At 42.9% G+C, this 56583-nt stretch overlaps 1 protein-coding gene and 1 long non-coding RNA gene across 2 annotated transcripts; one reads left to right on the top strand and one right to left on the bottom strand.

Moving 5' to 3' along the window:
- Positions 1 to 5971: 5971 nt before the first annotated feature.
- ttc7a (tetratricopeptide repeat domain 7A) lies at positions 5972 to 52904 on the bottom strand. The gene is given in 22 exon segments (XM_061690006.1): positions 5972 to 6455; positions 21969 to 22171; positions 25547 to 25681; positions 26877 to 26989; positions 29260 to 29376; positions 33859 to 34019; positions 34471 to 34543; positions 36934 to 36991; positions 37288 to 37405; positions 40701 to 40805; positions 41682 to 41765; positions 44149 to 44286; positions 44418 to 44481; positions 45761 to 45852; positions 45854 to 45931; positions 46096 to 46174; positions 46701 to 46825; positions 47123 to 47253; positions 49854 to 50022; positions 50187 to 50350; positions 52058 to 52244; positions 52848 to 52904. Coding segments are annotated over 22 exon segments (2670 nt in total). The 3' UTR covers positions 5972 to 6236.
- On the top strand, positions 39771 to 46628 carry LOC133409672 (uncharacterized). The gene is made up of 3 exons (XR_009769446.1): positions 39771 to 39861; positions 43088 to 43247; positions 46046 to 46628. It is a non-coding gene; the product is annotated as an uncharacterized LOC133409672 (long non-coding RNA).
- Positions 52905 to 56583: the final 3679 nt, after the last annotated feature.

Consider the following 56583-nt stretch of genomic DNA (forward strand, 5'->3'; position numbering starts at 1 on the left):
TTTTTCAAACAGCAGAAAAAGAAGTGACCGTGATCGATAAGGGTTACGTCTTCAGAAGTATGGATAAGTGGGGGGTTTTCATGCTGGGAGAGAGTGGGTGGTTATAATGTTTTTGAGGTTGCTTATTTTTTAACACACAGGGAAGAGATGGTTTTCAAAAATGCGTGTTTTCTGAGAACAAAGACCGGAACTCTGCCCTTAGGGCGAATCGATCGACACCAGGCTCAGTCATCGAGGACAGCGGCATCATACCTCACACGGTAACATCAGGCAAACAAATCAAACACACACTGACAAGCCTGAAAAATCACAACGCAGTCGTCACATGCTGTGTGCATGCATGTGAGTGTGTCGTTAAGAAGAGCCGATATCTTCTCCGCTTTCCCCAGTAAGTCAAACAAGGGGGTGGCTGCTAGGCAACCAAGCCACATCACATCAGGCTACCCTGGAGAGAGTGTGAGAGAAGGAGAGAGGGAGGTGGGGGATGTTCAGAGGCAGAAAACTGTGCTGGCAGTATTACATAAGCCAGTAGGCAAGTCCCAGTGTTCACATTAATGCGGTTCGACACTCGGAGGGGAAGTGATGCCCATTAGTCACAACTGACAAGGCAGGTGAAGACGCAGCATCCGGCAGTGATTTTAAAAGCTGTTATTATTTCATTTAGAATGGGGTGGGGTGGGGGGAGGGGTGATTTAAGAACGGAAGTGACCCACCCCCCAAAAATACCACCACATACATACATTGCGAGTGGAGTGTTTGTCTTCTCTTTCACACAAACAGGGCAACCCTAATCACGGTATATGAGTACCATACATATATGAATGTGCGTTTTAATGACATGTTGATAACTGCAAGGGCCTGCTGAAAAATATATGAGGATGATTTTGTGTGTGTATGAAAGATACGTCAATCAACATAATCATCAAAGATCGTCTGTTGTTGTGCCTGACAACCTATGCAAAATGGATGTCTGTGTACCGCTACATACTGTACAGTAAATACACAACAGGAACACACATTCTCATCTTTGTGTTTCATGCATTACTAAATGGGTACAATTGGGACTACAGTGTTCCCTCGTTTTTCACAGTTAATGGGGACCAGAACCCCCCCGCGAAAGTTGAAAAAACGCAAAGTAGGATTCCCCCCCCCCCCCTAGGAATTTTCGTGGATGTGTATGTGGGTACCAGAATGTTTTAAATATGTAAACACTATTTATACTTTACATATTTGAGATAAAGATTACAACAGTACACGTATTTACTGAAATCTTTAATTATAAAACCTTATACAGTAATTAACATTCCTCAACATTGCCTCTGAGAGAGGCGAAGAGGCTTGCGTTGGAGAGGCTCTCACTTGACTCGTAGAGGCTTTAGGTTCACTCGGAGACTCTTCTGCTGGAGGCGCTGATGGAGTAGCTGGGGTTTTACTTTGGTAAAAAACATGGTGATGGCTAGTTGTTGTCTTTGTTTTTTCTTTTGCTTCAAAATTCCCCTGTACAAGAACATAACCCCGTATCTTATTACGCAGAGTTACCACACGTTTCGCTTCCTTATTGAAGCAGTTTTGCGGATGTTTGCTTCCTCTTTCTTGATGTACCGCACTGTAGATGCATTCACGTCATAATGGCGTGCCACAGATGCATAACTTCTGCCCTCTTTGATCAAACATAAAAGTTTCACTTTTTCGCTGATGGTCATCATCTTCTTCTTCCTCTTGGGCGCCCCGAGGAAGCTTTCGCAGGGGCAAAGCGCTTCGGCGGCATTGTAAAGGCTTAACTAATCAAAAAAAGTTATCGCTTAAACAAAAAAGGTTATTGTGAACACAACAGCGTGGACGAGACTGGCGAGACACAACAAGGGAAGATGCTGGGTGAGGCTGCGATGATGCGCAGCCAAATAGTTCACGGGATAAATCCACTCGTGCTCTCATTGGACGATGTCGCGCCGGGAACCAAACACGCGCCTTGTATGAGTGCCCGTACAGTACAGGCAGGTACAAAGCCTCTGAGTCAACTCATCTCTTTGTTTGGCATGCAGGGAAACCTTCTCTCGCGCGCATAAACATGAAACGACGTGTCTTGGACAATGACTTATGACAAATATTTTCGAAGAACCCACCAAGCATTGAAGCCGCAAAACGTGAAGCGGGAAGTGGCGAGGGAACACTGTATTCCTTTCATTGTCACACTTTATTGCAAATTGATGCATCACAAGTCTGCACGGTTTATGGAAAAAAAAAATCATTTTCCTTTCGGCTTGTCCCGTTAGGGTCGCCACAGCTCATCATCCTTTTCCATGTAAGCCTATCTCCTGCATCCTCCTCTCGAACACAAACTGCGCACATGTATTCCCTCACGACATCCATCAACCTTCTCTTTTGGTCTTCTTCTAGCTCTCTTGCCTGGCAGCTCTATCCTCATCATCCTTCTACCGATATACTCACTATTTCTCCTCTGGACGTGTCCAAACCATCGAAGTCTGCTCTCTCTAACTTTGTCTCCAAAACATCGAACCTTGGCTGTCCCTCTGATGAGCTCATTTCTAATTTTATTCAACCTGGTCACTCCGAGAGCGAACTTCAACATCTTCATTTCCACCACCTCCAGCTCTGCTTCCTGTTGTATCTTCAGTGCCCCTGTCTCTTCTCCTTGTAGCCTCACTCTTCCCCCACCACCCCTCTCATTCATGCACATATATTCTGTCTCACTTCAGCTAATCTTCATTCTTCTGCTTTCCAGTGCATGCCTCCATCTTTCTAACTGTTCCTCAACCTGCTCTTACTGCAGATCACAATGTCATCTGCAAACATCATGGTCCATTGGGATTCCAGTCTAACTTCATCTGTCAGCCTATCCATCACCACTGCAAGTAGGAAGAGGCTCAGGGCTAATCCCTGATGCTGTCCGACCTCCACCTTAAATTCGTCTGTCACACCTACAGCACACCTCACCGCTGTTCTGCTACCCTCGTACATGACCTGTATTAGTCTAACATACTTCTCTGCCACTTCAGACTTCCGCATGCAGTACCACAGTTCCTCTCTGGGTACTCTGTCACAGGCTTTCTCTAGATCTACAAAGACACAATGTAGGTCCTTCTGACCTTCTCTGTACTTTTCCATCAACATCCTCAAGGCAAATAATGCATATGTGGTACTCTTTCTAGGCATGAAACCATACTGTTGCTCGCAAATACTCACTTCTGTCCTGAGTCTAGCCTCCACTACTCTTTCCCATAACTTCATTGTGTGGCTCATCAACTTTATTCCTCTATAGTTCCCACAGCTCTGCACATCACCCTTGTTCTTAAAAATGGGCACCAGCACACTTTTCCTCCATTCCTCAGGCATATTCTCACTCTCTAGAATTCTGTTGAACAAAATGATCCAAAACTTCCACAGCCACCTCTCCGAGATGCTTCCATACCTCCACAGAAATGTAATCAGGACCAATTGCCTTTCCATTTTTATCCTCTTTAATGCCTTTCTAACTTCCCCCTTACTAATAATTGCCACTTTCTGGTCCACCACAGTTGCCTCTTCTACTCTCCCTTCTCTCTCATTTTCCTCATTCATCAACTCCTCGAAGTATTCTTTCCATCTATCTAGCACACTACTGGCATCAGTCAACATATTTCCATCTCTATCCTTATTCATCCATTTCCATCTCTATCCTTATGTATCCTTATTCTTATTCACCCTAACCTGCTGGACATCCTTCCCATCGCTATCCCTCTGTCCGGCCAAACTGTATAGATCCTTTTCTCCTACTTTAGTGTCCAACCTGGCATACATGTCATCATATGCCTTGTTTGGCCACCTCTACCTTTTCCCTATGTCGTATCTCAATGTATTCCTTTCGCCTCTCCTCTCAGTGTCCCACTTCTTCTTAGCTAACCTTTTTCCTTGTATGATTTCCTGTACTGTGAGGTTCCACCACCAAGTCTCCTCTCTTTTCCTGCCAGAAGATACACCAAGTACTCTCCTGCCTGCCTCTCTGATCACCTTGGCTGCAGTGGTCCAGTCTTCTGGAAGCTCCTCCTGTCCACCGAGAGCCTGTCTCACCTCTTCCCGAAAAGCTGCACAACACTCGTCCTGTCTCAGCTTCCACCACATGGTTCTCTGCGCTGGCTTTGTCTTCCTAATCTTCCTCCCCACCACCAGAGTCATCTTACACACCACCATCCTATGCTGTCTGGTCACACTCTCCCCTACCACTACTTTACAGTCAGTAACTTCCTTCAGATTACATCGTCTGCACAAGATGTAATCCGCCTGCGTGCTTCTACCTCCACTCTTGTAGGTCACCCTATGTTCCTGCATCTTCTGGAAAAAGTGTTCACTACAGCCATTTGCATCCTTTTTGCAAAGTCTACCACCATCTGTCCCGCCAAGTTCTTTTCCTGGATGCCGTACTTACCCATCACTTCTTCATCACCCCTATTTCCTTCACCAACATGTCCATTACAATCTGCACCAATCACGACTCTCTCTCTGTCTGGGATGCTCAGAACTACTTCGTCTTGCTCCTTCCAGAATTTCTCTTTCACCTCTAGGTCACATCCTACCTGTGGGGCATAGCCACTAATCACATAATACATAACACCCTCAATTTCAAGTTTCAGCCTCATCACTCAATCTGATACTCTTTTCACCTCCAAGACATTCTTAGCCAACTCTTCTTTTAAAATAACCCCGACTCCATTTCTCTTCCCACCTACACCATGGTAAAATAATTTAAACCCTGCCCCTAAACGTCTCGCCTTACTGCCTTTCCAGCTGGTCTCCTGGACACACAATATATCAACCTTTCTCCTCATCATCATGTCAACCAAATCCCAATATCCTGTCATAGTCCCAACATTCAAAGCCCCCACATTCAGTTCTAGGCTCTGTGCTTCCTCTTTTCTTTCTGCCAAAGAACCCGCTTTCCACCTCTTCTTCGACTTCGACCCACAGTAGCTGAATTTGCACCGGCGCCCTGCAGGTTGACGGCACTGGTGGCGGACGTTGTTAACCCGGGCCACGACCGATCCGGTATGGAATTATTTGGAGGAACGCTCATATTTGTTTGGCAAAGTTTTAAGATGGATGCCCTTCCTGACGCAACCCTCTGCATTTATCTGAGCTTGGGATCGGCCTACAGTTTGCACTGGCTTGTGCCCCCCATTTATGGAAAATAATTGTGATTATTTCACAATTATTTTGATAGATATTGAAATCACAATTAAACAATGCAATTATTTATTGATTTCAAAACTTAGTTTACATTCAACTACCAATACTAAACTTTAAGTACTTAAAAGAACAACCAGAAAAGATAAAAAAAAGAGTAGCAACAGAAAGTTGCAACTGAACTTCATTAATCTAACATGTTTTTTTTACAGATTAGAAAGAATATATGCCAGTAGGAATTGCTATATTACCTGTCTGTATGTGTTACTACGGTGTTTCTGCATGATTATTCATTATTTGAAGGTAAATCACTCCCGTGACCTTTAAGGCAAATTTTTGCTAGCTGGTCAATAGGTTTTCCATTGAGTTTTAGCATGAAGCTGGCAATGTTTCTCAAAAAAAGTATGTGTTGTATTTAAATGTACAATATGTGTAATTATTTTTGTTGTGTGTTTAGATTAAGAGTAAACTCCAACTGGGGAGTCAAACAGCTAAAAGCACACTCAGGGAAGGCAAAATAACAAACGTCACAGGCTTGCTGCAAGCAACATGGGCGCATTCAGGGTGCTTTCACAACACAGGAACTTGCACGCGCACAATGCGCCATTCGGCACATTAATCATTTTTCTTCAGTTATAATGTTATTCTGATCATGAGAAGCCAAAATTGAAATCACAATTACATTTGGATTAATCGGCCAGCCCTATACGTCTGCAGACATAATTTGCTACATTGATGCTACCCCCATAGGGATGACTTCAAATGCTAGTCTCAAATTGTAAATATACCTCCTCCATGTATATCTGGAATAATGGAATGTTTTTGAGATGTCAGTAGTAAACTCCATGAATATACTGTATACGGTACTGTAGAAAGCTACATTTTTTTAAGGGAATAACTTATTAACAACGAATTAAAATGTTATCTTTTGTATCAATGTTTTGGTCTTACAATGTAAACAAGAAGCCTTGATGTCCACCCGAATGTCTATGTCTGCACCAGTGTAGAATCTGTCAGTCGAGTTGGTTGAGCCAAACCTACACTGTGGTCGAGGCTCCTCAAAGCTCCCTGGGGATGATCGTGAAAGGTCGGACGGGACAGGAAGCTTCCAGCTCCAGAGCTGTGAGGAAGCAGTCGGGGGCCTGACTGGATCCCAGAAACTGTAGCGCCTCTCCCAGTCCACTCCAGGCTTCGTGTGACGTGCTGTGGACCTGAACTGCATCTCGTAGGACCTTCTCCCCGAGGTTCGCACGCCCTGTTTTCACCAGCAGCCGGCCCTGCACAAATAATTGTAAAATTATACTACATATTTTATATAAACAACAACATTATGACCACTTGCACAAGATGATGTCCAATGCAAGAACTTTATCATATATTCTGCCTTTACAAAAACCGTGCTAAATTTTGAAAGATACAATTAAAGTTGTATCCATTCATAAACAAAGTCTGCTTATAATTGTGGGTGCAGATTTCAGTGGTGTAGAACTGTACTGCATCATACCCAGACCTGTTTCTAATCTTTTGGTTACTCATAGCTAAAACAAAAATTAGACACGTTACCCTTTAGGATTTAATGCAGTTTTACACCACTCTAAACTGCACGGATGAATTTATTGATAAATCTCTGACCGTGTCACTCCTAACTGAGCTTTATTATCTTTGCAAAGGGAGAATATTTCATACAGCACTTGTATTGGATATCACTGTGTTGTGAAAGTGGTCATCATGTTATGACTGGTTAATATATAGGCCTGTTGGTACATCTAAATGTCCAAGCCACAAATACTGTAAAAACAATTGCATTCATGTTTCCAAGCTCCATTCATTGGATATCTACAGGCAGTCATTCAAAAGTAGTAATTTTTAACCTAAGTAACCTAAAAACAACAACAACAAATAAACCCCCAAAAATAATCATCATTCACCATTTTTGCATTTCATCCCTCATATAATGCTGAAGAACAACCTTAAAGTTCATTTAAAAAAAGAACAAGTGTAGCACTCTACAAGGCGGTTGGCTTGGAAATCGGACAGTTTGAGACCTGCAGAGAATGAAAAAATAGTTGCTGGAGAGATGCCACTTAGCTTCCCATGCGAGGACTGCAGAGAAATCTTGAAGTAAAGCATCAAAGCTTCAATTGCTCCAGAGTGTGATATTGCCTTTCATTCTGACACGTCTCCTCAGGGTGTCAACAAATTAGAAATTAAAAAAAAGGCTGTTTAAGGCGACCACTTTAATCATGTATTCAAACTAATTCCCCTGCCATTGGCTGGCAACCAGTACAGTGGAACCTTGAGATACGAAATACCTGACTTCACATTTTTTCGAGATATGAACAGTCGTTTGGCTGTTGTTTGAGATATGAGATATGCTATATGGTGGCAGTGAACTCAACTCAACAGTAGTTTGCCTTTAAATCTGCTTGGTTAATATTTAATCCCACCGGTCCCAACAGTGACCGGAGAAAACATTTTTCATTTCTAAGGCTATAAAAATGTTACAGAATGATCTATCAATGCATTTCCAGCAGATATTGAAATATTGAAGGGTCTCAATGAAATGTGTGCAGTGTCGCGTGTGTACTGTAACTTGTCACAAGACCAGAGCTGTTTACTTTGTTTGCGCCAAGAGAAGAGGATGGCAGCAAGAAAGCTCCCAAAGAAAACGTTAGTAAAGTATATTGACATAAAGATAGCACATATTTTTTTGTACACATCATGTTTAAGGCGTCTGGTATGGATATATGGATTTGCAATTACTCAACTTAGTTTAATGTGGTCATAGAACTCACAAACATGTCACTGGCAGCAATAGTGACCAGTGAGATACCCTGACTGGTTAGCACGTCTGCCTCACAGTTCTGAAGACCCGTGTTCAAATCCAGCCGCGGCTGTGTGGAGTTTGCATTTTCTCCCCTCTGACCTGAACCCAATTGAGAACTTTAGGACAGTTCTTAAACAGGAGATATACAGTGAAGGAAAACAGTACACATCTCAGGACAATGTCCGGGAAGCTGAGGTTTCTGCTGCACAAAAACTTGATCGACTACAAATCAAGAAACTGACAGAAGCCATGGATGGAAGGCTTATCACTGTTGTTGAAAAGGAGGGTGGCTATATTGCTCACTTTTATATATATATATATATATATATATATATATATATATATATATATAAATTTTTATTGGAAAGTTTTTAGTTGTTTGTGTATAATTCCCACTTGAATGAAAATAAAAAAGAGAGATGGGATAATGTGTTTTTCATCTAGTTGCGTAATAATTCTGCACACCAATAGTTGCCACATATTGATATTCTCCTATGAAAGCCTAAACCTCACTTTTACATTCTTAAACTCTTTTAAATTCTTAAACATTCTTGTTTAAGGTTTATTAGGATTTTAGATTAACCTAAAGCACTGTGGTTGGTGATTAATAAAAAATGTCCTCAAAAATGAGACTTGTGTATATTGTTCTCATCTTACAGTCAGAAAACAAAACCACTAACCAGAAGTATCTACCAAATTGGTACACTACATTTAAGAGAGTGAAGGAGAATCTCTAGAGAGTGATGAACAGGGCAGATGTCATGGGAAAATAATATTTACAGCTCCAAAAATGGCCCAATAAAACTGGGCAGCTTATTGGACAGAGAACAGATTGCAAGAAAACTGAGATGAAGAACATTGGGACTGCTTGGTTCTGGCATCAGAGAAAATAAAACTGGTATCAGTTGGTTTTGCTTGAACTGCTACAAGCCATCTGTCTCCAGTTTTACCTCAGTAAATCGCATCGAGCTTGGCGGTGCAGGTTTGTGTCTCGTAAAAGCACAAGTGAAGTGAGCTCAGCGATGCTGAGTGGCTAGTCTTTCCATCCCTCTTTTAAGTAACATTTGGAAAAGCAGCTCAAAAAATACACACTATTTAAGCATATTTACATTCCTGGGGACAATAAATATCTAAATTCAACAAACAGACAGTCCTGGTTGTGTTTTGTTATGGAATTAATTGTCATGGAAGGAATTAGTTTCTACTTCTTGGATGGAACCTGATATCTTCCACAATGCAAATGAACAACCCTGAAGTGCAGATTCAAGCCAAACAGAATGCAGATGTCTATGAAGTAATTCCTTATTAAATAAGTTGAAATGAAAAATGTGTGCCCCAAGACAGTATTTCACTTCCTGTATAGTTAGACTTTATGTACTGTACACCTGTATTAATCCATCTAGTTTGACAGAATGCATTCAACTACAGCGATCCAAACTTTGAAATGTATTTGCCCTGTGCCTATTTTTGTCACACTGAAATGTTTCAGGTCGTCGATCAAATTGGAATATTGCACAAACACAACCCAACAGAACTAGTGAGGCAGATGTGCTAACCAGTCGCCCACCGTGCCGCATGCACACACACACACACACACACACACACACACACACACACATATATATATATATATATATATATATATATATATTTTTTTTAGCACAGAAAATTGGTTCCTAGCCTTATTTGCTTCATTGACCAGTTTCACATAAAGACATTCTGACAGACCGGCATAGAATTCATTCAAACAAATGATTAAAAGTACAATTCTCCATTACGCTGCATGTAGTTGTAGTAACTATTTCCACACCCTTGTGTTATTGCACTGTGGGTGTCACAAGCGTTGTGATGTTGGTGCATGTTTGACGCATAAAGTTCACGTTGGCATAAAGTTGATGCCCGTGCATTATTGCACCTATAATTGTGGCGATAAAGCTCGAGCTTGACCTCGCATCACTGACCTCATTCCTCTTCCAGTACCGTCATACCGCTGGTATGAATCTTTTAAAACTAGTAGCTATCCAACTAGCTGAAGATAGAGATGAAAGCCTAACCAACATCCTCATCCACAACCACCTTATTTTCAGACTCTGGGACATACTGTATGTTTGAAGACTGTGTCGCCTTGTTGGCTGGACATTTCACTGCTCCACGGAATGGCAGCAGAAGGGCGAGTTGAAATTCCTTTCTATCTGGCTAATTGGAAGTCGAGATGGCAAATATGCATGCCAAATTAGTCAACCTCTGGCTTTAAATGTCGATGCAGCGTAGTAAAGTTGACTTTAACCAGGATCCATCACCATACCATGGCCAAAGGTGGCGTTTACACCTGTCTTGGTGCCGTAAATCCTCTATGACTGGGTCCAACTGGCATCTTTCTAGTTAGCTTGTTGGCTGGCTATCTCGCGCAGCATCTGTCATCTGCCACGCTGTGTTGGATCCTGCTCAACCTCCCCCCTTTCATTCTGCCATGGTCACCACCCCAGGTTGTGGCGCTACCATGGGCATCCGTGCGGCTCCTCAGACTTGGCTAACGGACGCCTCCTTCTACGGGGATCATGGTCTTGGTGGAGGGCTATGGACTTCATCGCCATTCCCTCAACAGCCAACGAGGCTCCCGGCGGGGACTATCTGCCGGCGTCCCGTCTCTGTGGTTGATCGCGGTATTGACACCCGCTCCCACAATAAAAGCTCAAGCCCTTTTGTTTTTTTATTTGTAAAGTGTTCTCATGTGTCAGGAAAGGTGCTATAGAAATCAAATGTATTGTTATTATTATTGTTACTTGTCAACTAATCGGTTCGACTCCTATTAGCAACACTTTGCACCTGTCATAACATAGCACAGACCACTGGATCAATGTACTGCTTTTCCTGCAGAAGATTTCCCAGATCATCCTTGCTCCCTCTGGCACCCACGAGACACCTGTCAGTTCACTAGTTATCAGTCATCATGAATCATTTTCAGAAGATAATAACCAGTTTATACTGGAAAACCCTCACAAGACTTGTCATTTGGGACTTGGTCTGACCCAGTTATTTAGCCCATTTAGGTCTGTAGTTCAGATCCTTACCATTGCCATTCCCCTGCATCAGAACTGACTGTTCTATCAATCTCCCTGTCAGTTGAAACTGGGAAAAAAGGAACTACCGTGGAACCTCGATAAAACAAACCCCGATATAACGGATATCGGATAAAACCGACCATCGGGACTGAACAATGTGTCCAAAAATAGTTCCCATTTGTCACTTAAAAAGCACTCGACAAAAGTCTGTTAGTGCCAGAATTGGCCACTGTTGTTTTCTGGAGCTGTGGTGCAATACAGGCAGAGAATGGGTCTGACATATTTCCAGGTCCTAGATATACAGTATGACTGGATCCAATTCCAAAAGACATGCCGTGCCTACGTGGCGGCCGTGTTGAATGCGGCGCATTGACGAGCGGCCATTTCTATTGTCTATTGAGCATAGAGCGAGAGAGAACGGCATGGCTCTGAGGAATGCAAAAAAAAATATCTTTTGAGTCTAGAACATGCTATTTTTGGTCCAGTAACAGATTTTATGTCAAGCCGTTCACCTTTAGCAATTAATTTGGAACTAGGAAGCACACTAAGTCCTTGCGGCTCATGAAAGCGACTCGCCTATGATGAGTACTGTACGTCAACAATGTCACTATGACCAAGCACGCCGGAGTGCTAAGTTCAGATGAAATGTGAAACTTTCAAACATTTTCAGGCTTTTTAAAATATTTATTGACAACAACTTTGTACTGTACTGGGTGTTTTAGGCCACGAAAGAAAAAACAAAACAATAATGTACTGTACAGTAATATGGGTGAATATGGCCACAAAAAATTGCTTCAATGTAACGGACAATCAGCTATATCGGATGATCCCCACGTTAAGCGTTAAGAGAATAAAATATGTTATTTTATTAATTATATATTTTGTATACTTATAAGCCAATGATTTGGTTATTGTAATCTTTTTCTGCCAAATATTGGAATCAGCATCAGTCTAAAAAATCCATATTGGCCGGGCCCTGGTTATTGATCATTCTTTCATACACTGTCCTGTACAGTGTGTACTGCAAGTTACTGTTTGTGGACTGCGTGTGTTTGTGTACTTCAACAATTGGTCCCTGCATTTCAAAGCACATTTCCACCTTTCTTCCTATCACCTTGTAAAAGACATCTTAACATCTACACATTTGCATAGCCACAATCTGAGGGTGGAGAAATAACTAAAAGGTAATTCATTGTGGAGAGGGTGATGGACAAAAAGAAAGCATGGAAAGAGAGTGGAGTTGAGGATGTGCATGTAAGCAAACAAGGCAATGGAAAAAAGGAAAAGCTAAAGTTTAGCTAAACTGAATAATGAAAAGGGCAGACGAATGCCAAGCAACTGAATGAGCTGTACGTGGCAACAAAGGTAACAGCCAGCTCCCAGTTACCATAGTGTTTGTGCCCCTGATTCATTTTTCTCTCTGAATCTCTTCTACTGGCTCCTCTCTGCTCATCAGAGGACTTACTCAATAGAATATATTTCCCAGGTTGCTAGGCAATCCCATAAAATTGGCAAGTAGTGTTATAAATAATGTATTCGCATGATCCAATCAGCTGACAACCACCGCCAAGCACAGGGAGAGGAATAGAGAGGAAGATGGGAGCATTTGATAATTGGGATAAAATTAATTCAATGAGCACAAGTCCCCATCCTTGAGATTTTGCATGCATGTGTATGAATCTGCTTCTGTAGGAGAGGCAGCAAAGTAGAGCGTGTGGCTGACTCAGAGCAGGTGCTACTATTCACACAGGGAAATGAAATGTGGAGGATGTTGGGAGTGGGTCAGATTCATTTCATGCCACCGCAAGTTGTAGAGCTGGGCTATGTGTTAGGATCAGCTATACCATCAGAACATACAAAGTCGTGTCACATTCAACAGACGTCAACCAGGTGCATAACAGACATGAATTCATCAAGGCTGACATGGCATGCAAACTGAAAATATGCTTCCGTCAGCCTATGGGCTGCTTCAAGCTCTTAAAACTAAAACTCTTACAGGAACGCACACACACACACAGACACACACACACACACACACGCATACATGCGCACATGCACGCACCGGCCCAAAACACTCCCCAGTTTTCGTCACTACCACACCCTCATCGATCCAAAAATACCAGCAGCTGACCAGTGCTGTGAGTCACTATCTGGTCACTGCATAGACAATGTGGTCATGGCTGGTGCTAATATGTACGGTAGATATACAAAGTGACTGAAAAGTAACTCACTATTTTAAAAATACTAATAGAAAATTTATTATATATTTTTTTTCTTTTTTTTGACTGTGTTTTTTTTTCAGTGTACGTGTATTTAATCTGCAGTTTTTTCCAGATTGATTACCTTTTTTTTTTTTTTTTTTTTAATTTGGAAGTCCTACAAACATGGATGTTCATCTTAGGGTTAATACACACACAAGGATTTTTCAAATCTTAAAAGATTTTGTATTTGCTTTAGACTCCACACATGAAGATACAAAATCTGGCAGTTAACAGTTTTGGTTGTGTTGTGTGTGGTGTGCTCCGATTATCTCAACACAACACCACACACAAAGATTCTGTTGTACCGCTGATCTTGAAATCTCGTTCCCCAAGGTTACCAGAGCCGGGAGGCTTGTAAAATGGCGTTGTCTTAATAAATATTCCCAGTCTGGGGAATCCACTTTTATCCCAAAAAAAACAACATCGAGTAAGACATGCTTGTTTTTATTTACGGTCTTTTCCTTTTGTTGAGTCAGGGCGTTTCTTAATTGGCTATATTCTGTTTCACGTCACAATTCGCCGCGTCATGACTCAGGAGAAGTCGGTTTTCCCCACACACATGAATAGTTTTGGTCGTAAATATTGAACAAGTTAATTAATTAAGATTGTCGGCCCCGACCTTTTTTCGGACCCAAAAATCAGGACGAATCCTCTCTAACACACATCAGACCTAAGGAAAATCCATCCAGCCATACCGCTTATTCTCACTAGGATTGCGGGTGTTTTGGCATCTATCGCAGCTGACTCTGGGTGAGAGGCGGGGTACACCCTGAACTGGTCACCAGCCAATCGCAGGGCACACATAGATAAACAACCATACTCAGATTCACACCTACGGGCAATTAAGAGTCTTCCATTAACCTACCATGCATGTTTTTGGGATTTGGGAGGAAACCGGAATACCCGGAGAAAACCCACGCAGGCACAGTGTAAGGAAACTCTTATAGGATAAGATTAAGAGGTAAGAACAGGCGTTTGTCTGACATGCTCGGTCGGGAAGGGGCAAATTCTGGAAAATACTAAACAAGGCGGAATGGTGGACGACTGGTTAGAGCGTCTGCCTCACAGTTCCGGTTAAAATCCCGGCCCCGCCTGTGTGGAGTTTGCATGTTCTCCCCGTGCCTGCATGGGTTTTCTCCGGGCACTCCGGTTTCCTCCCACATCCCCAAAACATGCATGGTAGGTTGATTGAAGACTAAATTATCTGTAGGTGTTAATGTAAGTGCGAATGGTTGTTTGTTTAAATGTGCCCTGCGATTGGCTGGCAACCAGTTTAGGGTGTACCCCGCCTCCTGCCGGAAGATAGCTGGGATAGGCTACAGCACTCCCGCGACCCTTGTGAGGATAAGCGGATTGGAAAATGGATGGATGAAAAATACTTGATGACAAAGGTACATGACCTATTTGACTTCCCACACTGCTCTTCTCACCAATAATGAGCTAGTTAAGTTGAGTTTATACGGCAAGTGATGTCATCAACCTCTCTGAATTTCGACCAGTACGATTGATGGGTGGATATTTTGAACTAAAACTTGTCAGCCAATCGGAGAAGGGCTTCCCCGAGTAGCAGCCGAAATGAAACGGCCCAGGAGATACAGTATGTTGAGAAATAATCAAGTTAAACTGTTTTACTCGAATTTGAAGGTGTTTTTTGACCACATTTTCTATAGGTGATATCAAACAAAAACAATCCCCGAAAAGGCCATTTTTTCCAACAACAAAAACTAAATTCCTCCAGAACCCATACATCGATTTTCAAAATTCAGGTACCCAGGTTAAATTGGCCGTTCCAACCAGACAGACAGTCATTTTTGGCAAATCTTGTCACGTTGCTACTTTTAATGTGGGTACTGCATTCTCTTCTATGTTGTTGATTGTTTTCTTAATTTTTGGAGTCAGATTTTCTTTCTTTAATAGACTTTAACAGACAACTCGGTCCGTGTGTGTAGACAGTGGGACAGAAGATTGCAAAAATTGTTTGTCAAATAAGTATGTATACATTTTCTTGTATTTCACTAATGATTTGGAAAAATGATCCGGTTACCCTTCCCATGGGCTCACCATCTGTGGAAGTGGGTCAAAGGGATCAGGTGAAATGTGAGCTGGTTGGCGGCCGAAGGCAGGGACCTTAGCTGTCCGATCCCTGGCTAAAGAAACTGGCTCTAGGGACGTGGAACGTCATCTCTCTGGCAGGCAAAGATCCTGAGCTGGTGTGTGAGGTCGAGAAATTCTTGAGAGGGGTTGGATTCTGTTCCACTCTGGAGTTGACCACATTAAGAGGTGCCGAGCAGGTGTAGGCATACTGATTGCCCCACGTCTCGGTGCCTGTACGTTAGGGTTCACACCAGTGGATTAGAGGGTAGCCTACCTCTGCCTTTGGGTCGGGGGACGGGTCCTGACTGTTGTTTGTGCCTATGCACCAAACAGCAGTTCAGAGTACCCACCCTTTTTGGAGACTTTGGAGGGGATGCTGGAGAATGCCCCTTACTGGGGACTCCCTTGTTTTTCTGGGGGATTTTAACGCTTACATGGGCAATGAGAGTGAAACCTGGAAGAGAGTGATTGGGAGGAACGGTCCCCTCGATCAGAACCCGAGCGGTGTTCTGTTATTGGACTTCTCTGCTCGTCAAGGATTGTCCATAACTAACACCATGTTCAGACATAAGGATATCCACATGTGCATTTGGCACTAGGACAACCTAGGCCGTAGTTCGATGACCGAGTTTTTGGTTGGGTCATCTAACTTGCGGCCGCATGTCTCCGTCACTTGGATGAAGAGAGGGATGGAACTGTCAACTGATCACCACCTGGTGGTGTGTTGGCTTCGATGGTGGTTGAAGATGCTAGTCCGACCTCGCAGACCCAAGCGTATTGTGAGGATCTGTTGGCATAACTTGGCTACGTCTGGTAGAGTCCCCTGACAGAAGGAGTTCCAACTCCCACCTCCGGCAGAACTTTGAGCACGTCCCGAGGGAGGCGGGGGACATTGAGCCTGAGTGGTTCCACTTCTCCATTGTTTGTTGAGGCAGCGGACCGGAGGTGTGGCTGTAAGGTGGTCGGTACGTGTCGAGGCGGCAAACCCCGAAACCGTTGGTGGACACCAGCGGTAAGGAATGTTGTCAGGCTGTCCTATCAGGCCTTTTTGGCTTGTGGGACTCCAGAGGTAGCTGACAGGTAAGAGCTTGCCAAGTGGAACACAGCTTTGGTGGTCGCTGAGGCAAAAACCCGGGTGTGGGAGGAGTTCGGTGAGGCCATGGAAAAGGACTTCTGGACGGTTTCGAGGAAATTCTGATCCACCATTTGGCATCTTAGGAGGGGCGAGCAGTGAACCATCAACACTGTGTACATTGTGGTTGGGGAGCTGCTGGCCTCAACTTGGGACGTTGTGAGTTGGTGGGCCGAATACTTCAAAGACCTCCTCAATTCTACTGACAAGCCTTCCTATGTGGAAGCAGAGTCTGGGGACTCTGAGGTGGGCTCTTCTATCTCCAGGGTTGAGGTCATTGAGGTGGTAAAAAGCTCCTCGGTCGCAGTGCCCGGGGGGTGGATGAGATCCCTCCGGAGTTCCTAAAGGCTCTGGATGTTGTGGGTCTGTTCTGGTTAACACACCTCTGCAAAATTGCATGGACATCGGGGACAGTGCCTTTGGATTGGTAGAAGGGGGAGCAGGCGTGGAACCACTCAGCCTACCCGGTAAGGTCTATTCAGGGGAGCTGGAGAATAGGGTCCATCTGGAAGTCGAATCTCAAATTCAGGAGGAGCAGTGTGGTTTTCATACTGGCTGTGGAACAATGGACCTGCTCTACACCCTCAGAAGGGTTCTGTAGGGTGCATGGTAATTCACCCAATGTGTTTTCTGGAAAAGCCGTTCGACCGTGTCCCTCGGGGAGTCCTGTGGAGGGCGCTCTGGGAGCATGGGGTGCAGGACCCCCTGATAAGGGGTGGTCCATACATGTACGACCAGTGTCAGAGTTTGGTCCGCATTGCCGCCAGTAAGTCGAATACGTTTCCAGCAGGAGTTGGACTCTGCCAAGAATGCCCTTTGTCACCGATACTGTTCATTACGCAGATGGACAGAATTTCCAGGTGCAGCCAAGGCGTTGAGGGCGTTCGGTTTGGTGACGTCAGTATCAAGTCTCTGCTTTTTGCAGATGAATTGCTTCTGATGGCTTCATCAAGCCGAGATCTTCAACTCTCACAGGAGCGGTTTGCAGCTGAGTCTGAAGCGATTGTGATGAAAATCAGCAACACCAAATCTGAGACCGTGATCTTCAATCAGAAAAGTTTAGAATGCCCTCTCCAAGTACAGGAGGAGATCCTGCCCCAAGTGAATGAGTTCTATTTAAGGGTCTTGTTCACGACTGAGGGAAGAATGTACTGGAAAATTGACAGGCAGATTGGTGCAGCATCTGTAGTAATGCATACTTTGTATCGCCCTGTCATGGTAAAGAATGAGCTGAGGCAAAAAGTGAAGCTCTCAATTTACTGATTGATCTACGTTCCTACCCTCACCTATGGTCTCAAGCTGTGGGTCATGACCAAAAGAACAAGATCGCCGGATACAAGCAGCCGAAATGAGTTTCCTTCACAGGGTGTCCGGGCTCACCCTTAGAGATAGGATGAGAAGCTCAGTCAACTGGGAGGGGCTCAGGGTTGTGCTGCTGCTGCTCCACATCAAGGGGAGCCAGATGATGTGGCTTGGACATCTGATTAGGATGCCCCCTGGACACCTCCCTGGTAAGGTGTTCCGGGCACATCCCATTGGGAGTAGGACCCAGGGACAACCCAGGACACGCTGGAGAGACTACATCTCTCCGCTGGCATGGGAAGCCCGGAAGAGCCGAACAAAATGGTAGGGCAGAGGGAAGTCTGGGCTTCCATGCTTAAAATGCTGCCCCCACGAACCGAACTTGGATAAGCAGAAGAAAATGGATGTATGGATGGATCCTGTTACTGAGAAAGTTACAATTATTGACTGATTGAAATCACATGTAAAGAGTTCAGATTTCTTACTGAAGCAAACCAAACGATATATGATTGATTTTTTTTATTAAGATGAAAAGGATAATACAAAAACCTAAGGGCCCACTACCTTTAAATCATACACGCAGCAGTCAGAATGTATTTTAATTTATTTCTATCCCTAATAACCCAAAGTTGGAAGAATAGGATATTCAAGAAGAGTACAGAATGTACATTTGTAGAGTAACAGTCAGGAACATTAACCAAGAATAATCAGAATCCAACTTAAGACAGAGAAGAATAAATGGGCCACTCGCCCATACATGCAGGGAGCCTTAGCCACTGAGAAAACCTGCCGCTCTGGGTTGTACTGTATTCTAACGGGGTGATGGAAACCAGAAATCTGGGAAGCTCTCCAATTGAAATGTCCCACACACTGTCCCACTTAGCAGCCAAAAAGCAAGGATGCATCCGTTCAGCACACTAATCCATTAGTATGTCTAGGATCTCATCCAAAATATGAAGGGTTACATTTTAAGTAGTAACTCTTTTTTTGTTTTATTTGTGCCCACGACAACATGAGACAAAATCCACACACACACATGCTCACTAAGAGCACATCTGCCCTGTGAGAGTTACAGAGGGGGACACTGCCAGCTGGCTTCATTTCAATGTTTCACCTCTAGGGATTGGCTCTAGCACAGGCCAAATATGGAAGAGACATGACGACGCAACTGCACTTCTCCTACACACATGCACACACACACACACACACACGTATACACACACACATACACACTCACGAAAGTGTGCAATCAGAGCCAATGCACTAGCCTTATGTGGTCACAAGAAATCCAGTGCTTAGGTCAAAGAAGTATCAGTCAACACATCTATGGTCACTATGGAGACGACTGGCATCCGTGTGGGTGAATGTGTCGACTGGGAACAGGTCTTTGGATTTGAGGAACATCCCTTGCCAGTCCCTTCGGCATGACAACAGAGAGAGTTCAAAGGTCACAGGGGCAGTGGTTAATCCTTGGATCATTTGGAAGACAGACGGGGAGAGAGGCCAAGGGGGAGTGGGTGGGACAGGATCTTTATAGAGCGGAAGTGTGTTTATGTGAGAGAGCGAGAGAAACAGGTTCACTCAAATGATCAGGAAGGAGAAAGCCACTCTGAATACAATTTGTCATTTGCTGTTATGAAGCACAGGTAGTTTCTAATCTTTTTTTGCCATTCAAATATTCATCACTTAATGCTGTGGTTATTAGGACTAATGGGACCCATATTCCGTCTGAGTAGGAGTACACAAAATGAACAGATCAATTTGAAATTACACAATTGCTGTACAGTTGTATACCAGACAAATGTTATGCTAATATGGAATTACACACACACACACACACACACACACACACACACAAAGTCAACCGATCACACGTCACCTCACATTAAAGCATCTACTTATACGACGAGCTCAGGGGTGGCCAACACATGGCTCCCAAGCCAAGTGCAGCTTTTTGGCTGTCTTCGCTTGTGCCTCGTCTGTCAGTCCAGGGGTGTCCAGACATGCAGATTTCCCTGGACACTTTTTAAGACCTAAAATAGCATCGGGGATTGGAAAATGATCTCAATCTGCGTATTGTAGTCCCCTCCCTTCTCTCCTTCCACCACAAAACTATGAACTGTCCGAACATACCTGAAACTACTACTACAAACATTAACTCTTAAGTCTTTTACAACCCCAATTCCAATGAAGTTGGGACTGATGTGCTAAACATAAAAAAAACAGAATACAATGATTTGCAAATCATGTTCAACCTATATTTAATTGAATACACTACAAAGACAAGATATTTAATGTTCAAACTGATAAACTTTATTGTTTTTAGCAAATAATCATTAACTTAGAATTTTATGGCTGCAATACGTTCCAAAAATGCTGGGAAAACATTCAATAGACATTTGGGAACTGAGGACACTAATTGTTGGAGCTTTGTAGGTGGAATTATTTCCAATTCTTGCTTGATGTACAGCTTCAGCTGTTCAACAGTCCAGGGTCTCCTTTGTCGTATTTTACGCTTCATAATGCGCCACACATTTTCAATGGGAGACAGGTCTGGACTGCAGGCAGGCCAGTCTAGTACCCACAATCTTTTACTACGAAGCCACGCTGTTGTAACAAGTGCAGAATGTGGTTTGGCATTGTCTTGCTGACATAAGCAGGGTCGTCCATGAAAAAGACATCGCTTGGATGGCAGCATATGTTTCTCCAAAACCTGTATGTACCTTTCAGCATGAATGGTGCCTTCACAGATGTGTAAGTTACCCATGCCATTGGCACTAACCCAGCCCCATAATATCACGGATGCTGGCTTTTGAACTTCGCGTCCATAACAGTCTGGATGGTTCTTTTCCTCTTTGGCCCGGAGGACACGATGGCCACAATTTCCAAAACCAATTTGAAATGTGGACTGATCAGACCACAGAACACTTTTCCACTTTGCATCAGTCCATCTTAGATGAGCTCGGGCCCAGAGAAGCTGGCGGCATTTCTGGGTGTTGTTGATAAATGGCTTTTGCTTTGCATAGTAGAGTTTCAAGCTGCACTTACGGATGTAGCGCCAAACTGTATTTACTGACATTGGTTTTCTGAAGTGTTCCTGAGCCCATGTGGTGATATCCTTTACACATTGATGTAGGTTTTTGATGCAGTGCCGCCTGAGGGATCGAAGGTCATGGGCATTCAGTGTTGGTTTTCGGCCGTGCCGCTTACATGCAGTGATTTCTCCAGATTCTCTGAACGTTTTGATGATATTATGGACCATAGATGATTAAAACCCTAAATTCCCTGCAATTGTACGTTGAGGAACATTGTCCTTAAACTGTTAGACTATTTTCTCACGCAGTTGTCACACATTTCTCAACTTTCTGAGTCTTTTTTGCCACCTTTTTTGGAACGTGTTGCAGCCATAAAATTTCAAGTTAATGATTCTTTGTTAAAAACAATAAAGTTTATCAGTTTGAACATTAAATATATTGTCTTTGTTGTGTATTCAATTAAATATAGGTTGAACATGATTTGCAAATCATTGTATTTTTTTTTATTTATGTTTAACACAACTTCCCAACTTCATTGGAATTGGGGTTGTACAATATCAATAGCACCACCAATGATTGGTCTTCACATTTCAGTATCAAGGGAAGTAATTACTTTTACAATCTGATACACGTACACTGTACACTACATCGAAATTTGTTCCAAAAGCGAGTTTACTTACAGAATCAATATTTTCTATGGTGTACTACACTACAAACTACAAAAATATGGGCCACTCTTTGCAAATGAGATTTGTATAAACACGAAAAAAAAATTTTTTTTCCAACAGTCATTTTGCAATATTGTTGCAAGGTTATACAAATTAGTACATAAGAAAGAAGATTTAAAATGTATTTAAAAATGTGCAATTCAACAACAGGTGAGTTAGCTGGGATAGGCTCCAGCACTCCCATGACCCGCATGAGGATAAGCGGCTCAGAAAATGGATGGATGGATGTTTCTCACTTTGAAACCCCCCATCCAACCATGTTGTGTGTTTTTGTGTATATATAGACAAAACACAATGTTACATTAACTCATTTAATTTTGCATCATGTATAGTTCTTGGCGTTGCTCACCATGTGCACCAGTATGCGCTCCCCAGTAGGGTGGATGGCAAGGGCTTCATCGTAAAGACTTTTCGCCTCCTCCATTTGACCCCGGAGCTCGGCTAGGTGGCCCCTCTGCAGCAATACTGAGTGCGAGTTGGGGAAGAGTGAGCTGGCCTCGGCTATGCAAAATTGTGCCTCTTTAAGTCGACCGTCCACCATGAACAGTTCTCCTGCAGACACAGACAGAAATACAGACAGAGACATATCATGTAGGCGGCACGGTGGACGACTGGTTAGAGCGTCAGCCTCACAGTTCTGAGGACCCGGGTTCAATCCCCGGCCCCCCCCCCCCCTGTGGAGTTTGCATGTTCTCCCCTTGCCTGCGTGGGTTTTCTCCGGGCACTCCGGTTTCCTCCCACATCCCAAAAACATGCATGAATTGGAGACTCTAAATTGCCTGTAGGCATGACTGTGAGTGCGAATGGTTGTTTGTTTCTATGTGCCCTGCGATTGGCTGGCAACCAGTTCAGGGTGTACCCCGCCTCCTGCCCGATGACAGCTGGGATAGGCTCCAGCACGCCCGCGACCCTAGTGAGGAGAAGCGGCTCAGAAAATGGATGGATGGATGGACATATCATGTACAGTTGCGTTAAAGTGCAAGTTACAACCTCATTGCATGTTAAAATATAAACAGTGTGGCACTTAAATACACATAACATTACATAACCGCTTCAAGTAAACACACACACACACATGCATGCTAAAGGAGCAACGTAGTGTCTGGGAAATTATGGAACTGTTGCCTAAATAAGGCCACCACATACTAAAGCTGCCTGCCTCTCGGAGGAGGATAACCTCCAGACACTAGCTTCTAACTTCTATAATGTCCAGTCAGACCTCAAATATAGATTATTGGTGGATCCTTCCATGACACTGCATCAATGCATAGCAACAGCCAAGGAAGCCTTGAGGAATAAACTCTTCAACTTTAAACAATCACGCCACCGGATATGTATGTGGTTTGGGGAGAATCGAGGTGAACTGTGTTGTACAAATATCATGCACGCCTCTTGCTCCTGAATACTGTGTGAACTCATCTGTGTAGTTGGCAGGAGGTGAACTGTTGTTGTTTTTTTCCCTACCTAAGTACAGATGCACTGATATAAATTACTTCTCATAATTACCATTACTATCCTACTGCAGCTTCATTTTGAGAAAATACATATAGTGATGCCCTGTAATAATGTGATTTCTTTGTAGTTATGTGTATGTGACAACGTGGTGTACCCCTTTGAGTAGACTTTTTTTCCTGCGTGGCCAATAAGGAAGTGAGATTGTGACAGGAAATAACCGATGAGAGCAGGAATGCTGGGAAGGGTACAGGGAACACAGCCTGGTCCCATTATACCAAGAACACACATTGAGAGACTTTAGTGCAATTTTGCCTTATTTCTCAGCAGATGAATAACAGGAGCAGAAGGTTGGTCATCAAAAATATTTTTTGAATTACTGTAAGCCACAGGGGACACGAACCCGACATACTTCACATCTGCCCCTTCCACTTCAACCCACTATGGTACTGTAAACACACTGGAGGACCGGTTCTTAAAATGCCCCTATGGATCTCCTCCACTGCTTTAATTATACTTTGTGTCACGTGTACAATGTACACCAAAATTACTTCTCTGCATTTAAACCATGTGGGCCACAATTGTGGAGAGCAGGGGTGAACCCGGACACCCTGCGCAGGAAACTCATTTCGTCCGCTTGTATCCGGGATCTTGTTCTTTCGGTCATGACCCACAGCTCGTGACCATAGATGAGGGTAGGAACGTAGATCGACCGGTAAATCAAGAGCTTCCGTTTTCTGCTTAGCTCCTTCTTCACCCCAACGGACCGATACAAAGTCCCCATCACTGCAGACGCTGCACCGATCCGCCTGTCGATCTCGCGTTCCATTCTTCCCTCACTCGTGAAGATATTTGGACTCCTTCACTTGGGGCAGGATCTCATCCCCGAACCCGGAGAGGGCACTCCACCCTTTCCTGACTGAGGACCATGGTCTCAGATTTGGAGGTGCTGATTCTCATCCCAGCCGCTTCACACTCGGCTTCGAACCGCTCCTATGAGAGTTGGAGATTACGGCTTGATGAAGCCAACAGAACCACATCATATGCCAAAAGCAAAGACGCAATACTGAGGCCAGCAAAACGGACCTCTCTAGGCGTCGGCTGCGCCAAGACATTCTGTCCATAAAAGTTATTAACAGAATCGGTGACAAAGGGCAGCCTTGGCGGAGTCCAACCCTCACCGAAAACGAGTCTGACTTACTGCTGGCAATGAGGACCAAACTCTGACACTGGTCGTACAGGGACAGAACAGCCCGTATCAGGGGGTTCGGCACCCTATACTCCCGAAGCAACCCCCACAGAACTCCCCGACTCCCCGTGTCGAACGCCTTCTCCAAATCCACAAAACACATGTAGACTGGTTGGGTGAACTCCCATGCACCCTCAAGGACCATGCCGAGGGTGTAGAGCTGGTCCACTGTTCCACGGCCAGGACGAAAACCACACTGTTCCTCCTGAATCTGAGATTCAGCCACACAACATCCAGAGCCTTTAGGAACTCTGGGCGAATCTCATCAACCCCCGGGGCCTTGCCACCGAGGAGCTTTTTTAACCACCTCGGTGACCTCAACCCCAGAGATAGGAGAGCCCGCCTCAGAGACCCCAGACTTTGCTTCCTCATGGGAGGGCGTGTGGGTGGAATTGAGGAGGTCTTCGAAGTATTCTCCCCACCGACTCATAACGTCCCGAGTCGAGGTCAGCATTGCCCTATCCCCATCATACACAGTGTTGACGGTGCACTGCTTCCCTCTCCTGAGACACCAGATGGTGGACCAGAATTGTGTGGTGGCACAGAAGTCCAATAACAGGACACCACTCGGGTTCTGATCGGGAGAGGGGCAGGCTTAATCATAGTGGCCAGGCCGCCCAATCCATATGATAACACAATGTTTATGTTTTGTCCATTCATCAAATATTTGAGAGGTGTGCAATCCCGGATGTTGGAATACACTGGGGGGGAAAAAACCATTTGAAATTACTTGATTTGAACATGTACATCGGTTGCACATGATTAAAATGTGTTAAACCTACATAGAAAGAAAGGGAGGGAAATGATGTCAATTTACGACATTTTAGTCATGTGCAACTGAAAATTACCAGTAACCTTTTTTTTCAATGTAGGTAGCAATCTTTGTTCTAGTTCATCCCAAATGTTTTTGATGGCATTGAGGTCAGTTCTTTCCACACCAAACTCATCTGACCTTGCCATTATCAATCTTGTCGTGTACACTGTGACACAGTCATGCTGCAACTGAAAAGGGCTGTCACTTAACTTGGAAGTTGGGAACATTGGATTGTTCTAAGTGATTTACGATACTCAATAATTAAGATTTAAAAGTAACTCAGCCCAAAGTCTGACGGCTTAATCAATTTTTAAAGAGATTTGTCCCAAACTCTGCCTTCTTCTCCTGTGCGTATAAACAGGCAATCAAAACAGTCTGTATTTCTTTAAACTCATGTGTGCTGCAGTCGTACCAGCTTGCAGCCAAATACGTTCTAGGGTAGTCCAGATGTACATGGGTCCTTGGCGATGCATGGAGCTAATGTCTGACACTTCTGAGAGCGCCGCCTCAAGATGAGATGCTGCAATCGATGATGGACTCATTGAACCTGAAAGTATAAGGCAAAAAACAGGAATGAAATACATTATTAAAATGACAACTTTAAACTTGAAACAGGGGTGCCAATTTAGCCTACTACGGTGTGCAGGGTGTCCTAAAAAATATAACATTTTATAGTTATAGTAAAAAAGCCAATTCTCACTCAAATGATCTAACATTTTAATCACGTGTAAAATGAAGTTTAATTTCATTTTAATGATTTACTTGTTCTTTTTCAGAGTGAAGAATGACATAACTAGCAATGTGTACGCATTTTGTGTCTGAGAATGCGCAAACCCAGCCAAACAAGAGTGTGTAACTTACATTTTTTGGGGGGACAAAATTCTACTTAAAACACCCCCCCCCAAAAAAAAACAACAACACGAGAATAAAAGATTTGCAGATACCTCTGAATATTCTCATTAATCCAGGTCATTTCCTTCTCAATGCATTGAATCGATCGTAACTGGACTGTTCTAATTGTCTCAGACGACGTTTCGCCTCTCATCCGAGCAGGCTTCATCAGTTGACGCAACAAGGCTTAGTTATGATGCACTAGGCAGTTTTTGTGCGGAAAACTCAACTATTTATGCTTAACCTTACAGGCATACCCCACACCACGTATGGTATTGTAGTTCATGCTTGAAATAACGTTTGGGAACACCTGGTATCAATATCACTAGATTTATGTCAAGGATGACAATGTATAGCTCCTGAAAAGTGGTCACAATCAAAGTAAGTCAGAATCTTTGTTCATATTTCCAACATTTGCTATTTCACATTGACAAACAAACACATGCAAAAACAATATTAGAGTCCTTGGTAGTTTCACACAAAGACTCCTACTTCAATGACTTGCAGTTCAAATGAAATGCCAATAATTCATGTAGATACTGTATGAGTATGGCTTCATTAACACTACAATATATTGTTTTGGAGTCAGTAACTATAACACATTTTCCGGCTATTGGCACGTTGACATATTTGTAGCACTGTTGCTGCCCCGGTCTTTAGCGCTCCCGCTGTGGGTGATTTGAATCATAATTTTAACTTCAACCATCTACTCGCAGGCCACCCTGAGCGAGGGTGCGGGCCGCATGTGGCCCATGGGCTGCCAGTTGCGCATGTCTATGTGAGTGTACTCAACAGTTCGAGTCTCTACAGACAGCAGGGTACAAAAATATTTAAGAAGTCAAAAGGCAGACCAGTGGAGGTATCTTGGAAGACAGGCAGAGTGAGGTGGATGGATGTTTTGCTGACTCCAGGGCTGGCATCCAGCCTCTCAACCATTGGTATACTGGTACTGTCATCTGTCTCACTGGAACATACACACATGTCACAAAGTACAATATCCCACCGGCATCCTCCAACTGTTTACGCTTGTGAACTGATGAAATAAAACCAGCCGAGTGCCACTAATATTTTATATGATACAAATTAGATGTGTGAGGGATTAGTCATTGATTCGTAGATGCATCATGATGCTGATGTTCCTAATCAATGTCAATAATCCATCTATTTTCTGGACCGCTTTATCCTCACGAGGGTCGCGGGGGTGCTGGAGCCTATCCCAGCTATCTTCGGGCGAGAGGCGGGGTACACCCTGAACTGGTCGTCAGGGCACATAGAAACAAACAACCATTCGCGCACACATTCACACCTAAGGGCAATTTAGAGTCTTCCATCAATAATCAACTGGGAATAATCAATTATTAAAATTCAAGAAAAAAGTCGAACCCAGATGTGCAGCATCCATTGGACAGTCACTATGGAGCACAAAGTGCGAGTGGGCGCTTGGTCTGTACGATATCATACCATCCACAACATGGTTTATTTTCAAAATAGCAGTTCGAAGTGTATGTGCCCTGTGCGCCGCCCGTCGATTGCGCACCCATGGCCTATCATCAACGGGGGTATAGGGGGTGGGCGAGTGCCGCTCTTCACAGAATGCTGCCCTGGGCGGCTGCCCATTTCGCCCATATCAGAAACTGCCCCTGAAGGTTTCCAAAATTGCGACCATCAATGCTAATCGAATGTTTTCCATATATGTTAGAGTTAAGCTAATGCTTAGATCAGACTCCAGGATTTTAGCCCCGATATTGGCCCAATTTGCTATCGTTCCCAGATTGGGCACCACATAATTTATCGGAAAAATAAAACTTCTTGTAGTGATGTCATGATTTGGCCCTACGACAACAAAAAGAAAAGTCTAGCATGTTAGATTTTTTGGGATCTCTTCTATGTAGTGTGACGCTCCGACAGCGCACCTTGACGTCGACCAACAGGATTGCGTATTGTGACGGGCGCTTCGCCTCCCGTGCTTGCCGTCGTCCACATACTTGTTCGACTCGCCGTTGTTAACATTTATTCACACGCACAAACCAATGTTTAACAAAGCTTTAGAGCATGATTCAACAGAATGCCAGCATGTTTACATACATCTGTAACTTGCAAGGCTACGCAACATTTTGTTGCCTGCTTGCGAGCCATATTGTTTTAAAAGTATGTGAACATACGCCAAACAATCCTTTAATGGATAGCCCAAAAAATCTTTTCTCGAGCACCCGGTGACACTGCATGTTTTTTTTTCCATCTTTGGTCTTTTTCCCCCCACATTGCCCCGGAGATCCATTGCTTGACAATGACTTGTTGTCGCCATGGTAATGGTTGTGTCCGGTTGAGATGAAAGGTGAAACGTTTTTCGTGATAGTAAAAGACAGGATACGGTGGTATCGGACTACATGTTCTGTAGTCTGACTGAGATACACCGAGATTTTATGGCAGTAGTCTGACATCGTGCAATCGCGAAAGACCAAATTTATCCTGTAGTCTGATCCAGGCATAAACAGAGTCGTGAGACAGCGCTATGTAGTTGTTTGAAATACACAACGTGCCATTATCTTTGTTTTATGTTTAGTTTGACAGTAAACATTAACAAGGAATGGCATTAAGCAGCTTGAAGCCTCTTTTTTGATGAATGAATTGTTCCCTATTTTCCAAAGTACTGCTTAAATTGGGTTCACTGCTACCATACATACTGAGATACATACAAGACTGAGTTTGCAAGTCAAAGCAAAAAAATGGCCCAACGATGGCTCGTATTCCGAAAAACTCATAAGTTGTGTCACTTGTATCTCAAGGTAGCACTCTATTTCATTTCAACACAGGGACTTTGGATGACTTTTGGTGTGGTAAATACGATCTATTCTATTCACGTTTGCAAAAACTATTGACTTAACGCTTAAACTAACCCTCAACATGTCCATTGTTTATTTATTTTACATACGTCCTCTGACAAAGCCAAATGTTCTTTGTATTGATAACCCAATTCATCAATTAATTCCACCAATTGCTTGAATATTTCGCGAGTTCTCCTCGGAAGGTGAATAAAAAGCTTTAAGGGCATGTTTTAAACCTTGGTATGCATGGGTGGATGATCATCTACACACATTAAAAACTGTGGGTGATCAATACCAAAAGTTTCCCTTTATAAGTTTTATCTGCCATACCAGTAAAACACGCATGCATAGCTGCACATTATAAAATACAGTATACACACTGTATATGTAGACACTGTCTGACACTCACTTTGAACGGCTGACATCATAGCGACTTTGCCAGATTTGCAGCATTTCCTGGCAGGTCTGTAAGGCCACAGCGGGGCCATACAAGACTTCTTCAAGCTTAGCCTTCGAGGACAGCAAACTAGAGCAAAAACACAAAAATCAACTTTATATTGGACATACTTCTGATCGATTATAGGGAGTATTTATCCAGTCCCCGGTCAATTACAGGGCACATAGGTATAGACAAAGAATGAACACCTACAGTATGTATAATCCGCACACTAAATTCATTTTGTAATAGTATACATTTTTAATTATTATTTTGATGTATTTGTTACCTTGGACTGAACTGCGGAATCATTGTAACATAGCTGACATGACCTTGTAAAGTATGCAAAACTGAATGCATGAAACTAATTGCATTTTCTTAGTTCAGTTGCCTGGTTCATAGTGCATAGACAGCGTCATCCTCAGATGCATGTGTGCCTTAGACTATATTAGATCTGTGTGTATGTGTGTGCGTGTATGCGTTTACGAGAGAATGTGCATGCGTACGTTAATTCCCAAAGGGGGGTTCTCAATGAAAGCGTCTGTCATGGGCATCACTAAGGAGTACAAGGAGAGACAGTGAGCACGAGACTCAACAAGATTATGGTGATCTTGCTGCCCACTGCATCCTTGTTGTTGAATGATCCTCCAATTTCTGTATGCGCGATCAGAGGGAGAGGAGCAAGGTGGACAGCAGATGGAGGAAACCAAGTGGATGAGGGGTATGAGCGAGGGTGAGTCTCAATAGCAGAGTGAGAAGAGCTTGTGTCAAGTGAGAAAACTCAATGTGAAATGTGCCTTCTTACCAGCTCACGGGTCAGTAGACTAGTGGGGGGAGGGTTTGTGTGTGAGTGTTGAGGGAGAGAGGGGAAAATGGAAGAGTTGAAAGCTTAAGTGTGTGGGAGAATGGGGCTGACTGTGAAGGGTACACCTGCTGCGTGTCTCTCGGCTCCCTATTACCACTGTGGCAAAACGTTTAGAGGCACTTTGATGGTGTAAACCCATCCTAGTGTTGAAATGTGACATGCCGTGTCGCTGCGTATTACGTGAACTGCCTCTCTCTGTGGACTAAATGAAAGGTGCTGATTGTCATGTTAAACCATGTTAACTGAGTTTAATATCAATTAAAGCACTTCATTCAAAATAGGGATATGAAAGTGTCCTTAAGGGATATGCGCGTACACGCACATAAACACACGCACGCATACACACACGTGCATATCTACACGTGCTTAGTACATACATCCATTTCCTTTCAAAAGCATGGAAAGAGTGAGGCCAATTTCATTACTTTTGACTGAAAATATTTGGGTGTGAGCTCAATAAGATGACTGAGATAAGCGATCAACATATTAGCTTTTGTTTCCAGGCTTTTATATCTGGTTCAGCTACACAAATAAGAAGATGGTACTTTTTGGTTGCGCCTACAGAAGCATTTTGACTGCAAATTTAAAGAAACATGTGACCAAACTATGGTTGATGATACTTCATATTGCCAGTGGCGTGCAAAAGGGGGGCATCCAATGGGCAGAAACATGTATGGTATTCAGGATATATTCAGGATGATCCCGCACATGATATTGGTTTCAGTGAATCGAAGTGTAAGTCAGTTTAGTCACAAAAGGCCTCTGTCATTTTCATGTGAAAATGTTCAAAGTTATCCAAGGGTAAGTTTTATCATTCGGCTCTCGTTCAAAGCCAGTGTTTTCGTTTAGCGCTCCGGCAAAGAGACAGATTTTAAGAGAACACGATGCACATCCAATAACAATTGTTGTCATTTCCAGCCTCCTGGCAATGCACCTTGTGTGCACAGAGTGTAGTGTTGGTGAGTGGACGGCGGTGAGCAGAGTTGCTCTGTGTAAATGCTTAGTGGTGGCCATCTTTGAACAATGAGTGCCAGCATCAACTGCATTTAAAAATAGCGAGCTAGCAATGTTCCCTTGAAAAAGTGGTCCAGCTACAGCATTACTCATTCTGCACTCCCACAGATCAGTTTGTTTTCACTCTATCATGAGCAGGTACACACACATATACAAAACACACAGAGAATACTTTATTAAAGCCTGTGCACTGCACAGCACACATATACTTCCTTTGGAGCATTGGACAAGCATGCACGTTCATGCCAGTAAACCCACATAGAGTTACAGTTACACACACACACACACACACACGCGCATGCACGCTCACCCAAGCTAAAGACATGTTCAATAAATGCAGAATTAAAGGCTCAGATTAGTCATTCTCTGTGGTACACTGTGCGACCACGAGCAAGACTCACACAGCCCTCACATACCCTCTATCACCTCAGGTCTCTCAGTCGGATGCAAATGGCCATCTAACAGTGAAAAATATATCCGTATACTGGTCTGATTACAATTAAACTGGGAGGAAAAAACATATTTTTAAAAAGATGCCCTGTGTGAAAGACAATGAATAAAGCCCAAAGAATTGAGGGAAGAAGAGAAACCCTGGTGAAAGAGGATGCGAGAGAAATGGAGGAAGAAGAAGCTGACAGTTTGCTGTGATGCAGAGAGGCAATAGCTAACAGGGATCATACACATGCATGCACACGTACAAAAATACAGCGAGACACATCTTCATCGATGTGCAAGACTAAGAACCTAGACACAAGTACATCACAACCTCTCACACCCACTACCATTTTTCTCTCACCAGCACAGTACACAGACAATTGTTGTGCAGTGCCGAGCAACGTCCCGGCTAGGACGTGCAACACTCACTCACGCGTCCAACACAAATGATATTCAAAGGGCTTGTTACAGAGAATACAACTCCATGGAGGGCGAGCACACTGACAACTCACAACTGATTAAAATACAGATGATGATGGCCTTCTGACCTCGCGTGCCCATTTCTTTGCCACAGTATGTGGGTTTGTCTGACTTACAATTGACTCATAACTCTCCTCTCTGTGTACAATCTGGTGCATTTTAACAAAATGCCCAAAATAACGAGAAATGTTTGGAGATGCCCATCCATCAATCTAATTTGTATAAAGCGTATCCTCCTTTGAGCCGGCGCCTATCCGAGTTCATTTTGGGACTAGAACCTCTTCACTTGAAAGCAAACTTGCTAACCACTGCAACACTGTGCTACTCAATCATATTATCAGGGTGTATTGCAAGCTACATATATAGAAACAGACTGTTTTTTCGGCTTGGCATTGAATTAGCACTAACTCGCTCTGTTCATGCTTAATTAACATAGGCCATAAATATATATACAACTATATTTTTGTAAAGGGACATAGATTTGAGAGGAACTTTCACTGACACAGCAGTCGGAACAAAAAATAAATAAATAAATAAATAAATGCAAAATGCTGCTGTATCGATTTTGTTTGGTTTTGTCAATCTTGTGGACTCGCGCTCTTTCTTATTTATTTATTTTTATACTCAATTTGTCATAACAACTCCATCAAAAACAGCTTTTCGAATTATGCTGCACGCTTTACCCATGACCTCATAGTCACCGGGGTGATGGGGATCCCTGGCTTAAAGAGCGAATGTGATTGGCCGGGTCGAAAAAAGAGCACTTAAATGGCTCAAAGTAGTCAAGTGTCTATTCAGAGGAGTGTGTGCGTGTGTCTGTGATTATGTCCTCTACAATAAAAGAAGAAAGTAGATGAAGATTTAATTTTACATGGAAGCAATGACGTTTCCTCAGAGAACCAGCCCTCTATATTCATTTATTCTGCTGTCCCCCCACCCCCCTTCTTTTTTCGTTTTTCCTTCCCCGTGTTGTTACATTTATTTATTAACATTTTGTTGCGTTACTGCATTGTTACTCTCTTCCCCGTCCTTCCTGATGTAGCGATGTACACCATCTGCTGGTACTGGGGCTAAGGTGGTCAACACTGACCCCAAACGGCTTTATTGAGAAACACATTTACAGGGACACCAAACACTGAGTAAACACTTCTCAGAGATGATGCAACATTCTTTTGTACTATAATTTGAGTGAAGACCCAAGGCCTGGACTGTTACTGTTATCTTCCGATATAATCTGGTTTCCTCTACATGTAATGATTATTATTATGTTGTATTTCTCAGATGATTTTATTCACTATCATTTGTTATGTAATTAATCACACAAATTAGAGGGAAAATCGAATCAAATGATAGTCAGAAACAATCACTGTGTTGGAAGTGCGCATGCAGTCGTGGGTCAAAGCTACAGCGTCAAAAGGCTAAAGGGTGCCTGAGGGGAAATAGGTACCGCAATGCAGGCCTTCACTCTGGGACTTCTAAATAAGGCATTGCGAGTGTGTGTGTGCGTGTTGTGTACGTGTGTGCGTGCGCGCGTGCGTTCGCCTGGCCTCCAACGCAGTGGAGCCGAGACACCCTATCCCTGCCCTGCAAGATGACAAGTGTTGGTGCTGCATGGCTTTCCAGGGTCTCCGGGTCGCTCTCAATCGCTCTGTCAAGACTCTACGCAGTCTAAAAATTGATTGGATGTATTCACTTTTAGTGACTTATTCCCAGTTGATCAATATGTGCGTCAGTATTTTCTGTTGCACGTGTAAGTGGGATGGCGCTGGCGGTTTTACTTGAAGTTGTCGGGGTGTTGGCTGAGGGCCAGTCCCAAGGTGTCCAGGGCATGGCGGTGGTTTTTCTGAGCACTGAGGAGAAGGGTCAGCAAGTGGAGGGAGTGCAAGTCATCCCCTTGGAGAGATAAAGCCTCCTGCAGGGGCTCCATGGCTGCTGATACCTGCAGATGCATACACATTAGGCGGTAACTTAATCCACTCTTCCACAGTTCCAAAGAGTAAAGGGTCGCTGAATTCAGTTTATCGTTTGTTACAGTAAAGTTCAGAGCAACGATTCTTTTCTGACAAGATGTTGACAGCTATGTAAACAATGCGGATGAAGAAGGGGAACATCACACAGTAAACAGGACAATGATGGAGGACATCCAGCATTTTGTGCTGTTTATTTTTTGGTATTGGGCTGTTTGATGACAAGAAGAAACTGCTTTCCTTGAGAAAAGGTGTGTCTCTCTGAACCAAACAACAAACTGCAGCGTTTCTACCTTCACCCTTTAGGTACTGTCCTACTGTGTTTGGTACCCCAACCGAGGGATGCCTAAAATTGTTATGGAATGGTTATTATACTATCATATTATCTTGAGACAATGTGTTCTTGTATTTGTTTGCTTTCACCTGCCGTACAAGTGCCAACTGCAGCGCCAAGCACATGGCAATGTGTGCATCCTGTGGGTCGAATGAATGAGCCCTGTGATGACATACAGATGAAGTCATGCAAGATCAAACTGTGCCAAAATGATTATACAACCGCAATTCCAATTAAGTTGGTATGTTGTGTTAAACATAAATGAAAACAGAATACAATAACTTGCAAATCATGTTCAACCTATATTTAATTGAATACACTACAAAGACAAGATATGTAATGTTTAAACTGATAAACTTTATTGTTTCGAGCAAATAATCATTAACTTTGAATTTTATGGCTGCAACACGTTCCAAAAAAGCTGGGACAGGTGGCAAAAAAGACGGAGAAAGTTGAATGCTCATCAAACACCTGTTTGGAACATCCCACAGGTGAACAGTCTAATTGGGAACAGGTGGATGCCATGGTTGGGTATAAAAGGAGCTTCCCTGAGTTGCTCAGTCATTCACAAGCAAAGATGGGGCGAGGTTCACCTCTTTGTGAACAAGTGCGTGAGAAAATAGTCGAACAGTATAAGGCCAATGTTCCTCAACGTACAATTGCAAGGAATTTAGGGATTTCATCATCTACTGTCCGATAATATCATCAAAAGGTTCAGAGAATCTGGAGAAATCACTGCATGTAAGCGGCAAGGCCGAAAACCAACATTGAATGTCAGTGACCTTCGATCCCTCAGGCGGCACTGCATCAAAAACCGACATCAATGTGTAAAGGATATCACCACATGGGCTCAGGAACACTTCAGAAAACCAATGTCAGTAAATACAGTTCGGCGCTACATCCGTAAGTGCAGCTTGAAACTCTACTATGCAAAGCAAAAGCCATTTATCAACAACACCCAGAAACGTCGCCGCCTTCTCTGGGCCCGAGCTCATCTAAGATGGGCTGATGCAAAGTGGAAAAGTGTTCTGTGGTCCGACGAGTCCTAATTTCAATTTTTTTTTTTTTTTTTAATGTGGACGTCGTGTCCTCCAGCCAAAGAGGAAAAGAACCATCCAGACTGTTATGGACGCAAAGTTCAAAAGCCAGTATCTGTGATGGTATGGGGCTGTGTTAGTGCCAATGGCACGGGTAACTTAAACATGTGTGAAGGCACCATTAACGCTGAAAGGTACATACAGGTTTTGGAGAAACATATGCTGCCATCCAAGCAATGTCTTTTTCATGGACGCCCCTGCTTATTTCAGCAAGACAATGCCAAACCACATTCTGAACGTGTTACAACAGCGTGGCTTCGTAGTAAAAGAGTGCGGGTACTAGACTGGCCTGCCTGCAGTCCAGACCTGTCCTCCCATTGAAAATGCGTGGCGCATTATGAAGCGTAAAATATGACAACAGAGACCCCGGACTGTTGAACAGCTGAAGGCTGTACATCAAGCTAGAATGGGAAAGAATTCCACCTAGAAAGCTTCAACAATTAGTGTCGTCAGTTCCCAAACGTTTATTGAATGTCGTTAAAAGAAAAGGTGATGTAACACAGTGGTAAACATGACCCTGTCCCAGCTTTTGTGGAACGTGTTGCAGCCATAAAATTCTAAGGTAATGATTATTTACAAAAAACAATAAAGTTGATCAGTTTGAACATTAAATATCTTGTCTTTGTAGTGTATTCAATTAAATATAGGTCGAACATGATTTGCAAATCATTGTATTCTGTGTTTATTTATGTTTAACACAACATCCCAACTTCATTGGAATTGGGGTTGTTCTAAAAACTACATAGTCTAGTAGAGTTTTGAAGCTTTGCACAGAGTCAAATGCACATATCTATTGTACACTATATTGTCAAAAGTATCCGCTCACCTGCCTTGTTTAGCATATGAATTTAAGTGACATCAAAATATTCACAATTTATAGGGTTTAATATGACATCCGTTTGTCCACCCTTTGCAAATAAGGAGTCTGTTCATGGGAATTTTTGACCATTATTCTCGAGGCTCATTTGTGAGGTCACACACTGACGCTGGGCGAGAAGGCCTGGCTCTCAGCCGCTGCTCCAACTTGTCCCAAAGGTGTTTCTCTCGGGTTGATATCCGGACTCTGTGCCAGCCAGTCAAGTCGATCCACACCAAACTCTCTCATCCATATCTTTGTGGACCAAGTTTTGTGTACCGGTGCATATGTCATGTTGGAAGAGGAAGAACTGTTCCCACAAAGAAGCATGGGCTTGTCTAAAATCTCTTTGTAGAACTATAGGGCCAATACTTTTGGATTTGTATTATTAAGAATTATTTTTATGAAGAATGGGAGGTCACTAAAGTTCATATGTGAGTTAAGGCAGGTAAGCAAATACTTTTGGCAATGCAATGGATATTGCTTGAGATATTAGATCAATGATTTAACATAGTTATTAATTTTAGTATGTGCGCCTCATTTCATGACTAAAACTAATATCACTTTACACCATTACCTGAGGAATAATTGGAACTTACTTTCTCATAATTCGTAGTGCTTTTTTGTTGTATTCATTCCGATCTTCTTTCAAAGAGGCTACGAAAGAGGACAGAACCAGCAAGTTTATTTTCAGTGCATACTACACAGAGGATTATGTGATTATGTGTTCAACTTTAAATGTTATACTGTTTAAATTCTATGGTGTTTTTCAAATGTCAGTGTGTAATATGTTCAACAATGCCCCTGTGCCTTTGAGCAGTCCAGTGTCTTGGTCAAGAGCATTCATTGTTGCCAAAGATAATTCATTCCTGTAAGAGGTCCTGGTCAGGTGTTTTTTTTTTTTTTTAAATGAACATTTCAAAATGAACCCAGTTGTTTTGTTGCATTGTCACCATCAGAAGCCTGAAGACTGTAGGAGAGTCCCAAAGCCAGGTAGGCCCTCGGAAGAGATTCTCCAGCTCCCTCTCCCATTGACACCACACTTTGGGACAGAGCCTCTGCTTCTGAGAACTGAAACACACATAACACACACGCACACAGTTAGTCTGCGAAGACTGTTTGGTCAGTACAGATTGAAAACAGCAGATGCAACATCGGGCAAAGGGTGCAGTCAGGATTACTAAATCGATACACCTGAAGGACGGACACATACACACTCACCCGCTTATGCAAGAGTACACTGTGGGCCATAGCTGGGAACAGTGCTTGAAGAACAGCGTGTCACTCTAGCTGCTAATGATTGAGCGCTGCACCAACAAATCAATTGCTTTGACACCCGTCATCCGCCCTCTTTTTTCCGTTGTCTCCTCTCTTTGTCTAAATCCTGCATTTGGGAGTTAAGAGCCTACACGCAGTGAGTCTATTCAACAGCTTATCCATGTGCGTTTTATGTTTTCTCTCTTTTCCACCTTTAATGCTATTTTAGCCCTTCTATAATGACCATACATAAATCTACTCAGTGACATAGCTACAGTATGGTTCTCCCTAGTAGTGTGTTTAGGTAGTTAGTAAATTAGTTCCTTTATTACTTAGTTAGCAGGCAACATCCTGGTTCATGAGGCATGGCAAACAGGTGGTGTCATTATCATTCTGGCGGATAGACAGTTCCATTGATGCCATAGCAACTGAAATTGTAAAACTAAATATCTATATCAGCACTAGGGATGTTCGATACCACTTTTTTATCAGAGCGATACCAGTCCGAGTATCCACTCTTAAGTATTTACTGATACTGATAACCGATACCACTAGTTCTTTTGATACATAGATTTTCAATTAACACAATGACAGATAATTGTGAACAAAGCCCTTTCCTTCTTTCTGCAACGGCATCTGTCGCACATGATGATTCGCCAGTGTGTGACCCTGCCGCAGTGCAGAACCAACTACTGGTGAGGAGGGCTTACTCGATCTCAAGATGTTTTTGCCTTAAGTATTGGTGGCTGGTATCGGCAGCCTTCATGAGTGCCCGATAACTTGAACTAAGGCCAGTATGGGCCTAATACCGGTACCTGGTAGTAGTATTCACCAGTGACGTGCGGTGAGGTTCATGACTGGTGAGGCACTGACTACTGGAGCTCTATGAAGCTCAACTCAACACTGCCACATGCTGGTTGTGGCACCGTACATACCAGACTCCACTGTGCACTTTTAGTGGCTTTTCTGGTCGATAAGGGAGACTAAATGTCACACACTTACATTAAATATATTAGACAGTCTGTTAAACGTTAGTAAGTGCAGTACATGTGTGATAAAACGTATATTATTGGCGATATAATGAGGAAACACCAATGTCTCTTGTGCGGAGCCACGGACCAATCACAGCCTGCCTGAAAGGATGTGTGCGTGGTCTCTTGAAGCATCATGGGAACGATGACTCAATGTGGCGCGTAGCTGCGCTTCCTATGCATTTGAACAGGAAATATGAAAATTCAGCTATTTTAATGATGAAATCATTGAAATTATTGGATTAAAAAGAAAATCAATGTAAAGCACGGACCATAGAACTAAAATGGAGCAATTTCATGTAATCATAAGGTGTTTTTTTTTTTTTTTTTACTATTCACATGCAGTGGAAAGGAAAGACCACCAGGTGGCAGTGAGGCTGTGCCTCACTTGCCTACCCTGACCGCACGTCACTGGTATTTAGCCATCCCTAATGCACACCTTTATCCATACTTCACCAAAATGTTTTTGGTTATTCCTTGTCTCCCTTTATTGTGTAATCCTCCACTGTATTTGTCTGACTCTTCAATCTTTTACTGTCATAAAATGACCGCGCTGATGAAGCTTGTGGAGTTTTACACAGCACAGTGATTCATGATGGCAGCATACAGTATGTGGACCACACGGATATGAGCTCAAAACATAGTCTGGTTTAAATGGTTACTGTGACAGGTCTCAACTGGTAGATCCTGTGACTAAACACCAAAAGAAAACTGCTTTTTCAGGAATTTAGAAATGCAATATTGGTGCGGTGGTGATGTTACAGGATTGTCAAGGGTACATCGGATTTTAGGCGCTGATTGTGGTGCTTTCCAACAAGCATCCACAGGAGACAATATTGTACATTTGTATGTGGTGGTGTCCAGCCCATCTGATGGGAGATAACGGTGTCCCATTTATGTAATGCCCCACTGTGCTATGGCCACTGAGTCCCATTGTGATTAAGACCATAAGCTCCTTACTGTCTCCGGCCTAGCATGAGCTCCAGCCATTGACAGATGTGCTCTCCAAGCTCACGCCTGTCAACTCCTCTTTTCTAATCTACTCCTTTTCTCTCTCTATCTTTCTGCCGCACCCTTGCTCATTCGCTCTCCCACCCCTGCCAACACGCCCCTGTTGATGCGACTTTCTCGCTCCTGCCTAGGTCATGAACAACAGGACTAGCCAAGATGTCGTGATTCTGGACCTGTGCGTCTGCCTGAGTGACCTGAATGTCAATCTGATAACTAACACAAGAGTTGGTGCGTGATGATTTCACATGGACATATATATATAAAATGTACATACATCTATCGTCTCATGTACATAAGCTTTCTCTATAGCTGCTGATCATAATGTTTACCATAAAATGCAACTCTCAATTTAAGTCTTACAGTAAGTGTTATCGTGTGCAAAATGACAAAGTACAGCATGTGATTTTGTAAATCACTGACAAAAAAAGCATCATTTTTTGTATCTTGAATAAACCTCACCCACATGTTTGTAGACTGTGGGAAGAAGCCTTCATACTTCCAGAGAACCCTCTCAAGTACAAGGAGAAAATGAAAAGTCCACACTGGAATCAGGAACTGTGCCAAACCCGAGGCCCTCCTGTGTGGAGTTTGTATATTCTCCCCGTGCTTGTCTGGGTTTTCTCCAGGTACTCCATCATACTCCCTCATTCCAAAACATGCATTCTAGGTTTATTGAAGACTAAATTTGTCAATAGATGTGAATGCGAGTGTGAATGATTGTTCTGATTGATTTGATTGCTTTTGATTTGTGCCCTGTAATTGGCTGGCTTTGCAGCAGGTCTTGAATCACAACCCTTCGATCCAAGGTCAAGTCCCTGGAGACCAAACTACTGCTGCTAAGCATGGATTACAAAACTGATTACATATCAATTTTTATGCCACTTGTTAGGGAGTAACAAATGTACATTTTGTCAGTACAAACAGCGACTAAAGAGTGAGGGAAATAATTTTTAGAAGTTTAAAATAAGACAAGTGAAACTGTGCCTCAGGTATACTATGCATAGCACAACCTTTTATGTGAATTCTAATGTGGTTTTATATTGGTGCGTGTTGCATGTTGTATTCACCCAGTGCAGCTGACCAATGCAGACTTTAGCAGCCAACAGGGGCAGCAACGGGTCCTCTGGTCTCATCCTGGCACATTCTTTAAACACAGACACAGCACCAACCGCCTGAAATATGCACACATATATCAGTGACAAACTGCGATTTGTGTATATATAGCAGTCACCAATCCTGTAGACGCAGAAGACATGCATCACGAGTGAATCGAACCCATATACTGTAACCGATAACTCACAGATCCCTTCAGAACTGACTAGTACACACTGAATACATGTAAGCCAGTTGCCCACATGCATAAACACATATGCATACTCCCACTGAGCCCTAAATAGACGCGGAAACTGACGACCTTTCTCCTTCTTGGGAGCAGCCTATTTCTAGAGCTCTCCATTGATCTGCACTGTCACTTTATAATGGGAACCGGATCAATCTTGCCACGCAAACACGTCGAGACACAGAGGGACATATTCCCTGCAACCGGACGGTTGCGAGTTCGTATCCCTTTCTAACCCACATTGCCGACGAATGAATGGGATTAGATGTTTGGTGGTGGTCAGGGGGGATGTAGGTGCAGAATGGCAGCCACGTTTGTGTCAGATTGCCCCAGGGCAGCTGTGGCTACACAAGTAGCTTACCACCACCAAGGTGTGACAGAGGAGTCAATGAATAATGCATGGTATCCCTTTTTTAATTATTAAAATAACAGTGGAATTATATTCTTCCCTATTAACTGATGGAATCAAGATTCCAAGATCGTTTGATCTGCAAATTGTGGGGCAGGGCTAGCGAATACATTTTGCACCTGTGTATTCTAACGTCATTTTGTCTTATTGCTATCAGTGGCTTAGCCTTCTGCCGCTGCAAGAAGAATCAACTTTTATCTGTTGCTACCATTTGTTCCTTGTTTGGAAAGATGGCTCTCTGTAGCGAAATGTTGAGTGTGAAACGGGCTGTTAATGGCATTTAAGGTGAAATAACCTGACCTTCCCAGAAGCCATGAGTGACAGGCCCAGCTGGTGCCAGAGGTGGAATTCGTTGAACGAAAACTTCATGGCTCGTTCCAGACACTGCAAGGATAAATGCAGACTTTTAACAATAGTTGAACATTCAAAAAGCTAATATGTATACTAGGATGTGCAAGTGGAGGCATTCAGTCCACATAGGTAAAACAATCAACTGAGTTTACAGTATACCTATAATGACTTTATATCCTTTTTACCAGCCATTAAGAAATAAACTTTTAATGTGGAAATATGGAATTAGGTTAGTATTATGAACATTATAAATTCATTCATACAATTTCCTCTAATTTACTTAGTCCCAATAGACACATTTTGTTTGAATTTTCCTTGAAATAACGGTTCCCTACCCAGTGCGTGGCGTGCCAATCAGACATATGTTGTCGTTCAGCTAAAGAGAAAAAAACAAAAAAAAAAGGCTGCCCGATATTTCTTTCTTTTTTTTTGCAGAAAACATGTCTTGCCGTACAGAAGAACTCGAGTTGAGTGTAAACATCTATTATATTTCGTGACGGCCAGGTCACCATGCAGTCCAGCCAAATGGTGAACAGCAAAACAGACAACTAGTAAACTTGAAACTAGCTGGCTTAAAGAAACAAACATTGGTTTGGGGGTTCCTTGGCTCCACAATACACCAACTTGGCAGCAATGTAAAATCAAATCTCGAAATAAACTGACGTAACCGCCAACTCTAAACTGTAACATTAGCACCAAATCTCTGCGGCAATTTAATTAATTGAAGCGTAAATGTTTTAATAACATCTGTACCAATTGTGGACTTAACTAAAGCTGTTATCATTTAACATGTAAATGGGACACTTTCTTTGTACAGTATGTTTTTAGAAAAATATATATTTTTCTTGTATATAATTGTTGTAACACATAGTACAGTATTAAAATGCTGTTTATTTGCACCAAAGTGCTTTATATTTGCCACTGATGTGGTGGATTTTTTTTTTTTAACAGGGGCTAAGGTTCTGCACGTTGGACGAACAGTCTCCAAGTCTGCCCTCAGCACATTCTGTAGCTCCTCCACAATGTGGCTCAGTTGGTAGTGAGGGGCATTCGGGAAATGGGTCAGTGGTTTAAATCCCAGCTCTGACTGTTCCCTGTTAAAGTGTCCTTGGGCAAGACACTGATCCCTAGTTATTTGCCTCCAGGTTGGCGTTCCAAATGAGAAACTGTTCTCAATTGCCTTACCGGATTAAGCAAAGAATAAATCATATAAATATTTAACCACTAAGATAAATACAGAATCATCAGGATGACCAATCGCACCAATGCTTTTGAGCCCTACTTATGCTTATGCTACTGCAAAAAAAGCTGAAAATATCAATCAATCCATTTCCTATACTGCTTGTCATTTTCAGGGTCACAGGGAGCTGGAACCTATCCCAGCTGACATTGGGTTAAAGGCAAATTACACCCGAGACTGGTCACCAGTCAACCACAGGTCTAATATCAAGAAAGAAAACCATTCACACAGTCACCGAATGGGAACCGAGCCCACGCTGCCTGTACGGAAGTCAAGTGAGTAAACCACAAATCCATCAGAGACCTGCTAGTTTAAAAAATATATATATATATTTTTTAAATTGACATTTAATGATTCCAATTATTGCGATTGGCTGGCAACCAGTTCAGGGTCTACCCCGCCTGTCGCCTGAAGATGGCTGGGATGGGCTCCAGCATGCCCGCGACCCTGGATGAGGATAAAGCGGTACAGAAAATGGATGGATGATTCCAATTACATTGTTGTACTGTAGAGCCCAGGAGTCCAAAAAATGTATTCTTTTTGCAAAAAGTAGTAGCCAATGTATTATGTGCAAAATGTAGAAATGTAGAAAGTTTACAATCAACAAGCATCTTTATGAATTCTGTAATTACTTATGATGCTGGAGTGAGAATGTTACTGGTGGAGTCGTTATTCTAATAAGTCAAAGTTGATCACAGCTAGAAAAACATGGAACCAAGTGGATACCATTTAAATGATCCACCTATTCAGAGGATGAGTTAAGTTCAAAGATCATCTAACACAGTGTGAGAGGTGTTTTATAAAATGACAACTCTTATTGACAGTATTAAGCCCCAGTATGAAAACGTCGTACACTGGCACACAGGGCACATTTCAGAGGGAAGAAAGCTTATAAGAATGAGATTAAGAGAGGCTAAAACTTAAAACTGAAGAGGAGTGAGATAGGCAGTAACGCCGCTGGAGTATGGAGTGAACGTGGGGGAAGGAGGGAATAAAAGGGGCAATAAAGGGAAGGAGACACTTAATCCCTTGCGCACAGTCTGTTAAAACAGCCTGTTCATTCAAAATGTTGGCTGAAGACGAGGCTGTCCCTAACACATCTCTCCCTCATTTGCAAGACTTGATGAAGACCTGCACCACAGTGGACATGTACTGTATGCGTGAGTGTCCGCAAACCTCAGACAACATAGTGTACTGCCCCCTCCTGACCATGCCGATAGCGAGAAGGTCGTAGACGGAGACCGAATCTTGCAGGGTGGCCCGGCGAGCCTCGGCCTGATCCGGCAGGCGACTGATGACCTCGCCGCCACTGGCCTGGATTAAAACAATATTCGAAGCGATGAAGAGAGCAAAATGAATGGTGAAAGTTTCTCTACAGTATGCATTCCAAAAGCAAACAGTATGTATGCACTGTATGTACACGTGTGTGTGTGTGTGTGTCTCACCATGGACTCCGTAATGAGAAGCAGCAACACAGCCTCTTCTACCACGTCCTGGGGACAGAAGCAACTGCAGTGACAAAAGAAACACACACGACTATTGAAAGTCTTGTTGACATACATGCAAACGCATCGATATCATTTACGTCAGCATTTCGAGTTACCAACAGAGTCCGATTTCCGACTTAGCTGGCACGTAACCTAACACGAAGCACCCTAGGAGTGTCATCACTACACAGCATGTTCTCAGATATATTTCACACATATTTCTTTAATGAGTCCATTCCCAGCACATAAATATGTCTTATTGACCACTTTCGACACTATCCTATGGGGGGAACATGTTTCGACGACACCATTGGGCTATGACAGCAGCACAAGAGCTGCAAATAATATTCAAGTATCGCTGCTCCTCACGATGCTCCTCTCATCTCAGACATGGATTGAGATCTCACATTTTTTTGGAACGTGTGGGAGGATTACGGCTTGGGAGGTCTGCGCAACGAGCGAGAGGGAGACTCAGAGATGAGTCATCTAAATGGCGACATAGTTTTGTGTCCAAATGCTGATAACTACATCGAGTATGTTAAATAGCACGGCGCTTTAATGCATTTTGAACATTTGGTATATGAGTACTTCACTTTCTTATGCACAAATCGTAGCCGGGTCACTGGGCTCCCTTGAGGAACCAGAAATTAATCAAGCATAGTCTTCAACAAATAAAACCTTTTGTTCTGTGCTTTCCTTTTTTTCCCCCCCTTTGTTGTAAAACAGTAACTCTGAAAATGACTGGATAACAATAATAATTACATCTTAGCATTACACATATCATTTTGATTAAAAAGCTTCAACAGACTGGCGTGATAACCATGATGAAACATGAAATGAGATTTGTTAATGACTTAGCAATGCTGTTAATATAGGTCAGCCACAGCATAAAACCTGCATTAGGTTATAGCATTTGTATATGCAATTTCATCCATATTCTCACCAAATTCAAATGGTCCATGTGCCACTCCTGCTCTCATGGGCATTGCTTTGTATGTTTCCCGTAATGCTGCCAACTGTATCGTAACGTAACTATGCCAAAGTTGCTCTGAAAAAGGTCATTAAAACAATGGAACCAGTGGTGGCATTTGCACAGTACTATAAAGTTGCTCGGATGTGGGTATTAGGGATTTCGAATAAGGAATGCTCATTAGGGATGACTCTACTCACGTTAGATGTGATAATACAGAAACATAACCGGATCTGGATAACAGTCGCTCTGTAACGCTGAGCTTGGCAACATCAATACGAAGCAGCATACTGACAGTATGTTGTGAAAAGTAAAGCAAAAGAGTTGAAACCTGTCAGTAGTGTAGCGTTGTGGTGGTTTGATGGTGGGGTAGAGTGCATCTTTGGAGGTGGCGGCCCCCTCTCTTCGGAGCCAGGCCGACGGGCGGGGGCCCCAGTGGCGGCCAGTAACTGGCCTCAGCCACTGAGCTCAGCAGCACCTCTGCGAGCTTCCTCGCTGCAGCCTGTGCAAGTATTTTGTGACAGTATTTTGTCAACACGATGCTGACTCGTGCTGTCACGTTGAGTAGTTCATGAACTTTCCGTACAGAGCTTAACGTATGTGTTATTTCGTGCAGAATACAGCACCATTCGAATTGGATTCCATGCTTTGTGTGGGGCAGCTCACCTTCCTGAGACCCTGAGACCCTCGTGACTCTACCACCCTCATCACACGACGGAGTTGGTGAGCACCTTGCGCCAGATGACTAACAAACACAGTGTGCTTCAGTGATTTTGACATTGGAAATCAATCAAATAAAAACACATGAAAGGAGGAGCCGATGAGGAAAGACATTACGATACAAAGATAACAATCACAAAATGATTCATACTTGTTCTCAACGCAGGCACTTATCATACCGGAATGCTTTTGATTATGCTAGACGTGGCCATGACCTTCAGAATTGCACAAAAGGTCAAAATTGTCAGATAGGTATAGAATTAGAATCAGCCAAAAAAGATGACTATATGGAACAAAACGTTTGACTCTGCAGTTTTGTCATTTCCATGCAGTTTGAACGTCACTTGAGAGGCCGAACCCTTTAGTGAGTTGAAAAGCAATACTGACACCTACTGGCGAAACATTCTAACGCAGCTTGAGTTCAAAAAGCCTGGTAAATAGTTGCTCACTGTTTAACTTGCTAAAGTCCCACTTTTCCCTCCAGACGCTGACGAGTGCTTCAGTGTGTGCATTTGTGTGTGTGTGTGCGCGCGCGCATGCGCTGAACTCACCCTCTCTGCAGCAAACACAGGTAAGCACTCTGGAGGGCCGCCTGAAGGAAGAAACCCAGGTCGAAGTCCACGGCAGGTGAAAGCTGACTAAGTTTGGCTGTCTTCGTGTGTGGCGTTGTAACAGTCTGAAAAGAAATGTTTAGGTCAAGCAAAAATGTTCGAACTTTTACAATAACCACCAATCAACTAGTGACATTTTGTTGACTTTTGTCGAATAATGTTCCCATCCATTCGCAGGGGCAGCAGTCAAAGATGAATAATAATGTCTTATCTACAGTCTTTTCATTTTACAAAGTGTCTTTATTTGGGAAAAAAATCAAAAATCCGGTCTAACGTAAACAATGTTATGCGTTTCTACTCTTCAGCACCAACAATTGTGTGCGTTACTGAAATGCTGCTGCCGAGATGCTCCTAAGATGCACCTTATCAAGCTCTTGCAGATAGGACAGCGCCGCATCGCAGGCCCTGAGGAAACAGGAGAGACTCTCCTCCTCCCTCTCTAACAGACGGATACGAGACACTGATGAAAGTGCCTGGTGGTCCAGAGACAGGCCTGGAATGCATACAGACGCCACAAGTCAGGAATCGAATCAGCGAAACAGAGTAAAACACAAACATTGTCACTTGCTAATCATTCCTCCTGCAGCTTCAGCATGCAAATGGATAAATAAAGGTTCAATAAATCAATTCAATTCAATTAACTCTGGAGCTCCAGGTGTGGAGCTGTCTGTATGTGCACCTGGATTGGGATCAATACGACGAGGCCGGCGTACAGTGTACTGGATGGGAAAACCAGAGGAGAAGAAACTCACATGGGCCGCGGGGAGAACATTACACACGGAAAGCCCCCATTGCATTATTCGAACATTGTGATGTAGGGCAGCGGGCACACCAGAGAGTCACTGTGTATTGATGACAGATGGATGCAACGACTGATGTCAATTGGTACTGTATGCCAGAAATAAACTCCTGTTTTCTGTTTCCAGGCATTTGAAACAGCAAACAGGTCCCACAGACCCGAACAGCATACAGGGCTTCTATGCTGTTCGGGTCTGCGGGACCTGTTTTCATTGTAATGAAGAAAAAGGCAGTGTTCGATAGGGCTGAGTCATTGTCGAGACCGGGGGCGTCAAACCCAAAGTTTAAAACGGTAATACCGTGACGGTTTATCTGTAAACCGTAAAGCATTTGAACTCTTGTCAGTGGCAAGCTTCTGAGCCAGAAGGAGGTCTGACATGGTCAGTAGCTTCGGGGAGGACGCCAGGCCTAATCAAATAAGCAGAGTGCTGCAAATAGACATCATCGCCAAAATATCCCAAGCCGACGTCATTCCCACGACAGCATGCAGGACTGTCAAATCTACAGAAAGACAGGCAAACCCCAAGGGAATGGGTTAACTTTCTCCCGCAGCCTTTAACATCGTCTACTGTAGAATAGTCCGCCTTAGAATAATGTAGAAGATTTTCCAAGAAACCAAAATGGCATTAAAATCTGCCAGTGACTGTGCCACAATTATATTTCAACTGGCGGGAAGTCGCATCCGCTCATCAGGAAATATTGGGTGTAATGACATGATGAGGATAACAAGATTATCCAGTATTACACATATTGTGCTATTCTATGGACGTTACCCGTGACATTTTCCATAGTACAGTATGTATCTGTAAGTATCTAGTACAAGCATCTATAGACCTAACATTTTAACTTAACAATTACTGTCACTTGTGTCTACTCTCCATCCATCCTATTCAACAGCAACAGAAATACTCTCAATGGGGAGGATGGGAGAAAAACAAATCAGAGGTTGACAATCAGCTTTGAATAGATTGATACTTTATGACCTCAGAGCAGGGTTGCCGAACACATATTTTTTTGTCACGGGCCTCACTGTAGAGGGCCGTTATGTCGGTGAAACCATTCAAACGTTTAATCGCCTCATCGTGTTCCGTTACATATACACAGCAAATTGACGGATAACTTGTTTTGAAATCAGAAGTCAAGGATAATAGTTCAGAATCAGAATCAGAATCATCTTTATTTGCCAAGTACGTCCAAAACACACAAGGAATTTGTCTCCGGTAGTTGGAGCCGCTCGACTACAACAGACAGTCAATTTACAGAACACTTTGGAGACAGAAAGACATTGACAAAAAACAATTGTGCAAAAAGATGCAGAGTCCTCTAGCACTTAGAGCAGTTCGAATGACTAATATTGCGATAGTCCGGTGCAATGACCATTGTGCAAAGGGGCGCTGAGACTTCAAGGAGTGTATGCGCTTTAAAGTGACGAGTAGTGCGATCATCTGGGACGATGTCGGTTGTGCAAATGTTACAGATACTCCTCAATCAGTGTGCAACTATCGCTAAAGTCACTGCTAAAAAGAATTTGGTAAGCAAAACTGCTTGCCATAGCTCAGTTTGATTATGTTTTACATCCGGCAATTTGAAATTTTAGTACAGATCTTGTGCAAGAATAATGAAAGCTGACACACACGGGTTGCTTTTGCAGGCTACATAAAATGGTGCGGCAGGCCACCTGTGCCTTACATGTTCCAACCAGTACAAAAGTAATGGGACAACACCATATTGCACTTGGTCTCATTCTGGCAGCTCAAGAAATACAAACGCAGTGTCCACGATGCAGAGCTGAGAGGACGACGGAGGTGAGGATACATTTTCAATTTTAGTACTTGAGGCTCTTTCTTCATTTTGTGCTTAACAAAGTAAAATAAAACCATGGAACAATTAAATTCACAGGCAAAGAAATGCGGTGCTTCAATCTATTTCTTCTGTATTTGTCAGCGATTCAGGTTCAAAGTTGAAATGCCGCAAAATCAAATTGTATATTTTGAAAAAAAGTCCGATGTTTTCCAGATTAAAGTTGTAATATTACGGGAATGAAAAGAAATACTCAGTATTTTGGCAACAACATCAGATCCTAATTAGTAGGCTATCATGCAGGACTTGAAAGTGATTTTGTGAACATTTGTCTTTCTGGAGAACATTTTTGGGTGTGACTGTGGACAGTCTTTTCCAGTGGGGCCCTAATGCAATCCTAATCCTTTGGACCAATAACAGACACAGTGAGAGTTACGTTATCCAATGTATAAAAGCTGTTGGAAATGTTTATGTTTGGGAAGCTGTGTATAGTACCTTTAATGACAAAGGCCTCAGCCAGTAAGCGGAGGTGGTAGGTGGGTTGATTGTCCTGTGTCAGCTCTTCCAGTCCCACCCTTGCACACATTCCCTGGGCATCGCGATGGCAACCCTGCACATAGTGCACTTTGGCCATCAGCAGCAGAGCCTCATTCAGATACCGGGGCTGAAGGACAAAGAGAGGAAAGCAGAGACCGGCGTAGAGTGCTTCTTTCATTGTTTTCACATAAAAAATAAACAAATGGATTGGGGTTAAATAATGCAAGCTTTATAGGGACAGATATGAATGAATAGCTATTAAAAGGAACCCGATCGGCCCACTTGACTCACAGTGAGGCGGCCTCGGCTCAGGATGATGTTGAGGTAGCTTTTGGCCCGGCATAATCTTGGTTGCATCTTGTCTATCAAAGGTGTGGAGTTCTTTAGCAGGTCCATATTTTCCTGCAGGGACTCTTCCAGCAGTGCTTCGGCCAAAAGCAGTGTCCCGTAGTCATCTGGAGGCGGGATAAGGAAAAAAAAGAGTCTCTTGAAGGTCTACATTTAAAAAAAAAAAAACAGCTCACAAGTCCTTTTTAAAATATTACAAACAGTCTATCAAATGTTGTTCAAGATCAGGAGTAGACACAGTCTAAAACTACTGTTTCTATCTTTGATGACGTTTTAAAATGTGATCATTAAATCAGAATACTGCGTACAGTTTATAGATACAGTAGACTGGGCGATTTTCCAATATACACACTCAGTTCAAGTACTCCTGTTCAGTGTTTTGTGTGTGTTCCAATGCCTGTTCAGTGAGCAGTGTTTACATTCTTCGCCACTTAGTTTCATGAGACGAGAATGAGGTGCGCAAATGAAAGGATGTGCAGTGCTCAACGACAGACCAACAACCCGCTGCTGCCCTAAATGAACAGATTTGGAAACTACCTAAAGCGTTAGTTAGAGAGGAGGACGCAGAAGATATGCACAGACGGAAAAGGATGACACACTGGGGCGGCCTCTAAAGGGACAAGCCCAAAGGAAAAGAAGAAAAGTTGTTTGTTTCTGTTAGTACACACTAATTTTAAACCTCAATTATAATTGTTCTTGTTGTTCATCGAGTTTCCAATTAACTGGATTTCAAGGACACGGAAAAATGTCAAGCTCATTGTTATTCATTGATTAAGATGCCTTGTCAGATTTAAGTTGCTGTTTACACTTGCGCTCGTGGATAGAAATAAAATTGTTCTTAGGGGTTGAATGTTTTATTGGATTCATTTCTGACATCACAGAGAAGCGCAGTGAGAAAAGGCAGAATGGTAAAAACTGGTGAAATTTCAAGAGCTTACTCAAATTGAAAGTCGGCGTATAAGGACTCTACATAGACATATCAGCGTTAAAACCCTCAATGAAAAAGCAAAAAGCCCCTCAGCTCTACACACACTTGAATGTGATGCACTACATGTCATATCAAGCCGTACCTGTGACCTGTCTAGGAATTAGTCTGAATGTAATTTAGTGAGCAGTCTCTTTTTGGTGCGCTATGCGCAGATGAACATTTTAGGAAAGATACTTTTTTTATTTTTATTTATTTTTTTTCCGATCCCCACCCACATCGTTCCAATGAAATGTAACTCTTGGTAAAAAACAGTGGAAATGTGTCATTATTATATGACGCAGTCATCCTTTTGTCTCACAAATCACATTTTCGAAATGAAAATGGCGAATATGCTGTAGTTTTAAATTGCAAGTTTCTGAGCTCATTCCCAGCGAGATGTTTCAAAATCACATTCATTCGCCAAAATTCATTGTAACTTGGAATTTGGCCAAGATATGAGTAATTTGGGGCCTAGCTGTAAATTCAAATTTTGTGCTTTGAGGTTGGTAAAATTACAGGGTTATGTATGATAAAGTTTTCACAGGAAATTGCACACAAACTAAAACAAATCTGAAAAGTAACACGCCCCCGTAGAAACGCAACAAAAACTCCTAGGTGGTGGAAATGAGTCCTTTAAATTTGACATGCCAGCCACCAGCCTGCACTGGACCTTGTCAGCAGTACAAAGTTCAACTTATGTACAATCCATACTAGTTACAAAATATCAGTACAGTACTGCTTTAATGATCTGCTCGACCACAGCAAACAAAAAACAGTCAATTGTATTTGGAGAGCACAATGTAAAACGTCTGCCTGTAAAGTAAAGCTTTGAGTGAAGTGCCCTCACCCTCTTCGTGCATACGCGCGGCCTGCATGTGTTCGACGATTGGAGGAATCTTGTCCCACTGGCACTCGGCCCGGTACCGATCCAGCTCCGCTTCCAACCGCAGCTGGGTGAACGAGATCCGGGAGGCCATGGCAGCTCGGTCCCGGTGCTGACTGTACTCCCCGGACACGATGGGAGTGACTGCAGACTTGCAGGAGAAAAATGTAATCTTCGGAGCGTGTGTGCACGTGTGTGCGTGTTTGTGTGTTGGGGGCTCTTTTACTGTTACTCTATGGAACAACGCTGTCATTATTGGGTATTTCATTCATTTAAAAATAAGAATAACAACATTTAGTCGTTTTAATCACGTAGATGTGTGGTTTAAGGAGTCAGGAGTGAAGGTAGCTGCTCTTAAGCTTCAGTTAACACCTTAAGTGGATCAGTTAGAAAAGGAAGAAACAGCAATGCAACCGTTTGTATGTGTGATACAATCCACACGGAGACGGTAAATGGGTCGTCTCATTGAAAACGAGCCACGTTCCCGCATTGTTGGGTTGTTCCCATGCAGGTGTGTCGCACTCAACAGCGTTTGCCGGCTGGCTGAGGTCAAGCACCCGCTTACAGTGAAGGAACAAACTAGCACATAACACAGCAGAAGAGGGAAAAGGGAGAGATGTACAAACACACTATACAGTATATATATTTAGACACGTACAGCCCCGACTCTAAATTGCGTTAAGTCACAGCACAGGTAGCCTATACAGACACAAACTATAATAAATGCCAGCTACTTTATAACATCAAATAAAACCTCAAGTCTTCTGAATAGGGATTTTGCAGGGTCATTTTCTTTCTGGAAACTAGACATATGGTTCCAGAGAAAGTGAAGAAGCTCGCGTCTTGCAGGCTGCGTGGCCGCGGAGGCTCCTTGGCGTCACCTGCTGTCGAAGTCCGACGCGCAACCTGATGCTCAACGTAATTCACCTTCAACTTCGGCAGCGGCAACCACTTAGACAAATCTGCTTATGATTGACCGGCTATTTCCGAAAATTGAGTTTATTTAAGTGGTTCAATTAAAAAAGGAAAAAAGAAAAGTACGTACATATCTATGTAGCCTATATATGATAGAGATTCAATATTAAAACATTAAAACATTTCACAGGCCAATTCCTGCCTAATTTAAATTTTGCAATTTTAGGATCATCAAAAAATAATGAGTCTTTAAATACGTCCACATCCAAATAAAGGAAAAAGATGATGCAACAAGTGTTTTGTAATTTCCATATTCAAAGGCAATGTTGTAAGCTCAGAGAAGTTGTCCATGTTGTACCTACGAGGCATGATGATGATATCATAAACGTCTTCAATTATAAAATCACGTTTATAGATCATGTATCAGTGAAGTCATTTCAGAAAACAGTTGAAATGATTATTTATTGCTTTGATGCTGATCAAACACAACTTCAATGCACGCACGATGCAACATCTAATAAAGTGTCATTGTTGTACAACGTCAGTGTTAACTGTTTTTATTGTCTTTATCACTAGAAAAAAACAAAAACAAAACAACAACAACAAGAAATTTTAACCGTGAAGTTCTATCTTACTTGTTTTCTCTTTGTCTCACTGAGCAAGAGATCCAGAAATCAGCATACTGAAACTTTTGAGCACTTGGGGGAAAAAAAAACAAAACAAAAAACAATGAAACACGGCCATCACTATGGAATTGTTTTCTAATGACTAATAACAATACCATCTATGTGACTCAGACAGGAGTATCTCCAAGTGTCTTAAACCCATATCAAAATAAAACTTGATCCAACTAAGTCAGCCGGTCATGTTGCTTACTTCGGAGTCCGCAAAGAGTCACTTGCAATACACACACATCACCCCATATTGACAGAAAAAAGCGGAATTGTTGAAATATTTGCTGATTTATTAAAAAAGAAAAACTGAAATATCACACAGCCGTAAGTATTCAGATCCTTTGCTGTGACACTCATATATTTAACTCGGGTGCTCTCCATTTCTTCTGATCTTCCTTCCAATGGTTCTACACCTTGATTGGAGTCCAGCAGTGTTTGATTATACTGATTGGACTTGATTAGGAAAGCCACACACCTGTCTGTTTAAGACCTTACAGCTTACAGTGCATGTCAGAGCAAATGAGAATCATTCAGTTCAAAGGAACTGCCTGAAGAGCTCAGAGACAGAATTGTGGCAAGGCAAAGATCTGGCCAAGGTTACAAAAAAGATTCTGCTGCACTTAAGGTTCCTAAGAGTACAGTGGCCTCCATAATTCTGAAATGGAAGACGTTTGGCACAATCAGAACCCTTCCGAGAGCTGGTCGTCCGGCCAAACTTAGCAATTGGGGGAGAAGACCCTTGGTGAGAGAGGTAAAGAAGAACCCAAAGATCACTGTGGCTGATCTCCAGAGATGCAGTCAGGAGATGGGCAAAAGTTCTAGAAAGTCAACCATTACTGCAGTCCTCCCCCAGTCGGGGCTTTATGGCAGAGTAGATCGACGGAAGCCTCTTCTCAGTGCAAGATGCACGAAAGCCCGCATGGAGTTTGCTAAAAAAAAAAGAAAACACCTGAAGGACTCGAAGATGGTGAGAAATAAGACTCTCTGGTCTGATGAGACCAAGATAGAACTTTTTTTTTTTTTAGAACTTTTTTTTTTTTCTTTTTTACCTTAATTCTTGTACCTGCATTATCTGGTAATGCAGGTACAATTGTTTTTTTTTTTTTTTTTTTTTTTTGACAATTGTGCAAAAAGATGTCCTCTAGCACTTAGAGCAGTTTGAATGACTAATATAGCAATAGTCCGGTGCGGTGCAATGATTATTGTGTAAAGGGCACCGAGACTTCAAGGAATGTATGCAGTTTAAAGTGATAATCTGGGACAATGTTGATTGTGCAAATGTTGCAGATACTCCTCAGTCAGTGTGCAAGTGGGACAGATGCTACTCTGGCATGAATGGCCAGTATTGGTCAACAACAGATATGCAGCGTGGCGAGACTACTACAGTGTCCAAGCAAGACCTTCCAACACGTCTATGTTGGTTGATCTCGCGTTCCCGACCCAGTCGGCCTCTGATCTTCCTGCCTTGTCTTTCTATCCCAAAATGTCCTACTGCCTTCTGCCCTCGACCACAGATTTTGCCATAGCATGTTTGCCTGTTACTGTGGCTGTTTCTGCTACCACAACAACGCAGTGTGAGTTTCTCTGTTCCTCTTCTTGTGGATTACAGCAGTGGTCCCCAAGTGATAGAAGTCATTTCCCAGTATTGTGGTGGTTCGGTGTACTGCACTTGGGTCCTTCACCACACTCGCCCATGACAGAACAAGAGGCACGACTGCCAAGTATTGCTGAATGCCTTTGTGTCAGGCTTTCACTGAGTACAACCACATTCTTAGTTTTTTTACATTTCCCACATGAGGAGATCCAACATCAGTTAATCGTTTCTATCTGCAGGGACAACTTTACCATAAAACCTCACACCCAGGTGTGCGGCCGGCATTTTGTTTAAAAATGGGAAAATACTCGAGCCAGCAGGAACAACTACTCCCTCCCCTTTACAAGACCGGGTGTTTGGGACAGAAGACCAAGACCGCCTCCTGACCAAAAGACAGAAGACAGCAAAGATATCTTCCTAAAATGTGATAACATAGCCACCGAGGCAATATCAACAAACGTAAACAGCGTGCGAACTATGCAAGATGATCGGTAACATCAGAAGCTTGAATGTGAAACTTACCTTTGTAGTTATTACTATAATTTAACACATACAGCTTAAAGCCTTTGTCCTTCCTGGCAGCTGACGTGGATGAATTTGCTTTAATGGTATGACTTAACCCTGATACACACATAAAGATTGTTCCACTCTTAATCGTTTTTTTTTAATTATCTGCTGCAGGCCCTACACCTGAAGATGAAAAATCAGGCAATCAAAAGTTTTGATCGTTGTTTGTGGTGTGCTCCAAGAACACCGCACACCACACGTAAAGATTCTGTCGTACCGCCGACCTCACGTGATCTCACAAAACCAAAGAAAAAGAAACACCTCCGGAAACACGTCAATGTTTCCCGAGTGTTCCCGAAGGTTGCCGGAGTCGAAAGCCTTGTAAAATGGAGATGTTCTCAAAAAACGCCTTGGTTTGGAAAATAACTGTGCTTCTTTGTTTTGCTACATTTTGTTTCACCTCACCATTCTCGGCATCATGACTCGGGAGAAGTCGGAGTTCCCCACACAGATGAAGAGTTTTGGTCGTAAATATTGAACATGTCCATTATTTAAGATTGTCAACCCCGATCTGTTTCGGACCCCAAAATGGGGACGAAGCCACTCTTAACACGCATTGGACCTATGGACAATCTTATAGGATAATCTTATAAGACTTAAAATTGGCTGGTCTTTGACGTGCTTGTGCCGATTTTCTTTTTGTGTGTACTTGTGAGGACGTTTTTTGGTATTTGGTCTTGACGTTGTCTGCTTTGAGATGGACACAGCTCAAAAAGTTGAGTTTTTTAATCTTTTAAGAC

This window comes from Phycodurus eques, chromosome 11 (genome assembly GCF_024500275.1).
Source record: "Phycodurus eques isolate BA_2022a chromosome 11, UOR_Pequ_1.1, whole genome shotgun sequence".
Lineage (NCBI taxonomy): Eukaryota > Metazoa > Chordata > Actinopteri > Syngnathiformes > Syngnathidae > Phycodurus > Phycodurus eques.